Genomic DNA, 72,089 nt, shown 5'->3' with positions numbered 1-72,089 from the left:
AGTGGAACGAGAAGTTATCATTTGCTTTATTGGGGTACCACACCACAGCCCACACATCAACTGGGGCAACTCCCTATATGCTGGTTTATGGTACAGAAGCAGTCATTCCCGTCGAGGTAGAAATTCCTTCCCTAAGGATCATACAGGAAGCTGAACTCGACAATGCATAGTGGGTGAAAAGTCGTTACGAACAGCTAGCTCTTATAGACGGAAAGAGAATGAATGTAGTTTGCCACGGTCAGCTTTATTAGAACAGAATGTCCAGAGCCTTCAACAAAAGAGTCAAGCCAAGACAATTCACACCGGGGCAGTTGGTGCTAAAGAAAATCTTTCCACATCAAGATGAAGCCAAAGGGAAATTCACTCCCAACTGGCAGGGTCCGTACATGGTTCATCAGGTTCTGACAGGAGGAGCCCTCATACTTGCAGAAATGGACAGAGAAGTCTGGCCAAAGCCAATTAATTCAGATGCAGTCAAGCGATACTATGTGTAACATCTGTGATTTCCTTATGTAACTTGAACTACGCCTGACCTGATTCCCGTTTAAGAGGGGATACGTAGGCAGCCCTATTAGTTCGGTCACAATTCAATAAAAAATTTATTTCCCCCCGCTATTGGAAACTGGGGCAGAATTTTGAGGAGGACCCTCAAAATTCCGAAGTTGATTTCAGCCATTTATCATCAACAGCCGTCAGAAGCAGCAGCCCAGTAAACTGGGGCAGAACTTTGAGGAGGACCCTCAAAATTCCGGAGCAAGAAAAGTTGCAATGTCTTGAACTACGTCGCAGTCGTTGGTTCATATAAAGAAAACTATTCTTAATTACGCATTTATATTATGCTTTTACTAAATCATGTATGTCTATTATAAAAATTCCTTTGTTTAGCAACGCTACCCCAACGATACAAACAGTATCACCATATCTAAAGCGAGCAGGTCAAGAAGAGCCAGCGGGGATACGAACTAACTTTCCCCCTTTACAAAACTCACGATTTTTCTTTGGACGCAGGTACCCAATCCGCAAAATCATCGAATATATTTATACACTCGTACTTTTCAGAAATACAACTCTCAAGACCGTCACACCTATTCACAGTTACCATCCGCACACAACATCCCTAGCTGCCACAATATCAACTAAGAAATCTTTATTACTATATGCCTTTATTTTCTGCATTGCATAAGGCTACCATTCTGCCTTCCGAGACTAGGCTCTGTCTCCATCTGCATTTTCTACATTGCATAAGGCTACCATTCTGCCTTCCGAGGTTAAGCTCTACCTCCATCTGCATTTCCTACATTGCATAAGGCTACCATTCTGCCTTCCGAGACTAAGCTCTATCTCCATTTGCATTTCCTGCACTGCATAAGGCTACCATTCTGCCTTCCGAGGTTAAACTCTACCTCCATTGCATAAGGCTACCATTCTGCCTTCCGAGGTTAAGCTCTACCTTCATTTACATTTCCTGCATTGTATAAGGCTACCATTCTGCCTTCCGAGACTAAGCTCTGTCTCCATCTGCATTTTCCGCATTACATAAGGCTACCATTCTGCCTTCCGAGGTTAAGCTCTACCTCCATTGCATAAGGCTACCATTCTTCCTTTCGAGACTAAGCTTTGTCTCCATCTGCATTTCCTGCATTGCATAAGGCTACCATTATGCCTTCCGAGACTAAGCTCTGTCTCCATCTGCATTTCCTGCATTGCATAAGGCTACCATTCTGCCTTCCGAGGTTAAACTCTACCTCCATCTACATTTCCTGCATTGCATAAGGCTACCATTCTGCCTTCGAGACTAAGCTCTGTCTCCATCTGTATTTTCTGCATTGCATAAGGCTACCATTCTGCCTTTCGGGGTTAAGCTCTACCTCCATCTGCATTTCCTATATTGCATAAGGCTACCATTCTGCCTTCCGAGGTTAAGCTCTACCTCCATCTGCATGGCTGAAATATCGCCGCTTTATTTACATCTGCATGGCTGAAATATCGCCATTTTATTTACGTCTTGCGTCGGCTGAAATATCACTACTTTTATTTTCACCTTACATCGGCTGAAATATCGCCACTTCATTTAGATCCTGCATCGGCTGAAAGATTGCCACCTTATTGCATTTCATGGGCTGAAAGACTACCACCTTCTGCATCTCATTGGCTGAAAGATCATCAAATTGTCCAAAGGCATCATTGTTCCGAGGCACCATTTTCATAGCCCGAGAACACCATGCCATGGCCTGAGGACCCCCTTTTCATTTTTTGCATATCATTATTCAAAGGCATCATGGTTCGGAGGCATCATTCTCAAAGCCCGAGAACATCCTTTCATAGCCTGTGAATCCCTTATTATACACTTCATGGCCCAGGACGTCATGGTCTGAGGACGTCATCCTAACCGTCCAAAGACAGCATTCATGGTCCGACGGGAAATTGCATCATGTTTAATTTTTCACACAATATACACTTGTATTGCTTATTTGCAAGTAAACCGGCTAGCAACGGCCGTCTCAGCAGGAGCGATCCCGCTCCAGTTCCTGCGGCCCTACTAGACTTTAACCATCCATCCCAACCCAAATATCTCGTCCGTTCTTGAAAAATCTCCATCGGCATATTCCCCTAGTCATCCTGAGTATGGATCTGTTGGTTGTTAGGTTCGAATCCGTTCGGAAATTCTCGAATCTTCTTTTGAAGATTCGGACCAAACAAAAATTTACCCAGATCTGTTTCAAACTCACACCAGTTACCCTCCTGGCCTCCCTCGTGCCTAGAATATCTTTGGTTCTTCTCGAATCTGACCAGAAATGGTTAAATCCCAAATCGAGTTTTTAAGAACCCTAAAAAATACCAAACTTCCGGATTCGGTTCCTATTAAATGAAGATTGAGGTTTAATCGACCTTATACTTCGACTAAGGTCTGTTTGATTTCAAACAAAAAGGTCCAAATCCAAGTTGAGTTCGAGTGAAGATTCAGAGGTATTTTTTCTATTTCTTTTGTGTATTCTACGTGTATTGTTGTCTGTTTTAATAGCTTTTTAATTTTTCATATTCATTTTTGATCAATTCTGTCCTTTCTGTCTCCTACCTATTTACTTGATCCGAATGTGAATAGTTTCTATTGTTTGTGATTGTTTGCAATGTGTGTAATCGACTCGATTAAGTTCGTCGATTAGTTATATTACGAATTTTTCATTTCTGAAAATGTTGACTGAAACAGTCTGATTCTATTGTTTGGACTAATTATTGACAAATGTTGTAAATAGTCAATTGATTAGTATTCGTCAATTAAATCATGTTTGTTTATGAATTAGTGAATTCAAATGTATGCTGTATTGTTGTTTTCTAAACGGGACATTGTCAGTATATTGACAATGCTCCTGTATTTGTTTGCTTTTAATTCAGTTTTGAATTCCAGTTGAAAGAATCCTGCATGTTCTGTATAATGTTAAGTTTGTTTTATTCAGTTGATAATTCCCTGTTTTAATTCAGTTTTTGTCAGTCAGCTATTAGAGATGTAATACTGTTTCAAAATCATAGGATTGGTTATAGCTGTAAATCAGGAGATAACTAAGTTTGTACAGATTTTAGAAACTGTTTTGCTATAGGTTCTGATTTTTCAGTAATAACATTAGGATTTCAGGGGCATTTCTGGGAATGAGCAGTAAAAAACAGGGTGTTAGTACTAGTATATTATAATGTAATGTTAGTTGCTATTAGTTAATAATACTAATGGGGAACAAGGGATAATGGGCTGCTGAAAATCAGGGAAAAGGTTTTACATAATGGGATTTTCTGTTTTTAAAAAGAAGAAGGGGGTCCAAGAAGCACTTAAATTGCCTAGGACCAGCCCTGTATAAATACAGGAGCTGGACAGACAGTTAAAGGACAGAATTTTTGAGCGAGAAACACAAAATTTAGGAGAGTCTTTGAGGAATTTTCAGAAAAACTGGGAGAAAGTTTAAGAGTTCCCTTTGAAGAAATTTTAGGAAAATTGAGAGGGAGTTTCAGACAGAAGGAGAGTTTTAATCATTTTTCAGAGGGAGGGAAATCAGTTTTCAGAAGAAGGTTAGTTTGAGAGAATTTAGGAGAGGAAGAAGAAACAGAAAAGGAACAAAAAGAACAGTCATACACACACACAGATATACAGCAGCAGAAAACAGAAAAATCAAAAAAAATGGAAATTTGAAACTGAAAAGATATTGAAATCTGAAATATTGTTTCTTTTGTTGAATCTGTTCAACCTTACTTGGTTCCACTGTTCAGTTAAAATCCGAAGTGTTTCTTAAAAGTACTTTACTGTGCATCTGGGCTCTTCGAATCCTATTCTTGTTCAGATTTTACTGTGTTATCAGTATATTCTACTGAATTTGTTACTGCTGCAACTGCTGAAACTTATTTCTTCTACCTCCATTTTCAGGTATATGTCTTTTAAATTTTAAGTTGGAAAGAGATTCAACATGACTTGTCGATAAAGCTTGAACTGAAAGTCTATTTTTATTTGTCCAAGTTCATCAAGTTAAATTTCATTTTTGTTTCCTGTTAGTTAATTAGTAGTAAATTCAATTTGATAGTTATGGGCTATTTGTCTTACTTTAAAAGTTTGTATAAAGGTTTGTAATAATATTAGTTCATTATCTCATTAGTTTAATAAATTGTCAAGACAGGGAGTAAGGCATAAAAATGGACCATTGATTGCATCCCTTAATACTATTAACTAAATGCAAAGATAAAGAAGTTACATTAGTAGAATATCTTGTAATGAGTATGATTTTGTTTAGATTGGTATAAGTTATTATATGGTATGATGACATGTATAATCATATGAGTAAAGTAAGTTGGTATAGCTCGTCATGATGACAGAACGTTATGAATGCTTACGCCAAATAATCGGGTTGCATATAATGTAACTTTGTTAAATTAACTTGCATAATAATTCCCTTTTTACAAATTCGATGCTTATCTACTTTCATAAAACAAAGTGACCAAGTAATTAGGTCTATTAGATTAAAAGCAAGTGTATGAGAATGAAAAGAGATGTACAAGCATAGATTGCCACATTTTACATCATTGATAATTAAAAATAGAATTTGCATTAAGTAAACAATGAAAATTCTCGGAAAATATTTCCTTCCCTTTATGAATCATTTATTTTCAGTTTCATATGCCATTTATTCTTTGGCATGTATATATATATATGTCATATATTTTTGAAGGATAGTATTAATCATATTTTTATTATGTCCTTTGAATTTGAACAGTTGGAATAAATTATTTATATTCGGAAAATATAATCAACGGTCAACATTTAATATTGTAAATTCTTTGAAACCTTAAATGGGAATTTATCATGAGTTTCATATAAAAATGTATGAATAATTTGTGGAAAAATCCTTAATATTTTTGCGCAATTAGGGATACGTTCGCGTACCTTGATTATATTTTAGAAGCAAAAATTCGGATTATGCGTACGCGCAATTTCGAACAAATATTTAGTAAAAGGATTTATCCAAAGACGTTAAATCAATTTCATAAAAAACCCGAGATGTACGGTTCACTATTCAAGAAAAATAAATATTCTTGATTCAAAACAATCTCGGAGAAATGATTGCTTAATATATTATAAAAAATTATTGTGTACACGTACGCGTGACACAATTCCGCATTTTTAATTTATAACACGAATATACGTACGCGTAATTCGATTCAAAGAAGGTTTCAATCGTAATAAGTATAAGCAGTAGTAAAATCAGAAAACATCAATATTTAATAAAATCAAGTTGATTAAGCCAATAATAAAAACAGTTAAGCGACCGTGCTAGAACCACGGAATTCGGAAATGCCTAACACCTTCTTCCGGATTAACAGAATTCCTTACTCAGGATTTCTGGTTCGCGGAAAAAATAAACAGAGTCATATTCTCCTCGATTCAGGGATTATAATTGGTGACTTGGGACGCCTCAAAATTCCCAGGTGGCGACTCTGAAACAAATAAACAAATCCCGTTTCGACTGTCCTTTAATTGGAGAAAACTCCCCACGCGCCCCGCGGGCGCGGGAAAAAGGAGGTGCGACAGCTCTGGCGACTCTGCTGGGGACAAAAGTGTTATCTTAACCCAGAACCATTGGTTCAGGGTTTAAAGAATTCGAGCTTAAAATATCTGTTTTATTGGCTTTACTTACTATATAATTTTCAACTGTTTATATGCTAATATGCTAAATGTTTTTTTTTACCGCTTTAATATTATTTGAATTGTGAATATATACAACTGCTACGAAACCCCCTTCTTTCTGAGTCTTCTGAATTTATGGTGTACACGTGCGCGTGACCCACCTTTCTGTTAAAGTCATACCAAATAAGACGGAGTTGGGACAAGTAACTAGGCCGGGCAGACTTTCGTGCTCCCTGTACGTTACCCCCACTTCGGCTCAAACTGTCCGTTTGGGTAAGCCAGGTTTAGAACAATCAACCTAAGGTTTTACACTTAGAATAACTCAGCCATGTACCGGATCCCTAGTAGGAACGAATATTTGCATCATATGCATTTGCCCTTGGAGACTCAACACAGGGGTTGGGTCTGTCTAGGACAGGTGAACCCAAAAATTAAAAGACCATCATGATGCATCCTACTTGCTACTTGTGCATTCATTTGCCTCGAACATGCTTGTTGACCAGCTTAAATAAAATCATGGTAAGAAGCAAGGAATAAAATGGGTTGCCTTAAAATTTTCGAAAAAATATAGTTTTAATTTTTTTAAAAAAAATAAAAGAAAAAATTTCGAAAATGATTTTAGTATAAATTTTGACTTTATTAAAATTAAATTTCAGATACAAAATGAGCACTACACAAAGCCCCTCATCCACAAGTACGGAGGAATTTTTATGTCAGCTTCAAATGTGGTGGTATGATTTAGGCGAAGACGGTCAAAAATGGGTCGTCAAGCATTTGGGAAATCTCACGGACATTATGAAAGTTAAGCCTCGGGATGATCTGATTACGGCATTAGTAACTTTCTGGGACCCGGTACACAATGTTTTTCGTTTCTCTAACTTTGAGCTTACTCCTACATTAGAGGAGGTAGCTGGCTATGTTGGTTTTGACGGAAGTTTAAGAAATCAAAGCTTGATATTCACAAAGGCTCCTTCAATACATCGATTCTTCGGTCTTCTGAACATCAGCAGTCAAATTAGGAAAAGCAATGTCATCAATGGATGTTGTTCCTTCAACTTTTTGTATTCCAGATTTGGAAAGTCAGATGGGTTCGAAATTCATGAGAAAGGCCTTACTAATAAGCAAAACAAAGACACTTGGCAGATACACCGACGATTTGCTTTCATGGTGGCTTTTCTAGGAGTCATGGTCTTCCCAAATAAAGAGCGAACAATTGATATTCGCACCGCAAAAATTGTGCAAATCCTCACCACTAAAGAAAATCACACCCTTGTCCCCATCATTCTGTCAGATATTTATCGGGCTTTGACTTTATGCAAATCAGGGGCGAAGGTTTTCGAAGGATGCAAAATTTTGTTGCAAATGTGGGTGATTGAACATCTCCAACAACAACCCAAGATCATACAGTATGGGTCGAACAGAGCTAATTGCATCGAGAGCTATGAGGAAAGAACAAAAAATTACCAAGCTCCAGAAGGGATAGAAGCATGGGTATCTCATCTAAAGGCTTTAACGGCAAATCAAATTGAATGGACTCTGGGATGGCTCCCGATGAGAGAAGTAATACATATGTCAACCTCAAATAGTTATCTACTACTATTGGGATTGAGAAGCATTCAGCCATATGCACCACTAAGAGTCCTAAGGCAACTAGGGAGATATCAAATAGTTCCTGATGAGGAAGATTTGAGTATGCAAGTAATCGAATTACACCCAGAAGCCACTATTCCCGAAGCTCTACTTCAGCAGATGTGGAATGGGTGCCGATACTTGAAAAGTGATACTCAAGTCCTAGACGCTACCAAGGGTGAGATAAATCCTGGATATGCAAGGTGGTTCGAAAAGCGGTCCCGCGTGGATGATGCACCGGAACCTGAGCTAAAAAGGCCAACAAAAAGACCCCATGTTCAAAATTTCAATGATAAAATCCAAGAGCGGTTAATCTGGGGAGAAAAAGAAAAAGGGTACAAAGCCACTATCCATGCCCTAAAAGAAAATCTAAGAAGCCTCAGTTTGGAGAAAGATTTGCAAGAACAAGAAGCCAAAGGCGAGAAAAAGAGTCTAGCTTGTGAGAATGAAAATCTTCATGCTAGATTCCAAAAAATGAAAAGAGTCTCTGAAACGCCAAAGAGAAGCTGGAAAGATCAAAAAACCATCGCCAATCTCTTCGAAAAAATGCAAGATTTTGACTCCATTCTTGCAGAAAACGAAAGGGCATTGAGCAAAGCAAAAGAAAGGATCCAACAATTAAATGAAGAAGCCAGATCTAACAAGGAACGCCAGGATAGGCAATCCGAAAAAGACAAGGCTCAATTCAAGAAGGAAAAAGACTATTGGATGCGATCAGAAGACCAGCTTCGTGCACAACTAGAAGAGGCAAGAAGATGCAACAGAGAATACCAACAAGCAGACCTCGACAGGGAAAGATCACAAGCAAGATTAGAGCAGGCCAGACTCCGAGCTCTATTAGAATCAGCTTTAGATCGTGAAAACCGTGTCAGAGACATAGCCACCACTCGTCAGCAGCAATTGCAAGACCAAGACCAACGTCTCCAAGGTTTCAGGGCACAAGTCCACGACTTGGCAGTCTTCACATCTCAAAGTTATGTAAACTGCCAAGGAATGGATTATGAAAGGTTTACAGAGCATGCGCCCACTTTTGCTCGTCATCTAGCAATAGAGTTGGAAAGGATGTATCGTACGCTGGGAGGCCATCCAGGTCAAGCCCCACATTGAGCAGATAATCCAATATTAGAGAACAAAAGTGGAAAGTGGGGCATTTTGTGAGATGTTATGAATTGTATCTTTTATTCTGATTTAAGTGTGTGTGTTTCAAGCTATTTTCTTAAAGTTTTCGAATGTAATTCCATCTTTGTGTAATAAATAAACATGATTGACTTTGGTCCGAACTACGCAAGGTCTGATTCATGTTTGACATAATACATAGGCAATCTCTAAGAGTCGACCACCACGATAAAGATATCTGTAATAAATAAAAGTGAATAACAATAAAAAATTTCAAAAGCTTGGGACGATACAAGCAACCGAGCGAATGCATAATAGAAAGGGATTATTTGTCTAGGAGCATTGCATCTCAACGTGTGATTATATATGTGTTAAACTCTCGAAACTAACAAGTTTGTCCATTTTCAGAATTCAACCAGTTAGTTTCTCTAAAGAGTATACTGGCATATTATCACTATCACACAAGATCAAAAGGACCAATACCCGAAAGTATGTCTATCCCAGATGTTGACACAAGTATGGAGATAGAAGAGATGGATGTCGGGAAAATGAAAGAAGAAATGCTTAAGCTCAAGCAGCAAATGGCAGAAATGTATCAAGCTTGGTCTACAGGACAGTTGCCCCCATCTTACCCAAATAACCCTGCTCCATCAATAATCCAAACTCAGGATAATATCACCACTGAATTATCCCCAAGTTTCCCCATTTATCAGCACTACCGAGGCACCACCTCTCAGACACCACAGTCTCCACCTCCAAAACCAGTTCCGTACCTTCCTCCACCTATGACTCCTGTTTTTGTAGCACCTCCCCCTGCTACATTTCACAAATCTCCTAGTGAGCCTACATTTCAGGCCCAAGACAACCAATATTACCCCCGGAGCCCACCTTCAAAGCCTCCGAAATCAATTCACCTGCTCCTCAGTTTGATCTCCCAACCGAAATTAACAAGCCAGCCAAAAATGCTGAACAAGAAGAGATGTTCAGGAAGGTCAAAAGTCTAGAACAGTCGTTCCGAGACATGCGAGGATTAGGTGGGCAAGTCAGTGTAGCCTACAAAGATTTATGCTTATTCCCTAATGTACAATTGCCATTTGGCTTCAAGATGCCCAAATTTGACCTATACAGCGGGCACGGCGACCCAGTAGCCCACCTAAGGGGTTTCTGTAGCAAGATGCGAGGAGCTGGGGGAAAGGATGAATTATTGATGGCTTACTTCAGTCAAAGTCTAAGCGGATCAGCTTTGGAGTGGTATACACGCCAAGACCATGGAAGATGGTACACCTGGGATGACCTGGCACAGGCATTCGCATACCATTTCCAATACAATCTGGAAATCATCCCAGATCGATTATCTTTGACCAAATTTGAGAAGAAACACAATGAAAGTTTCAGAGAGTATGGTTTTCGGTGGAGAGAACAGGCGGCAAGAGTGGATCCTCCTATGAAGGAGAGCGAAATGGTAGACTACTTCCTCCAAGCCTTGGAACCAACTTACTACGCCCACTTGGTTTCAGCGGTTGGAAAATCATTCAACGAGGTAGTGAAGATGGGAGGTATGGTAGAAGAAGGCCTCAAGACAAACAAAATCATGAGCTATTCAGCAATTAAAGCAACTACTCAAGCTATTCAAGGCGGGGTAGGAGGAATCGGAAGAAAGAAGAGGGAGGAAGCAACCGTAGTTGATTCAGGAATTTGGCCAGGACCCAGGGGTTCACCGCTTTACTATAATCAGCAACGACCTCGCCAATCAGCTTACCACCATGATTCATCCCAACATTACTATCACCCTTCAGAGCCTCATTTCGCCATTAACCACGCTCAAGCATACAATCAGCCACCTGTTCACACCAATTGGCGTGCTCCTGTCACACCAAATACCTACCCCCGAGCTTATCCCGGACCAGGTTTCAGGCCTAGACCAGCATTCAGGGGAGAAAGGGAACAGAAAAAGAAAACTTACACTCCATTGGGAGAGTCTTACACTAGTCTGTTCCACAGGCTGAGACAGTTAGACATGTTGAGACCAATACAATCCAAGCTACCCAATCCTCCACCAAAGAATCTGGATTACACCATTAGCTGTGAATATTGCTCCGGTACACCAGGCCATGATACAGAGAAATGTTGGCATTTGAAAAATGCAATACAAGAGCTGATTGATACTAATAAAATCGAGGTTCAAACCCCCGAAGCTCCAAATATCAATAGAAATCCAATGCCAGCCCATCAAGAGGCTAATATGATAGAAATCATACAAGCTGATGGGGAGACAAAGAAGCCGTCACAAACTGTCATGATGATCAAGTCTCATGAAACCAAGCCAGATAAGCAGTTAATGGAGGAGAAGCCGGTGTCTAAGCATAACAAGAATGGTGGTGAACCGTCTATGATAGTCGATGAGGGATCATCGAACAAAGTTGCCGCAAAACAAGAGAGGACAAAGGTGATAGTACCAGGGGTTGCTAACAAACCCGTCGTAATTGTGGAAGGAGCACGTACAGATCGAGGTTATTATTGCACCTGTAATTCAGCTGCCAATCATCAACAACAAAGCCATCCCATGGAATTATGAACGGGTGACCGTAATGTACAAAGGCAAAGAAATCAAGGAAGAAGTGTGTGAGGTACAAGGCTTGACTCGATCGGGAAGATGTTTTACTCCCGAAGAGTTGAGAAAAACTAAAAACAATCCAATGCCCACGAAGAAAGCTGTGACGGAAGAAGAGGCGGAGGAGTTTTTAAGAAAAATGAAGCTCCATGATTATTCTGTTGTGGATCAATTAAAGAAGACCCCCGCTCAAATTTCATTGTTATCATTACTGATCCATTCAGAGGAACACCGTCTGGCATTGATGAAAATCCTGAATGAAGCTCATGTTCCTGAAAAGATCTCTGTAAATTATTTGGGCAAAATAGCCAACAGAATCTTTGAGACGAACAGGATTACATTTGCTGATGATGAATTACCTGTGGAAGGTACCGAGCACAACAGAGCTCTTTACCTCACCGTGAAATGTGAAAACTCCGTAGTAACCCGAGTATTGGTCGACAATGGGTCCAGTGCAAACATATGCCCTCTCTCCACTTTAAACAAATTAAAAATTAAAGAGGAGAGGATTCAAAAGAACAGTATCTGCGTACGAGGATTTGACGGTGGAAGTAGAGATTCATTTGGCGACATAGTGTTGGAACTAACTATAGGGCCAGTTGAATTCACAATGGAATTCCAAGTTTTGGACATGACTGTTTCTTACAACTTGTTGTTGGGTCGACCATGGATCCATGCTGCTAAAGCAGTCCCGTCAACATTACATCAGGTTGTCAAGTTTGAATGGGACCATCAAGAAATAGTCGTGCATGGAGAAGAAAATTTAAATGCTCACAACAGCACCATTGTACCAGTCGAGGGAGCAGAAATTGACCAAGGACCATGGGTATACCAAGTGTCAGACACAGTGTCGGTAGAGAAAATTCCAGAAGGAAAATACCTTGCGAATCCAAAGGTATCCTCTACATCAGTCATGGTAGCTTATGAAATGCTGAAGAATGGCTTTATACCCGGCAAAGGTCTGGGCTTATCTTTGCAAGGAATTGTACAACCAGTATCTCTCCCCGAGAACTGGGGAACATTCGGTTTAGGATTCACACCAACCGCCAATGACGTGATGAGAGCCAGGAAGTTGAAACACCAAGCATGGGTTCTTCCAAAACCAGTACCACAGCTGTTGAAGTCTTTTGTCAAGACCGGTGCTAAAAATCGCCCGATAACAACAATTCCTAAATCCCAGGTCAATCCTGAGGAGGAATTAATTGAAAGGTTCGAGAAATTGTTTAGTGATGTAAATATGCTGGAAGACGGAGAAGGGTGTAGCAACGCAGAAGTTCAATTCGTTGGACCAAAAACAAAGCTCAATAATTGGAAAGCCACTCCTCTCCCAATTCGAAAGGAGTCTTGGTAGTTTATTTTGATTTTTTTTTCAGTTTGTTTGGGATATTTCAAGGTTGTAATCCCAAAATTTATCTTACAGTTGGTTTGAAGCGTGCAAAACCTTGTTATTTTTCATTATCCAATAAAAAGCAGTTTCCTTTTTATTATCATTCCTAATAGCTTTCTTTTCTTTTTCTTCTTTTTTGTACAGTTCTTTTTATGCTGGCTCTAGTGATATGGCATGCATGAGGAATCTTCAGCCCAGTCTTAAAAATCAATCTGATTCCGAAATATTAATTCAAGAAACATATTGTGATTATGAATCAGAATATGATGAAGATGAGGTTTTTGAAGAGATTAGTAAAGAGTTAATTCACTTTGAGGAAAAAATCAAACCTAACTTGAATGATACCGAGGATGTCAATATAGGGGACACGAGTAATGTCCGAGAAACTAAAATAAGTGTCCATCTCGAGCCAAAAATCCGAGAGGAGTTAATTAAAGCACTCATAGAATTCAAAGATATTTTTGCATGGTCGTATGACGACATGCCGGGCTTGAGCACTGATTTAGTGGTCCACAAATTACCCACCGATCCAACAGTGCCTCCTGTCAAGCAGAGGTTGAGAAAATTCAAGCCTGATATGAGTGTGAGAATTAAAGAAGAAATCACCAAACAATTGGAAGCAAAGGTCATTCGAGTCACTCGATATCCTGTTTGGTTAGCTAATATCGTTCCTGTGCCAAAGAAAGACGGCAAAATTAGAGTATGCGTCGACTATCGCAATCTCAACAAAGCAAGTCCAAAGGATAATTTCCCATTACCCAATATCCATATCTTGATCGACAATTGTGCCAAGCATGATATAGGATCTTTCGTGGACTGTTATGCCGGATATCATCAAATTCTAATGGATGAAGAAGATGCAGAAAAGACGGCATTCATCACACCATGGGGAACTTATTGCTACAGGGTAATGCCATTCGGTTTGAAGAACGCCGGAGCAACCTATATGAGAGCAATGACCACAGTGTTTCATGATATGATACACAAGGAAATTGAGGTATACGTGGATGATGTAATCATAAAATCAAAGCATCAGACCAACCACGTTGGGGATTTGAGGAAGTTCTTCTTAAGACTTCGCAGGTACAACCTCAAGCTTAACCCTGCCAAGTGCGCATTCGGAGTTCCATCTGGAAAATTGCTGGGATTCATAGTCAGTCGACGAGGCATCGAGCTAGACCCATCAAAGATCAAAGCCATCCAAGAACTGCCACCCCCAAGAAACAAAACTGAAGTAATGAGTTTGTTGGGAAGGTTAAATTATATCAGTAGGTTTATTGCTCAGCTCACAACAACCTGCGAGCCAATTTTCAAATTGTTAAAAAAGGATGCTGCAATCAAATGGACCGATGAGTGTCAGGAAGCGTTCGATAAAATAAAAGGGTACTTATCAAACCCACCCGTGTTGGTCCCGCCAGAGCCAGGAAGACCTTTGATTCTTTACTTGACGGTTTTGGAAAATTCATTTGGTTGTGTATTGGGGCAGCATGACCTCACTGGCAGAAAAGAACAGGCCATCTACTACCTTAGCAAGAAGTTCACAGCTTATGAGGTTAAGTATACTCATCTGGAAAAGACATGTTGCGCCCTAACATGGGTAGCTCAAAAATTGAAACACTATTTGTCATCCTACACTACTTACCTCATTTCTCGTTTGGATCCCTTGAAATACATTTTTCAAAAGCCTATGCCAACGGGAAGACTTGCAAAGTGGCAGATATTGCTCACGGAATTCGACATCGTCTATGTGACTCGGACTGCAATGAAGGCTCAAGCACTGGCCGATCATTTAGCCGAAAACCCGGTCGATGAGGAATATGAGCCGTTGAAGACTTATTTTCCTGATGAAGAAACAATGCATATCGACGAGGTGGAACAAATCGAAAAACCTGGCTGGAAACTTTTCTTTGATGGAGCCGCCAACATGAAAGGAGTAGGAATAGGAGCTGTAATCATTTCTGAAACAGGGCATCACTATCCTGTTACGGCTCAATTGCGATTTTATTGCACCAATAATATGGCTGAATATGAAGCTTGCATTTTGGGGTTAAGGCTAGCTGCAGACATGGGTATCCGAGAAATCTTAGTCATGGGAGATTCGGATCTTTTGATACATCAAATTCAAGGAGAATGGGAAACCCGAGATTTGAAGCTCATACCATACCGACAATGTCTACATGATCTTTGTCAGCGGTTTCAATCAGTGGAATTCCAACATATTCCAAGAATCCATAATGAAGTTGCTGATGCATTGGCTACTCTAGCATCAATGTTGCACCATCCAGACAAAGTTTATGTGGATCCAATACATATTCAAATCCACAATCAGCACGCTTATTGCAATATGGTTGAAGAAGAATTTGATGGAGAACCATGGTTCCACGACATCAAGGAATATATCAGGATGAGCATATATCCCGCACAAGCCACAGGAGATCAAAAGAGGACCATCAGGCGATTAGCAAATGGATTCTTCTTAAGCGGAGGAGTTTTGTATAAAAGAACACCAGATCTTGGATTATTAAGATGCATAGATGCCAGACAAGCTACAACTGTCATGGCTGAAATACATTCAGGAGTTTGCGGACCCCACATGAGTGGATATGTGTTGGCAAAGAAGATCCTACGGGCTGGTTACTATTGGCTTACCATGGAGAGAGATTGTATCAGTTTTGTACGCAAATGTCATCAATGCCAAATACACGGAGATTTGATTCATTCTCCACCATCCGAGTTGCACACAATGTCGGCACCATGGCCTTTCGTTGCTTGGGGCATGGATGTGATCGGACCAATTGAACCGGCAGCATCCAATGGACACAGATTCATTCTGGTAGCTATTGATTATTTTACCAAATGGGTTGAGGCCAAGACATTCAAATCAGTGACCAAGAAAGCTGTGGTCGATTTTGTCCACTCAAATATCATATGTCGATTCGGAATCCCGAAGGTGATCATCACGGATAACGGTGCTAATCTTAACAGCAACTTAATGAAAGAAGTATGTCAACAGTTTAAGATTACACATCGTAACTCTACCCCATATCGGCCCAAGGCGAATGGAGCAGTAGAAGCAGCCAACAAAAACATAAAGAAGATACTGCGGAAAATGGTAGAAGGTTCAAAACAATGGCATGAAAAATTACCCTTTGCATTATTGGGATACCGCACTACTGTTCGCACTTCAGTAGGAGCAACTCCTTATTTGTTGGTATACGGCACCGAAGCAGTAATTCCTGCAGAAATTGAGATTCCTTCCCTTCGGATCATTGCCGAAGCAAAGATTGATGATGATGAATGGGTCAAAACCCGTCTAGAACAGTTAAATTTGATTGATGAAAAACGATTGACCGCAGTATGCCATGGTCAATTATATCAAAGAAGAATAGAAAGAGCATACAACAAAAAGGTGCGTCCCCGGAAGTTCGAAGTAGGTCAGCATGTGCTGAAACGCATTCTTCCACATCAGGTTGAAGCAAAAGGCAAATTTGCTCCGAATTGGCAAGGACCATTCATTGTGACCAGAGTATTATCGAATGGTGCACTATGTTTAACAGATATTGAAGGCAAATGCATAGATATGGCGATCAATTCTGACGCGGTAAAGAGATATTATGCATAACTTTTGAATGTTTGTATTTAGCACTATTTCAAAGATTGAAATGACAAAGGCAATTTATTCTGCTGTCCAAACACTATACCATTTGCTTCCCCTTTGAGCCATACTTGTTTCTTTCCTAACCTCTCTTGGAATCAATAAAATAAAAAAAAAAAAAAATCTTCACTATTATGTAGTGAACTACGTTTGACCTAATTCCTCAAAGAAGGATACGTAGGCGCCTCACGGCTCGGTCATAGGGTGCACAACATGCACAATGTGCACGGAAAAGAAATATCAAGAGACCCCAATCAAGAGACTGGGGCAGGAATTGTATTGGAAATAAGAAAAGATTCCAAGAGTTGTAATTTTAAACCCATACCACAGCTATTTAGCTTTTAATACCTTTTCCATTCCTAACCTTATACCAAAAAGACCTTTCGATCAATCTTAGAAAAATGCTGATGCAAGCAAATGAAGTGGTACAAACAAGGAAAGAAAGTAAAAATGAGAGAGTCTTATAGGTGAAAACCCACACGGGCACCATAAGGCAACGGAAGTTGAGAGAAAAGTAAAATGAGAGAGTCTTATTGGTGAAAACCTTCGCAGGCACCATAAGGCGAAAGGGAAGTGGAGAAGTGAAAAATGAGGAAAATTGATCAATGAAAACTCCTTGAGACAATTGAAAGGAGATTGATTAAAAGACTGGGTTGATTAATCCGAAATGCATACCCTGATCATTGGTGCCAGTAATTCCAATCAGATAAGTCTTTTATTCCTTTTCCAACAGTCATCCAAAAATTGGATTTTTCTTTTCATTCTATAATTGTCGAAATCAGCGTATTTCGCTACTAATAATCTTACTTTCTCCAAGCTTTGAGATAAATTTTATTCTAAACAAATAAGAAAGAATGTCAAGGTATACTACCAAGATTCAAGGTTACAAAATACAGCCACGAAAGGTGGGAGATAAAAGTACGGGTGTAAGAAAGATGAAATCAAAAGAGGATCAGCAAAGTCAAAAGAAGCACATGATTACAGTTGAAAGATTTTGAAGGAAAACACACAGAGGGAAATCCTATAGTCAAGGATCAATTACAAAGACAAAACAGTCTTTTCAATCATTCCAAGGCAATAAAGAAAGACGAAGAGAAACATCACCATCGGCAAGAATACCACAACCAGCCACCCTGCTTTAAACTAACGAAGTTTTCTTTGATTTAAAACAGGGGCAAATACAATATTTGTGTCTGGAAATACCTGGTAAAGAATGAAGAAGTCAGGCGTCCACCTGGAGAATGAGGATGAGAATTGAAGAAATCAGGCGTCCACCTGGAGAATGAGGATGAGAATTAAAGAAATCAGGCGTCCACCTGGAGAATGAGGATGAAAATTAAAAGAAGTCAGGCGTCCACCTGGAGAATGAGGATGAGAAAAGAAGAAGTCAGGCGTCCACCTGGAGAATAAGGACAAAGGATTGAAGAAATCAGGCGTCCACCTGGAGAATGAGGATAAAGAAAAAGAAGAAATCAGGCGTCCACCTGGAGAATGAGGATAAAGAAAAAGAAGAAATCAGGCGTCCACCTGGAGAATGAGGATGAAAATTAAAAGAAGTCAGGCGTCCACCTGGAGAATGAGGATGAGAAAAGAAGAAGTCAGGCGTCCACCTGGAGAATAAGGACAAAGGATTGAAGAAATCAGGCGTCCACCTGGAGAATGAGGATAAAGAAAAAGAAGAAGTCAGGCGTCCACCTGGAGAATAAGGACAAAGGATTGAAGAAATCAGGCGTCCACCTGGAGAATGAGGATAAAGAAAAAGAAGAAGTCAGGCATCCACCTGGAGAATGAGGACAAAGAATTGAAGAAGTCAGGCGTCCACCTGGAGAATGAGGATGAGAATTAAAGAAGTCAGGCGTCCACCTGGAGAATGAGGGCAAAGAATTAAAGCAGTCAAGACACCCACCTGAAGAACGAGGGAATACAATTGAAGTGTTGAAATCAAAAGCCCGCTCATATGATAAAGGAGCACACCTAGAATCAATAAAGCAGAGAAGTCCAACAGAATCCCCAACAAGAAACAACAAGAGTTCCAAAAGGAATACGGAATAAGCCAAATGCCCAAGAGTCACCAAGATATCAAGACAACAAGAAACGCAAGGGCATGATCTAGATAAGATTTTTATAATTCATGTACCATAGTCTAATTTAGCTTTTTGTATTTCCTTTAAAGTAAGGTGTAATAAGGAGGTCAGCAAGCAGTAAAAACAGCACAAAGCAGCAGTAACATCACAGTCCCATGGTAGTCCCAGCTACCAAAAATTCCCGAACTACATTGACCTGATTCCTTTATAGCCAAGGATATGTAGGAAACCTTTGAAGCAGAGGTTCGGTCAAATCTTTCTAAAAATGCTTCCCACGGAGTATTCGAACGGGCAAAAATCGCTCGTGTCCGCTCACTTTATCTTTGTACGAAAACTCTTCAAGTTTCCGCACAAAGAGGGGCAGCTGTGAGCACGTAATTTTTGCCTTACGAAAAACTACTCCAAAATAAATCAAAAAATAAAATAAATTTCTTTTACTGTGTAATTTTTGAATTTGGCGTGGTGTTAAATGTTTGTGTTATGTCCGTAAATGTTTATTTTTGTCAAAATAAATCAAAAAATAAAGTAAAATGCATATTGCATGCATATAGGATTTAATTGTGCATTTAAGAGATAATTTAAATAAAATCGCAAAAAAAATACGCATTGGTTCTATTTTAAATGTTTTACTGTGTGATTGATGTTTTTGTCTATGTGTTAAATAATGGTTATAGAGTAATTAATATATTTTTGTGAAGTTAAAATTGTTTTATAATTTTTTTTTTAATTAGAAAATGAATTAATTGAAAAAAAAACAAAAAAAAACATACTAGTAAAAGATTGGACCTGGATTAAAATCCAGGACCAAATCAATTAATTCCCTTCACAAGCCTAATCCCAACAGCCCCTGTCCGGTCCAATTCAAAGCCAGAACCAAACGACGTCGTTTGGTCATCTCTCATCAAGGGCCGTTGGATTAAATCCAACCAACGGCCAAGATCTCATCACCCGAACCCAAGACCCTTACCCGATCCATTGACCCGGTTCAACCCGTCCCCCAACTTAAACCAAACGACATCGTTTGGTTAAGTGAATAGATCCTAGCCCTCCATTCTAATTGATCCAACGGACGATACTAATCCACCCTACCCCTATATAAATCCCAAACCTTACCCAGCCCCTAACTGAACACCCCCCCCCTCTCCACTCTTGTTCATCATCGTTCCAAACAGACCCCTAACCCTAGCCGCCCCTATTCCCCTTCGCCTGAAACCCGGCGGCATCAACGTCGCCGGTCACCAAATTAACACCCTAGGACCTCCTGAACCTCCCTTACACAAATCCAACCTTAGTTTCCTTCGAATCAGGCCACAACTCTTCGAATCTTAAATCGAAGGTTGGCCTGAAAACTTGATCTAAACCAATCAGCCCCAAATTAACACCATGGCTTCCCCTAGTCATCCTGAGTATGGATCTGTTGGTTGTTAGGTTCGAATCCGTTCGGAACTTCTCGAATCTTCTTTTGAAGATTCGGACCAAACAAAAATTTACCCAGATCTGTTTCAAACTCACACCAGTTACCCTCCTGGCCTCCCTCGTGCCTAGAATATCTTTGGTTCTTCTCGAATCTGACCAGAAATGGTTAAATCCCAAATCGAGTTTTTAAGAACCCTAAAAAATACCAAACTTCCGGTTTAATCGACCTTAGTCGAAGTATTTTCAGTGGAAAATACTTCGACTAAGGTCAGTTTGATTTCAAACAAAAAGGTCCAAATCCAAGTTGAGTTCGAGTGAAGATTCAGAGGTATTTTTTCTATTTCTTTTGTGTATTCTACGTGTATTGTTGTCTGTTTTAATAGCTTTTTAATTTTTCATATTCATTTTTGATCAATTCTGTCCTTTCTGTCTCCTACCTATTTACTTGATCCGAATGTGAATAGTTTCTATTGTTTGTGATTGTTTGCAATGTGTGTAATCGACTCGATTAAGTTCGTCGATTAGTTATATTACGAATTTTTCATTTCTGAAAATGTTGACTGAAACAGTCTGATTCTATTGTTTGGACTAATTATTGACAAATGTTGTAAATAGTCAATTGATTAGTATTCGTCAATTAAATCATGTTTGTTTATGAATTAGTGAATTCAAATGTATGCTGTATTGTTGTTTTCTAAACGGGACATTGTCAGTATATTGACAATGCTCCTGTATTTGTTTGCTTTTAATTCAGTTTTGAATTCCAGTTGAAAGAATCCTGCATGTTCTGTATAATGTTAAGTTTGTTTTATTCAGTTGATAATTCCCTGTTTTAATTCAGTTTTTGTCAGTCAGCTATTAGAGATGTAATACTGTTTCAAAATCATAGGATTGGTTATAGCTGTAAATCAGGAGATAACTAAGTTTGTACAGATTTTAGAAACTGTTTTGCTATAGGTTCTGATTTTTCAGTAATAACATTAGGATTTCAGGGGCATTTCTGGGAATGAGCAGTAAAAAACAGGGTGTTAGTACTAGTATATTATAATGTAATGTTAGTTGCTATTAGTTAATAATACTAATGGGGAACAAGGGATAATGGGCTGCTGAAAATCAGGGAAAAGGTTTTACATAATGGGATTTTCTGTTTTTAAAAAGAAGAAGGGGGTCCAAGAAGCACTTAAATTGCCTAGGACCAGCCCTGTATAAATACAGGAGCTGGACAGACAGTTAAAGGACAGAATTTTTGAGTGAGAAACACAGAATTTAGGAGAGTCTTTGAGGAATTTTCAGAAAAACTGGGAGAAAGTTTAAGAGTTCCCTTTGAAGAAATTTTAGGAAAATTGAGAGGGAGTTTCAGACAGAAGGAGAGTTTTAATCATTTTTCAGAGGGAGGGAAATCAGTTTTCAGAAGAAGGTTAGTTTGAGAGAATTTAGGAGAGGAAGAAGAAACAGAAAAGGAACAAAAAGAACAGTCATACACACACACAGATATACAGCAGCAGAAAACACAAAAAAAAAATGGAAATTTGAAACTGAAAAGATATTGAAATCTGAAATATTGTTTCTTTTGTTGAATCTGTTCAACCTTACTTGGTTCCACTGTTCAGTTAAAATCCGAAGTGTTTCTTAAAAGTACTTTACTGTGCATCTGGGCTCTTCGAATCCTATTCTTGTTCAGATTTTACTGTGTTATCAGTATATTCTACTGAATTTGTTACTGCTGCAACTGCTGAAACTTATTTCTTCTACCTCCATTTTCAGGTATATGTCTTTTAAATTTTAAGTTGGAAAGAGATTCAACATGACTTGTCGATAAAGCTTGAACTGAAAGTCTATTTTTATTTGTCCAAGTTCATCAAGTTAAATTTCATTTTTGTTTCCTGTTAGTTAATTAGTAGTAAATTCAATTTGATAGTTATGGGCTATTTGTCTTACTTTAAAAGTTTGTATAAAGGTTTGTAATAATATTAGTTCATTATCTCATTAGTTTAATAAATTGTCAAGACAGGGAGTAAGGCATAAAAATGGACCATTGATTGCATCCCTTAATACTATTAACTAAATGCAAAGATAAAGAAGTTACATTAGTAGAATATCTTGTAATGAGTATGATTTTGTTTAGATTGGTATAAGTTATTATATGGTATGATGACATGTATAATCATATGAGTAAAGTAAGTTGGTATAGCTCGTCATGATGACAGAACGTTATGAATGCTTACGCCAAATAATCGGGTTGCATATAATGTAACTTTGTTAAATTAACTTGCATAATAATTCCCTTTTTACAAATTCGATGCTTATCTACTTTCATAAAACAAAGTGACCAAGTAATTAGGTCTATTAGATTAAAAGCAAGTGTATGAGAATGAAAAGAGATGTACAAGCATAGATTGCCACATTTTACATCATTGATAATTAAAAATAGAATTTGCATTAAGTAAACAATGAAAATTCTCGGAAAATATTTCCTTCCCTTTATGAATCATTTATTTTCAGTTTCATATGCCATTTATTCTTTGGCATGTATATATATATATGTCATATATTTTTGAAGGATAGTATTAATCATATTTTTATTATGTCCTTTGAATTTGAACAGTTGGAATAAATTATTTATATTCGGAAAATATAATCAACGGTCAACATTTAATATTGTAAATTCTTTGAAACCTTAAATGGGAATTTATCATGAGTTTCATATAAAAATGTATGAATAATTTGTGGAAAAATCCTTAATATTTTTGCGCAATTAGGGATACGTTCGCGTACCTTGATTATATTTTAGAAGCAAAAATTCGGATTATGCGTACGCGCAATTTCGAACAAATATTTAGTAAAAGGATTTATCCAAAGACGTTAAATCAATTTCATAAAAAACCCGAGATGTACGGTTCACTATTCAAGAAAAATAAATATTCTTGATTCAAAACAATCTCGGAGAAATGATTGCTTAATATATTATAAAAAATTATTGTGTACACGTACGCGTGACACAATTCCGCATTTTTAATTTATAACACGAATATACGTACGCGTAATTCGATTCAAAGAAGGTTTCAATCGTAATAAGTATAAGCAGTAGTAAAATCAGAAAACATCAATATTTAATAAAATCAAGTTGATTAAGCCAATAATAAAAACAGTTAAGCGACCGTGCTAGAACCACGGAATTCGGAAATGCCTAACACCTTCTTCCGGATTAACAGAATTCCTTACTCAGGATTTCTGGTTCGCGGAAAAAATAAACAGAGTCATATTCTCCTCGATTCAGGGATTATAATTGGTGACTTGGGACGCCTCAAAATTCCCAGGTGGCGACTCTGAAACAAATAAACAAATCCCGTTTCGACTGTCCTTTAATTGGAGAAAACTCCCCACGCTCCCCGCGGGCGCGGGAAAAAAAGGAGGTGCGACAATATGCATACATAAGTATGCCCAAGTGTTTTAGTATTTTTCCTAATTTTTAAAGATTTTTAAATCAATTTATTGCCCTATTTTAATAGTACAAAAACCAATAATTATTCCTCAAATTATCATTTTGGTGATTAATGTATTTTATTCTTATATTTATACCAAAATATAGCTAAGGTAATTTTTGCACATTTTTACAAATTTATTTAGTATTTTTAAGGCTAAATTGCATATAATTGCAATTTTAGCCTATTTTAAGATTTAATTGCATTTTATACTTATGAAATTGGTTCCAGTATTTTTAATTTAATTTTTATTTTTTATTAATTATGTTAGTACCTTTAATTTATTTTCAGAAATTATTTTACTATTTTTTATAAAATAAAAGGGAGAAAGTGGTTATTTAAATGCTAGCCCTATTTCATTTCAATTATAGCCTGAATCAACCCCCCAATTAACCCAATTTCAAATCCCAAATTGATCGGCCCAATTTCAATTCAACCCGCCCCTGACCCAACTAATGTAACCCGCCTAGCCTCCCCTTTTGATCCAGGCAGTTGATTATTTTGATCAACGGCCACAATCATTACTTTCCTTTTTTAATTCACAAACACCCAACCCTAAAATCATTTTCCCTTAACCCGCCGCCTTTGAAATCCTCTCCTCTCTCAGACTCTCTCGAACATTCCCTAACCCTAGCCCCTCTCCCCGTCTTCAAACCTTGAAACCACTGGAATCCATGGCCTCTCAGGGCATGGGAGTCTTAAACTCACTTCCCTTTGCTCTTATACACTTGATACTTGAAGATTCGAGGTCTGACCTCGAAGGTTTTCGCTTATATCTCCGCCGATTCAAGGTTCTACGGCCATCTCCAGCCTTGCTCCGGCGTACAATGGTGTTTCGAGCCTGGTTCTGACTTCTCCGACTCAGATCAGACCTTTTCCCAAACCTTTCTCATTTCTAGGGCTCTTCTGAAACCCTAACTCTTCGAGGTTTTCTCTGATCTTTTTAGATCTGTTATGTATCTATGCTCTACTTGAGTTTTCAAACGATTTCCCCAACTTTTCTTTCAAAAATTACTTTCAAAATCACTTCTTTCCGATTTAGGGTTTTCTGAAAATGCTTAAAGTGTTTCTCTGATTTTTCTTTTTCTTTTCCTTTGTGTATGTTTGTCTCTACTGTGTTCTTATGTTCTTCTTTTACCAAGCATGTTCTTCTACTGTATTTCTACACTATGTGCATGTATGTTTTTTACTATGCTTTGCTATTTTCTTCCACTACGACCTGATATGCTTCGCCTATTTCTTCCTTCTACCATGTTCTTAAGTGTTCTTACTATTTTACCTTATTTAAGTTTTTCTAAAAAGCCTGCTTAAGCATGTTTTGCTTCTACTATCAATTGTTCTTTCATTATGCCTCAAATTAGTCTATTCACTCTGTTTGCTTGGACCTTTTTACTTGTTTGCATGTTTTCTCATGAGTTTTGAAAGAAACCTCTGAGTATGCTTCGACTACTTACCTCCTCATCTCTATATCTGATTCAAGGTGGAAACCTAGAATTTGGGGATTCCGCCGAGGTTTGATTATGTGAACTAGGGTTTTATTTTTTAGAATCCTTAACTCTTTCAAACTGATTTTTGAATCTCTGAACTGAGTTTGGACGCCTTTGTTTTCATACAATGTTGAACATTTTTACTAAACTCTTCTACACTGGATTCTTTCTACTTATTTTGCAAGGGCATGACAAATTTCTTTCATGTTTAAACGTGTCTGTATGCTTTTTATATATGTTGATTCTTTCTTCAAAGAGGTTTTCAAACTAGTGATTGATTCAGAATTCCTTTTTAATAGGTCTAATTGATTGTTACTGATTTTCCTTAAGTTAAAACCTTTTCCACCTTTCTGACTTGGTTCATTCATACCAAATCTGTGATCTCTGATTTCCTGACTGTTAATTGATTCCCTTGCCTTATTTGCACAAACTGTGTACTGTCAAGACCCTGTCCTTAAATAATCTTTATGTATTTGCCTCTAATTTACTACTTTGCACAAAGTTTTTGATTAATTTCTTTCCTTAATTAGTTTTACCCGTTTGAAATCTGAATCCCTTAATTAAAGGAAACCTTGTGTAATTGATTGACAATCAATTTTCAAACTATTCTCTTACCTTATTTCTGCTTGCTTTCTACACTATAAAAGGCATGACTCCTTTTCACAAAGAACATACTACACAATTTCACAATTTTCTTCTAAACTCATACTTATAGTATTCTGACTTCCTGTTTGCACTTTGGCTTTTACAAGACTACTGCTTTCTTCTTACTCGTTTCTTTGAAACTGGTATGTCCATAATTTAAGCGTCAGCATCTTCACAATATGTTTACTTATAGCTTTCTGTATCCATGTCTACTTTCTACTGCTACAGAATTAAATATTTAACTAGAATGTTAATTTCTTTTGCTTGTTTCTGCTGTGAATCCCTGCCCATGTTTCCCTTTATGTGCTTTGAGTTGTAGTTTAAATCATGGAAATATGCAAGTTATTGTTCATGGTTTGAACTTGATACCTTAGGGGATCCTAACCTCTAAAACAATGTGTTCTAACAGGCTTGTGGGGTGTGCCAGCATTTCCCATTGCTGGGTATGCCCACTAGCCTGTACTTGCCTCTTTGCCACTTCCCCTTTCCCCCTCTCAGAACTCTGCACTTGCACTTACTCTTAGCTTCTAAGTTCTGCCCCCCTCCTGTGAGCCTTGCCTTGGGACCTTGAGTTCCCTCTGAACTTGGACACTTGAGGGCTGGCCCTTCCACACTACACTATGACTTAATCCTACAATGAATTTGGATGTGAGCACTGCCCGGAGTCCATATGAGGCTCTTAGGAAACTTTGACACATCCAAATGAGAGAAAGGCTTTGGATCTTGATCTTGGGAGTTAGTTTACTTCATACTTCAGACAAGAAGTCTGAATCAGGCTCTCCTTGGTTGTAATTTTCAATTTTCTGATGCATTTTCTCTATTTTATTTTTGGATTGTAATAACTTTGTAATAAACTTTTGGAGTGATTAGTGAAAAGGGAGGGGTAACCATGCATGCAAGGGGTAGATGTCCCGCTCATAGGGTTTTTTGCATTTATATAGATACCCTGCCTTTAGTTTCTGCACTTCTGCATTCTTGTAGATATCCTACTCATAGAAATTTCTGATTTCTACATTCACATAGATAACTTGCCTACAGGCTTATTAATTTCTGCATTCACATAGATAACTTGTCTATAGGAATTTCTGCATTTCTGCATTCATGAAGATAACCTGTCTTTATGAATTTCTGCATTCATGTAGATAACTTGACTATAAGAACTTCTGCATTCCTATTTAGATACCATGACTATAAGAATCTCTGCATTCGTATATAGATACCATGTCTATAGGATGCACATGCATGTAGATAATATGCCTATAAGTCCTTTCTGATTCTTGCATACTCGCCTCTCATTAAGCAAACATGTTATATGTTTTAACAACCAGTGAAATCAGATATCGCCTTCGTAATAAAATGCAACACCTAGATAACATGTTTTAAGTTAACAAACACATAGAAAGCATGCATATAGGGGTTCTAATCAAATCTGAATCGCTTCACTTGCTTGTAAGTTTAAATTATCAGTAGTAATGCATTATCGATTGCAGAACTTGTATTATTCTGTTAAAACTGGTAACCTATCTGTAATCTATTTACCTCTTCATTTATGAAATTAGTAGATAGTGTGCCTATAGGTCTTTGTCTAACACTTAGGCAAGCCATAAGGTAAACTTGTCAGATTCTTATTAACTACAACCAGCAGACAGGCCTGATTCGGATTTCTTATCTGAAATATGTAATAAATCAGTTTGCCTCAACCTTTTAAGTTTAATTAGACCCTAACTAGTATGTGAAAGACATGCTAAAATATTTTTCTTTAGTTGAGGAGGCCTGTTTGAGCCTTTTAGTTGTTTATGTGCTTTCCCCAGATTTGTTATATGTGTTTTTGATTGTCGCCTTAGAATTTTATACTTTTTAAACCATAAAAACCCAACATCCCTTATCTTTAGGATTAGTAGTCCTAAATGCCTCCGGGACTGATAGGATTGGGGCGGGTAATAGCATGCAATAAGTAAACGATACCATTCCGCGCTTTAATACCTTAACGGGGTGGGAAAGGGTAGATATGGATATGATGACTGGTGCGCTAATGCCACGTGTAACCCCTCTTTTGAGGAGTGATTACCAGGTATTGCATTGATGTGATCCATATTATTAATAAACCTAGGATCCCCCCTCCCCCTTTCTCTTCCTTTGCTTTCTTTCTTTTAATTTTTTCAAAACTGTTTCTTTAAAGGAAAGTTGACTTTTCTTTTACTTTGCTTATTTGTAATCCTTTGTGTAAAAATCCCCTCTTATTTGAAAGTCTTACTTGCCTACATGTTGCTTGTACTTAAAGTCATAATTATAGTATGGCCGGGAACCACACTAGTGGATCCTGAGGGTGTCTAACATCTTCCCTTCAGGATAATTTCAAGCCCTTACCCTATCTCTGATTTTCTAAACCAAACTCTTCTTAGTGTCATAATGCACTTTAATCATTAGGTGGTGACTCTTCTCTTTTAATATTTGTTAAAAGAGTTGTCAATGTCATAAACCCGATTTCGCGAGAAAAAGGGAGCGCGACAGATGACATTGGATTAGGTGTTGGAAGCGTTAATTTCTTCATCGTTCGCCATTCCCTTAGTTGCAACCCATCCATGAAGTATAAGAAAGAATCTTCCTCAGACAATGACGAGATTTGCAGCATTAAGGTAGTGAACTCGCGCACATACTCCTGAATTGTTGCCGTCTGTCGGAGGTCCCTTAGCTTTCCACTAGACTCTTACACCACATTTATTGAGTATAATTGCTCTTTAACTCTTTCTTGAACTTATTTCATGTCTCAATCTTGCATAACCCCTTTTTCCATGTTAGCACACTTCCGACGCTTCCCTAGTGCGGCAACCTTGGTCAAGTACATTGAGGCATTGCGTATCTTAATAATTTTGTCATCCTCCTTGTATATCTCGGCTATATATTTCCTTTTGTCCTTGTCATGATCTCCCCCACCCATCTCAGCGTTGCCTTATTTGGAATTGATAGGCTTCATCTTGAAGTCAATGAACGATTCGGCTATCGCTATGGCCTCGTCCACGTTGGATACTTGATGTCTTCTTAACTCCTTTCCGTTTACGGACCATGGTGCCGAGGCTCTTTAGATCGGGACAATTCTTGAAGCAGTGTGGCCCTCCACATATGTAGCATCCCTTCTTCTTGGCTCGTGCCTTCTTCTCGGTTTAGCCCTGACGGCCACTTGACTTTTTGGAATCTTGAGTCTTGGAGTATTTTTGTTGTATCTCCTTGCCTTTGCCACGGTCTCCCCCACCTTTGACATTGTGAACCTTTGATCCTTGACTTTTGCCTTTGTCGTATTTGTCATGCATGAAATCCATCAATATTTCGGCCTCCACTATGGCTTGGTCTATATATGCAACTTTCCGGCGTTGAACCTCCTGCTTAGCCCAATTTTGAAACCTATCCATGAACTGGAACATCAAGTCATCATTGGTCAGGTTGGGGATTTGAAACATAAGGGTATCAAACTCTTTGACATAGTCACGTATTCTCCCTATTTGCTTCAACTCCCTAAGCTTGCGCCTTGAATCATACAATACGTTTGGAAAGAACTGTCACTTGAACTCATCTTTGAACTAATCCAACATGATAATAGTACATAGACCTTTATCCACTTCGGCCATCTTCTTTCTCCATCATAGCATGGCAGTCTATGAGAGGTACAACACGATAGTGTTGATCTTGGCCTCGTCGTCCCTCATTTTTCTATGTCTGAATTAGTTCTCCAAGTGCCAAAGGAAGTTTTTCACTCCTTGTACATCACGAACACCTTTGAATACCGGGGGTTTGGGAGCCTTGATCTTGGCCTCCCTTATCACCACAATATTGATGGCTGCCTCGGTCACGCCAGCATCAACATGCTCCTCGAGTGACTCTATCTTTGCCTTCATAACATCGATAGTACTCAAATCCTCCATGAGTCTGCACTTTAAGGCAATGATGGTTTGCCTTAGTTCCATCTCGGATTGTGTACGTCCCTCTAAGTTATTTTGGATACTCTCAATCTCTTCAAGAGTGTGTCCATTAAAAATGCTAAGGGTGACTTCCACCTTCACCAAACGTTGACCAAAGACCTCCACGACGTCCATCCCCATGTTCATCTTCATCACCCACTCTTTATCGAGTGAGACGTCCTCGGGCAGGACTTCCACTTCATCCTCGCTCGTCTCAGTGGAAGATGGTTCTTAGGATGTAAGCCCTTCGTTTGACACAATTTCGTGTGGAACCTCCTTCTTTCGTTGGTGGCATTCCTCTTCTTGTTACGGTCCTTCTTACCATCAGTATCCTGGATGACATTGGATTGGGTGTTGGCAGCGTTAATTTCTCCGTTGTTCGCCATTCCCTTAGTTGCAACCCATCCATGAAGTAGAAGAAAGAATTTTCCTCGGACAATAACGAGATTTGCAGCATTAAGGTAGTGAACTCGCGCACATACTCCAGAATTGTGGCTGTCTTTCGGAGCTCCCTTAGCTTTCCCCTAGACTCGTAGACCATATTAATCGAGTAGAATTTCTCTTCAACTCTTTACAGAACTGCTCTCACGTCTCAATCTTGCATAACCCTTTTTTCCATGTTGGCACACTTCTGACGCTACCCCAGCACGACAACCTTGGTCAAGTACATTGAGGCATTGCGTACCTTAACAACTTCGTCATCCTCCTTGACTACCTCAAAGCATTTATCCTTCCTCCAAAGTAAGTCATCCACCTAGCGTATGTCCCGTGCACCGCCATACTCCTTTTGTTTAGGGATGTTCATATTTGTCCCTTTTGCAAGTACCATGCCCTTGATAATTCTATCCATGGTTCCCTACAAAGCTTTCTTCTACCAATCTCTTGTATTCTTTCTAACATTTCTTTAGTCATAACCTTTTGCTTTGATACCACGTTGTCATGTCTTTTATTCCAATTTAAGATTTGCCTTAGAACGAATAGACTTTCTTTGCCAGGCAACAAACATACTCCTTTACTTGGCAAGTTGGCTGTGCGTTTCCCATCTCCAACTTCGGGGAGGGGGGGGGGTGTTGAGATTATTTAATAATTAGTCATATTGTACTTACCTTACATTCACATAGGCTATTTTTGTATAGGCCATTTCTGCAAACATTTAGGCTATTATTGTAATAAGGCAGTTAGATTAGTAGTTAGTGGATATTAGAGCTGGTGCTAGCTGTGCACATGTATAAATACATTGTACAAATATTTTGGAAAGCAAGCAAATTTCATTTATGCTTCAATCTGCTTCTCGAAGCTTCTCAGTGTGTATTTTTCCTTTTCCTCCATTGGAGCTCAATCTGAGCACGATCACATCGTTAATCCTCAATGTTTTGTCGATGTTCTTTGATTGATGAGTACGTACTTTGATCTCCAATGAAGAAAGATTACAATAAGTAAAGCTTTTAGAAGATTGACGGAAGTTGGTTAAATTTAGGTCGGCTTTAGATTTTTAGTCATTGACTACGTAGCTCATTCCTTCCTTCTGTTTAGCATTGACAACCTGCCCGTTGTAAATGCGCAGTAGCTAAAAGCTGAACTCTACATTTATGGTTAATTGGTATTTTGGTAACTGTAAAAGCGTAGGCACAACTTTCAAATATTTTTTTTTTTATCTCTTCGACCTTTAACATAAAAGGCGACTCAACAATTAAGTTCAAAACTCACCTTTATTATGGCTCCAAATTTTTTTTATATATATTCCAATGTCAGATTTGCCTTAGAACGAATGGACTCTCTTACTTTTTACTTACCTAATCGAATATTTTACCCTTTATTACTAGAGATAAGTAAGAAACAGATTGAACTTACTATTAAAGAAATGTATTGGAGGTTGAAATAAAAGGAATATAAATATCATACTATAATGACAACCACAAAAGTAATTCTATGTGAATTGATAAGTACAATGCTGGACCATATTTTAGTAGGTACTAGTATATATATATATATATATATATATATATCAATTCACATAAGTACAATGCTGGACCATATTTTAGTAGGTACTAGTATATATATATATTTTACCAAAGATGGAGTAATGATAGCTCAGTAAAGGAAACTTAAACATGTACGTGAAGAATATAAAGACTGAAAAGGCAGAGTTTTTACACCATACGTTTTACATTTACCACTTTTGAACACATTAACTAAATTTTAGAAAACGATCTGAATCGAGCACAAAGAGTGTTTATGCAAAAATTAAACTCTTTTTTCCTTAATGAAAGAGATCATAATCGCATATTGATGTAAACAAATTATACTCTATCACATTGATTGACGTTATAGTTTAACTAATGTTAAGAGAGATCAAGTTATATATGATGTAAAGATTCTTCACATTGATTGACGTTAGTTTAACTAATGTTAAGAGAGATCAAGTTATGATGTAAACAGATTATACTATATTGGATCGTGCAAAAGAAAAATACTACTACCTCCATATTATTACTTGAAGAGTTAGAAAATACTCTATATTACGTTTTGATTAATACTGTAGTTTTAAGTAATAACTACTAAAACTGTACATATAATTAAAAAAAAAAAGGTTAAAAGTCAAAGTTTGATTTTACACGGAAGAAGTTCTCCAACTCTGAACTCATAATGAGATGGTTGATAAAGTCGTATGATTTTAATTGTGATACAATTTTCGCCCAACCTACTCCTAGGGAGCTTATTTCACGTGATATATAGCAAGCAAAAGGCTATGATCAGTACGTAGTTAAAACCTCGAGCCTACTACTCGGTTACGTACTAACTCATAAGATTTCTTGATTGAAAATTTCAGAAAGGTTTCCTAGTTTATTTGTTGTTTCTACAAAGAGAAATATCAAATACATATGCAATTAATATGACACAATTTAGACACGAAAAAAGGAAGACTTCTCACACTTGTATTCCCTCTCTTCCCTCCCTTCCTTCACCTTTACTTGTCCACTATCTTAAAATTATATTTTCTCTTTTACTCGTCCATTTTAGCAAATCAAGATAAAGACAATTTTTTCCTATTTTTCAATATTTTTGGAAATGCTATCCTTATTATGGTAAAATTGAGAAGTACATATTTAATTTATTTTTTCTTAACATGAGTGCTAAGTTAAAAGTGGACAACTAAAAATGAATGGAAGGAATAGTATTTACTGAATTGTCAAAACATTTGTGTTGCAATTAGTGGTGGAGTCACTCAAAGGGTGGCAACCATCATCTCTTTGTTGGAAAATTACACTATATAGCTAGGTAAATATTTCTTTAAATATGTATATATGCTATATATTGACATTCCTTGGCTTGTTTGACGTGGGTTTATTTTTTTATAATTTAATCCCCCGCCCTTAATAAAAAATTTGGCTCAGCCACTGGTTGCAATAGAAATTTATTATTAAGAGTAAAATAATATGTTCAAATTAAATTGTTTAAAATTTAGAAATGTATTAATTTTTTTTTTTTGAAATGCATTAACAAGAAAATAATGTCATTCTTTTGTGGAAGGTACGGAGTATATATATACAAACAATATGGAGATGAGTGCGTGCTTCTTACAAAAACCATCATATCCGCACCGGCACATATTTGAGCTCTAATCCTTCAAATAATACTAATATTTCCATTCTATTGACGCTAAAGAATTATATTAATGCACTAATCAACTCAGGGCTAGAAGACCAATATTGCAAGTTTGCAGCTCTTCCGATATACTTCCAATGAGTCTCTCTTCCACCATCAACATGAGTCACTTTTTCAAGGACTCAAGATTGGGTGGATGGTTCTTTAATGGTTCTAATCAAGCTCACTTTTCATGCACTACGACCAGTGGCGTAGCCAAATTTTTTCCTAAGACATTGAAGATGTCTAAGAGGTTGTGCCAGCTTTCTGGGGATCATGATCGTCAAGTTTCTGAGCCATGGGCATCCGTGGAGGGTATGATCAAATGTGATGCAAATTATGTTCCATTGACACCCATTAGTTTCTTGGAGAGAGCAGCTAATGTTTTTAGTGATAGAACTTCAGTTATCTATGGTTCCTCTGTGACGTACACTTGGGAAGAGACCTATGCTAGGTGTATAAAGCTTGCTTCTGCTTTGGTTCAGTTGGGGATTTCTCGTGGTGATGTGGTAAGATTTTATGTCAACTTGTTCATGATATATCTGTTTACCTTGAAAATGGTATTAATAATAATATTTGATTTGTAGTTTTAAAAATACGTGATTTATCTTAACACTAGTTGTTATGTGAATAATACTAAGTATAAATGAAAAAGAAATGATAAGCAAACCAGTGTGGTTACAAGACTGAGGGCCTCGAGCTCAGCAATATGGGACCTCGAGGGCAGCCTTTAAAAGTTGATGATGAACAATAAATGAAGAACAATGAATGAACACAATAAATGAAGAACAATGCAATAAATGCATAGAGTAATTGTTGAGTATGTTTAGGCAAGAAAAGCAGAGAATGTTCTATTGTATTCAATATTCTGTGTCGAGTGGAAAAAAGTTTTTTCACAAGAATGTTTGGGTCCCCTTTATATAGGAGGGACGAATCCCAACATAGTACATGTCTAATAATAACAAGGAAATGCTATTGGTACAGCTGTATAATGGCTTAGTAAGGATTTGTACTATTCTCATGGTCAACTCTAACCACGTATATTTGGGAGTTTTTCCGCCTTTCCATGACGATCGTCGATTGTACTGCTCTGAGATCGATTATAGTGAGCCTTCGATGTGCTCCCTCGAGGGACACACCTCGGGGTCGTACCTCACGCTCTGCTTCGGGCTTCTCGAGGTTGGGCGTGGAGCGGCATAGTAGCCCCAAAGTCGAACTTCTCGATTTTGACCGTATACAATATCCCATTAAGAAATGATTTTAATTCTTTGTCATTTGAGATGTTAACAATGTTACATGGCTAGAAATTATGCATTAATTTGCTATTTAACAAAAAAATTGGGAAGAAACTCACCGGCAAAAACTTATCTCAAATTGGATTTTAAGTTATATATACTTACAGTGTAAAACAACTTAATCAATTATACCAAGTTATTTACTATGTTTTGTAGGTTACTAATGCATATACTTACCTGTAATTACTTTTAAGTAACCTAATTGTGTAAATATTTCTTAAACAGTCAGTGCATAAAATTTAAACTCTCTTGATATTTACTCTTTTGGTTTTTAATCAATTTCTTTCTTGTTGCACCAATTTAATAATAATGACACAATAACTTACATGATTTAGTTCCTCAATTTTATGTATTTGAAATTCTTCCTGTAGGTTGCAACACTAGCCCCTAATGTTCCAGCAATGCAAGAGCTGCATTTTGCAGTACCAATGGCTGGAGCAATTCTTTGTACATTAAACACACGACTTGATTCAGCTATGATATCAACACTGCTAATTCATTCAGAAGCAAAAGTCATATTTGTGGATCAACAGTTGCTCCAACTTGCTCAAGGAGCAATATCTCTTCTTGCTATCAAGAAAACACAACCACCTCTTCTTGTTGTAATCTCTGAAAAATCTAAGAATATTGACAACTCTAACACTTATGAATATGAAAGTCTCCTCAAAAGTGGCCATAGTGATTTTTCTATAAGGTGGCCAATAAGTGAATTTGACCCTATTAGCATTAACTATACTTCTGGAACAACATCAGGTCCTAAAGGAGTTGTTTACAGTCATAGAGGTGCATATCTCAATTCTATTGCCACATTTTTGCTTCATGAGATGAGTTCATTACCTATTTATCTTTGGACTGTTCCAACATTTCACTGCAACGGATGGTGCCTCATTTGGGGTCTAGCAGCATTTGGTGGCACTAATGTTTGTCTAAGACATGTATCTGCAAAAGAAATATTTGAAAGTATTTCATTGTACAAGGTGACATATATGGGAGGGGCACCTACTGTCTTGAACATGATAGTGAATTCGTCGCCGCGTGACCGGAAGCCACTTCCACACAAGGTTAAGATTATGACAGGGGGTTCACCACCACCTCCACAAATCCTTTCCAGAATGGAGGAGTTGGGATTTGGAGTAAATCACTTATATGGACTAACAGAGACATATGGTCCAGGTACAAGATTAATTTCACGTATGATCACTGAACTTAACCTACTATAAAAGTTAAGTCATGAAAACAGTTCTATGACTTTATTGTTGTCATTGGTAAAGTTCAGTTACATTATCGTGACAAAAACAAATTTGTGCTTTTACTGTGTAGTTGATAAAATTCGGTGATACTACGTGAAATTAACCTTTCAGGTATATATTGCTTGTGGAAGCCTGAGTGGGATTCTTTGCCTCCAGATGAAAGATTTACGCTGAAAGCAAGACAAGGAGTGCAACATCTTTGTTTAGAGGAAGTTGATGTAAGAGATTCTGCCACCATGGAGAAGGTGCCCGCGGATGGTGTAACAATGGGAGAAGTTATGTTTAGAGCAAATACAGTAATGAGTGGTTATTGGAAAGATGTCAAAGCAACAGAAGAAGCTTTTAGAGGTGGACGGTTTCATAGTGGTGATCTTGCTGTTAAACATCCTGATGGTTATATAGACATTAAGGATCGGTTAAAAGACATCATAATCTCTGGTGGAGAAAATATAAGCACAGTTGAGGTGGAAAGAGCTCTGTATAGACATCCAGCAGTGTTTGAAGCAGCAGTAGTCGCACGACCAGATAACCACTGGGGACAGACACCTTGTGCATTTGTGAAGTTGAAGGAGGGATTTGATGTTAGTGATAAAGAAATTATCAACTTCTGCAGGGATAATTTGCCTCATTACATGGCACCCCGGACAGTAATATTTCAAGATCTCCCCAAAACAACAACTGGAAAGATACAGAAATTTATCCTAAAGGAGAAAGCAAAAGCCTTGGGCAGTCTTTTCTGAACGAAATGAAGTGGCAGGACAGGATTGACTTTATGAAGTCATCTGTGTGGATCATTCTTTCATGCCAATCAGTTCAATATTGGACATTGCTGGTAATAACACACATTTGCACTTTAAGTTATGTTCCATCAAGAGAAATGATCTGTACCGTAAATTGGGATACACTGTAATAAGACAGGTTAACTATACTAATAGTGAAAACGTAATTAGACTATCATGTCATTAAAAAAGTAATTACGGGTAATCAACCATAATGGAAGTAGTAACTTGAATAATAAATTTGATTACACTGTCAATGAATATAAATAAAATCCAGAAAAAAAAAAAACTTTCTAGCTATGCAGATTGAACATGAGATTATCCACTCGTGAAGTTTGTTTTATTTTATTTTTCAGTTCTACATTTTCTCGCTAAACTTCAAGTCTTCTGTTCAATTTGATCTACACATACTAGAAACAGACCAAGATTTTTCTTCCATTTATTTATCAAATGAAATTTACATCTGTGGCTTCAAAAGATACAAACTTTGTAAGAAAAATAAGAGGCTATGAAGTCCTAAGGTTTGAGTAGAACAGTACCGGATGATTCTACTCCAGGTAGCTAAAGTTGCAAAATTTTACACCACAGCTGATCTATCTTGGGTATGTTGTTCAATAGTAGCTCCATTGCCTTAAGCTTTAACTTCATTTGAAAATCATGCAGCCTTTAATCTCAACGCGTTCCTATGATATTGCAACCTAGAAATGAAAGAACATAAGAAAGTGGAACTCATGAGAAAAGATGCACATGAAAAGACGGCATAAATTTGGCGTTAATGGAAGGCGAAAGTACAAATAATTCCAATGTTGCGTAAGAAGGTAAGGGCAATGCAGTAAGGGGTCGTTTGGTTTGTGGGATAAGTTATAACAATTTTGGGATAAACGCAGGATTATTTTATCCCGCATTTGGTTGAATTTTCCATTTCGTGATTAGCAATTCTAGGATTATTTATACCACAATTATGGTATTATTTTTATACCAACATCATAACCAACCTTGGATAAAACACTAAAATGAAAGATTCCCTTCTCCAAAGCTCTTCTACCAAAGTCCTTTAAAAATCCAAGATTAAAATAGGAAATAAAAGTTTCTCCCAACTTATCTAGTTTGAAACAAAACACATATTTATATTATATCCCGTATCTCCCATTTTCAGTCCAATGAAACAAACATCTATCAATAAAAGTACTACAACAACAACAACCTAGTATAATCCCACTTAGTAGGGTCTGGGGAGGGTAGTGTGTACGCAGACCTTACCCCTACCCTAGGGTAGGGAGACTGTTTCGAAATAGACCCTCGGCATCCTTCCCTCCAAGAATTTCCCACCTTGCTCTTGGGGAGACTCGAACTCACAACCTCTTGGTTGGAAGTGGAGGTTGCTTACCATCAGAACAATAAAAGTATATTCACTAAATAGTCCTGTTATTACCTGATCTCCATAATATAATCCCATCACCATAATCCTGCATAACTTCTTCACCAACCAAACGACCCTAATAGGTATGCTTGCAAGCAGTAGGATTTTTCTTCTTATTGCTGCATAGAGGGGCAAGCCAGTAATGGAGCCACATTGGCCTAAAGGTGATCAATTGATCCCCTTTGTCAGAAAATTAAACTGTGTATAGGTGAAAATTTCTTTTATGTATATATATTGATTGTTGAATTCCATTAACACAATAATGAAGGCTACCAGAGTGTGACAAAGGGCGTTCAAATACTGCTTTAGGTCATGGTTCGACTCCTATAATTAAACCCCCTTTCTTCTCCCTCGACCACCAATGCAGCAATACAAGTATTAAAGCGGTTCATATTTTTGCCAAGTATCCGAGATCCTTCTTCAATTGCCAGAATCTAGTTGCAATTTCAATTTCATTTTTTTTGGGCTGGGGTGGTAGGTAGGGGTGGAAAGAGGTGGATGTGGGTTACATGTGTTATACAGATTCCAGAATTCATGCCATTCTATCTAGAAGTTAAAATTTTAAAGAGAAGCCAATACATCAACATTAGTGCATGTTGTGACCTGACTAGTGAACCATATTGAAAGTTAAAGTCAACTGACCTCATTTTCTTGTGAGTCCTGTAAGAACCACCATGGACCATTCTTCGCTGATAATCTAAAATAGAAACATGAATTAAGAATTATGCAAACAGAGTGAAGCAATGGTCCTGGATGGAAGGTACTTCAGAATGTAGAATCTAACAACATATTCAATTTCCACAGAACATATTGTTAAACCAAAAGGCCCTTGACTATGGCTCTTATTTATATTTTAGAAAAAATGATGCTCTTGTCAACGTGTTGTAGATTCAACAAGTCAACCCTCCCCCTCGCCCCCACCCTAAAACACCCAAAGAAAATTGCAGATTTGAAAAGTAACTAAAAAGAAAACGTTGGCCTTCATTTCTTTTGTAAAAGAGATGCATATAAATGTGGGAATAGAGATCCGAAAAGATGCTGGGGGACGAGTTCACTAGATTTACGGGGAATTTGACATTTTAGAAGGCTTCTAAATGCCAAGAAGTCAAGAATAATCAAACAGGTCTAGGTTCGAGATTGTAAGTTCCTAATCTACATATAGTAGTTTATTTGGTAGTTAAATTACCTCATGAAACCAGCCACAGAGCGCAATCCCATGAAAATAGTCAAACCCGACCAAACTCCTGGAAGACCAATTATAGGAGTAGCATAAAGCAGAAACACTGAAGAGAGTGCACCCACGATCATCTACAAATTGTGAGGAAACGTCAGTACAAAGTTCGTATTTTCTTTTAATTATTGCACCATTTTTATAGAGGTTGCTTACCATGGAGATAGCTGCAAATGGGAAATCTGAAACACCATAGTGGAGCCCATCAAAGATATAGGCTAGAGCATTAAGGGGTTGACTGGCACTGACAAACTGTAAGAAATTGGACACAAAATGCTGAGGAAGATGCAATGAAAGGAACACATAAACTAAGTGCAGAATAGATAAAGCATACCAGTAAACCAGATCTAACGATATCTAGAACTTGAGAGTCGTTTGTGAAGCACTTCGCAAAAGAAGGAAAGGACAGACCCAAAATAATGGCTAACAAAACCCCAGTAGCTAATCCAGTCTGAAAATGCCAAGTGCACTTTGTTAAAAACTTAAAAGAGATTAAAGAAAAAGAAGATAATAAGGAGAGAGAGAGAGAGAGAGAGAGAGAGAGAGAAGAAAACAGGAAACAGCTAAGGATGTCTCGACTTTTTTCCATCTAGGAGAGCTATAAGATGCAAAAAAAGTCTATCTAACCTTTAAAGCTACATGTGTGATCAATTTAACTCGGCTGTAGTCCTGTCTTGCAAAAGAACTTGCAATGAGAGCCTGCAAAATGAAAAACGAAAATCTATGTTTGTCATACAGTAAAAGTCAAACAGATTTCTTCAATGAGGACATATACTTGTCATGCTTTGATGTTTTGCAGAAGATCTCGTACAGGATTAGAACCACAGTGAACAAAGCAAAATGTTAAATAGAAATACAAGATTGGACTTCGCAGTGTAAACAGATTTAGGTGTGATTTCAACAAAATGAAATTAAACAAAATGGTTTACTTGTCGAAATAAAAAGCAGGTTTATTAGCTCATAAATTCAACTGAAGTCTGTTGAGAACTACTGACTTGTCCAGTGTCTTTGTAGTTATGACGAAGACCTAAAATGTTCCAAAGAAAACTTTAGCATCTAAATTGAAATTACTGAAAATGTTCCATGCAGGTTTATTAGCTCATAAATTCAGTTATCATTGTTTCCATCATCAGCATGCAAATTTAATTGCAAACTCATTCATAATGGAAACAAATGAATAAATAGAGGGTAAAAAATGCTAACCTGACCAGATGCAGCTTGGGCATCTGCCAATAGCGAGGCAGACAACCATACTTGCAGGCATATCTGATGGGCCGCCATGGGTATTGCTCCTAATCGAGCCGCATTTGATGTGCTCAAAGTTACTGTAAGAACAGCAGCTAGAGTTCTCCCAAGAAGAAAACCACCTAATGCCACATGAAAGTTCGAAACTTACTCCCCACAGATACTAACACGAGAGATTCAGACTCTCCAATAATAAACGGACTAGCTTACTTACAGGAACATCATTTTTGATGAATTAATCATCAGAACAGCTAATACTAGAAATTCAACTTCAAAGTAGAAAGAATTAGATCATGTTATGAAGCTTTTTGATTAATTTTTGTTTCTTCCTAGAATTTCCAGAAGTTTCAACTACAGTGAAACATACATGAAAGCATCACTGCTAGTATATTGGAACATCTTTTCCTCTTTATGACTAAGCTTCTAGCTCAAGTAGTTGTTTTATAACTCTTACAGCAAGGACTGTAACTATAATCTGAAGTCGGAAATTTTCTGAGAACAGGCCTGTTTAAGCTAAACTAATGTACTGGGAGCACCGGTTGAATGAATGTCTTGTTTTTTCTTGATTATCATGCAACAACATAGTAAGTCATATACAACAGCTTGGACAATTTGATAAAAAAATTCGTACAAATTAATTAGCTCAACATAAATCACTTACCAGATTTTAAATAGCCACCAAGTTGCAAGTTCTTAATGCTTGGCAGCAGCAATACAGTCTTTTTATTAAGATGCCATAACATCAAAATGGCCACAATGTATCTGCAATTTAAAGTCATTAATTTATTTGCCAGATGTTGTAATGGAAAAACAAAGTAGAACTTTCCAGGAACATACTGAGATAATACGGTAGAAATGGCTGCACCAGTGATGCCCAGTTGAAAAATATACATGAAGATGGGAAAGAAAAATACAGCTGACAGATTCCCTAACCCTGCAATATCCACACATTTTCTACCAGTTAAAGTTAGAGAAAAAAACTAAAGGATATTGATAGAATGCCTAGTTATTCATATCTTCAATAAAATAAAATAAAATGCATGCTCAACCAACAGAGCAAGAGTCAGCTTAGCTTCTTTCAGGTGGAGAAATATTCTGAGGAAGTTTCTTCGTCTAATATATTTAGTGACACTACAAACCAAAAAGGTAAATACTACTTTGCCAAGAGCTATTTCTTTTCAGATATAGCTCAATATAAATTATCTGTTACAATGTTTTTCTATGATTGATTAGTACATGACTTGACGCTCAACATGTCATTACATAGAATAAAAGCAAAGTAGGTGCTCTACTTAGATGTGGAGATATATTGTACACTAACATATCTACAATCCCGAAAATTTAGTACACACATTCATCTACTGATTGCAAACTGCTATTTGAAGGCATGCAATGAAGCAGACAGCAACTTCCTCAAGATGAATGTCAGCAGAAATGCAACGTACACAAAGGCATTAACTGAAAAAGAAAAGGTTGGTTGAGTTGGGCCAGGGAGTTGTATTTTGTATAAACCAAAGAGGTTAACACCTAAATTGTAAAACTCTTCTCTTGAATATTCTACCAATAGTTTAGAAGACTTGCCTAAACATATTACAGGGGTCCTTGTGTCCTTAAAACCACGAAAGATGCCTTGCACAGCCAGATAAAGCACTACAGCTGGAGCACCAAGCGCTCTAAGTTTAAGAAAATGCTCTGCTGGAATACGCATGGTTGAATCCTGTTGAAAAAGGTTCAAAATAATCTCGTTATCATAATCAAATTTCAATCGGCAAGCATATATGCCGGTCTGTGATGGGAAAGTACACAAGCTTAAAATATAATAGCATTTAAACAACACATCGAGCTATTCAAATGCATAAGGATTATTTACCGTTGATAAACCCATGATGCTGAGAAAGGTTCCAGTACCAAGATACATTGCTGCGGCTTCAATCAGACCAATTCCAGCAGATAAAACTAAGGCAGTGGAGACAGATGGAAGTGCCTTTCTTTCAGCTGTTTCAGGAAACACTTTGCTGTTTCAGAGGCAGTGCTAATTAAATAATCTTAATCTATTACTCCCTCCATTCCAGTTTATATGAACCTTTTCGCTTTTCGAGATTCAAACTATGTAAACTTTGACCAACATTTTGAAATGCATTTTTACATCGTATTGACGTGAAAAGAATTGCAACTTATAGTATTTTTTCGTATAGTTTTTAAATGTCCAAATTTTAACTTTAAAATATTGAGTTAATTTAATCCAATTTAGCTTCAAAGATTAGTCAAATTGACTCTCGAAAAGCGAAAAAGGGTAACATAAGTTTGGAACGGAGGGAGTAATTATTTACCATCTGTATAGATATATAGATAAATGTGTGACTGTGTGAATATGTGTAATCTAAGAAGTGACATGCTTATAAGGAGATCCCCCTTTAGCACCTATGCAAATTTACCAGCAGCTGAGTCCTCATCAGCATACTTGGAGATGTCTTCTGCCACGAATGATGTTGCCACACTCAGGAGAGGGATGTTAAACACCTTCGATATTATGTTAAAGATTGATACAGAAATGCCAGCTGATGCCAACTCCAATGCACCTTTAATCAAAGCAAAGAGCTTGTCAGGTATGAAGTGGAGTCCACTATCTCCAATAAACATTTATCTATAGAAATACTGCAACAATGAAAAAAATAATACAAAGATTAAGTTAGGAAAATGATGCATGCGCTAACCAAAAAAGTAATTGGCAAAAAGTTTGAAGGACCATTCAATAAAATCCTCAAAATCCAAGCGAGAACCTTGTGGAACTCTCGTTTCTCTGTAAAGAATTCAACAAAGCAATTGCTTGAAAGAATGCACTAAATTTCGAAGTTCACAGAATAAAATCAACAGGAAGACTGAAGTTTTACTGTCTTACATTTATTTCTCAGAATAAGTTAGGAAGCTCAACCAAAGAAGTAACCAGCATTGCGTGACATATAATGTCAAGTAAGATCAATTAATGGGTGCATTTAGCAACAAACAAAGAAACAATTCTCAAAGGAGAGAAATACATCAAGAAATAACAGGATAATACTAGCAATATAATGCAGTAAATGGGGGCAGAAGCATAAACAAAATGGAAGATTGGACAATAACTAACCCATTCGTCCAATATAAGCTGTCTCCATAAGCTGTGCCAACGGTTCAATTGCTTGACCAGCAATAGCAGGCAAAGAAAGCATTATAAGCTCGGTTTGTACATCCTGAGTTGGGAATTGTTCAGTAGAAGTTCCTGGCAATGCACTGAGGCATAGCACTTAGAAATTTCCCATCACATTCTCACACAAACATATCTTTTTGTGCTGGTAACCAATGCATAAATTATACAGTCAAACAAAGATATAGCAAAAGATGAACACTATTTGATTCCCCTATGTAAGTGTAACATCTCCAATCACACAAAAGAGTTTTCCACACAGAAGTTTGTAAAAACAGATTAGCATGGAGGCTTTTCAATCTTTACATCCTAGCCTTTGTTAATAGTACAGCCACAAAATTATCTTTTCTCACAAAATTAAACTAACTGAATTTTACCTATGTCAGAAAATCATTTTTTGTCACATTAAAATAACTGAAATTAAAAAAATAGTGACAAAAGCTAGTGTTATAACTTTAATGCTAAGATGGAAATCTTACATTGCTCCTTCAGTTAAGAGTTGGTCTCTAGTTGAGCCAAATTTTTCTTCAAGATTAGAAGAATCTACAGAATGTTCATCACTCACTAACCCACAATTCTTAACAACATTGTCTAATCTCGACCTCTTCACAAATCTTGATCCAACATAATTATTCCTTGTTGAAGTCTTGACTAGAAAAACTTTCTTTAAGGTTCTTCTTGCACATTCACTACTACTAGTTCCAATCCTTACTGCACCTGAGAGCTTAAGAGCTGCCATTTTAGCTCAGCAACAACAAATTCTGCAAAATTCAAACACCCAGTTAATCTTTTACTCCAAAATCCAGCTTCATTATCACTTCTTCTGTAACTTCATATGTGAAAGTTTAAGATTTCAATAAAAGCAAAACCAAGAATGAAGAGGGAAAAATACAAAGAAACCCTGATAAAATTTGATACTGTAAAAGGGAAAATATCCAAAAGGAAAAGTACCTGAAAGGTCAATCTGAAAACAGCATCAGCAGAATCTAATAAGGTGAACACATTCTTGGATTGATGGATTCTTGAAGAGCGGGGAGTATCGTTGCTGTTAATGAGCTAATAATTGTATAGGTAAACGTGCTTATATAGCAGCAATAGTAATGTTATACTGATTGCATATCATGGGTTGGTGAAGTTGTGGAGGAAATGTAAAGAAAAGAGGTAGGTGGAGTCTCTTCAATTCACTCGCGCCCAAATGTGTTAAAAGAGGCTTCTGTCAGCTTTTTAATAATTTTTTGTTCTTAAATCAATTAAAACTTTACTCTTTAACTCTGTGCCATATTTTATCTTTTGTGCGTGGTTGGGTGGGTGGGGGTGGAGGAGGAATGAATAGTGTTCTTATTAGTATCATGAGATTATAAATATGGTGATACTTAACTTTAGCTACATATTGACAATTTAAAACTTTAATCCGAACTCTATACCATGTTTTATTTTGTGTGTACGTGTGTGTTGTGAATATTACCTCAGGCATTTTCGTACATCGTAAGTCAATTGACATAAGCTCGAAAATGAAATCATTTTTGAGATTATACAAAATTAATCATGTTACCTTTGAAGTTACAAAGGTTTAAGATCATGATCAGCAAGTACTAAGAGGGTTAGAAGTTGGATGAGTTGAAAAAAAGCCGGCAAATTGGAAATGTTATAACCGGTATCTTTGGGGTATGACTAGGAGTTCTTAACAAACCAAGAAGATCATATTATGAGGTATTTGAATCGTATAATAGTCGTATATTAAGTTTTAAAGTCAAGCGAGTTGTAAAATAAAAGACGGCAAAAGTTGTCACAAGTTAGGTTCATAATATTGAAAATTTGGGTTTAATGTTACTGAACTTTTCTCTCAATGTACCTAGCATTACAGGGTGATCTATCCACCAAATTGAAGATCTACGAGTTTAGTTTTCAATTCGTTAAATCGTTAGTCGATACGATGTCGGAGTAGAGAGACGTTTGTGTTTTTGTGAGACTGCACAAGCAGCTCCCATTGAGACCCACAAAGTCAGTAGACGCTTATCATGTTATATAAAATGGTGGCCTTCGTCTCCAAGTCTCATTTTTTACCAAAACCAGACCTCCAAGCACCTCAAAACTCTCTTTAAGCACATCGTAAAGGTTCATACACAAATTCAAGGCCAAAGCACCTAAGTTTTTCACTAAAAGTGTTGTAGAAGTGGTGGAGATCACTTATATGGTGTTGTTGATGAGTTGTGAGTTCTTTCAATTTTAAGGAGAGTTGTTCTTGGAGTTTTTCTTGTTGTTTAAAGGTAAGCTCCTCTTCTTCTATATGAGTTTGATCATATCTAAGCCTTCGCTAGGTTGTTTGGTTGAGATCTTGCAAGATAGCACTCGAAAGTTGTTTGTGATGTTCTTGAGATGTGTTGGGTTGTCTAATGTTATTTTTATGATGGATATAAGGCTGGAAACTATATAAAGTAGTTGTTTGTGTGCTGGACATTTTGGATGATTTAATTATGTTAGTTGTTAATAAGTTGTTAGTTGAAGAGCAGATGATGAAAGCAATTAGTTGAGTATATTGTATGGCATGTTGACATTGTTTTTGGTATGTATAGTTGTTGAAAGTGGTGCTGAGTTATAGTTATGAATATATGAAGGTATTATAAGGTAAAACCTCTCTTTCTCTCTATGTTAGTATACATGTTGATGTTGTAGTTACACTTAGTCATTTTACGATGGAAGTAATAGACGAATGGTGTATTTGAGTCGTTTGCCATACTATGTGGATTTGTTTAGCTGGTTTAGTTGTTTAAAGTGGCTGAAAATTGTTGGAGTAACTTGAGTATATTATTGTTATTGTCATTGATATGTGTTTTAAAGGAAAGAAAATATTGGAGAAGTATGTTTGATAATTGTAGTCGAGCTTGCCGCTTGTTGTATTGCTGTTTGAGTTGTAAAACTTGTTATAGGAGTTGTTGGTTATGTTGTTGTATTACCTTTTCTATTGGTAGGCTTGAGTAAGGCTGTATTGTGGTCCGGGCCTAGGCCCGGGAGCCCACATGGGCTTTGGGCTAAACAGGCTGGCCCGTATGGTCCGGGCTCAAGCGGTCCTAGGAGCCCACTGTAGGCCAGTCCAGCATGGAAGGACCGCGAGCCCGGGACCGGTTGGCGGGCCTGGGCCGGTTCAATCGGGCCTAACAGGCCCAACGACTATTTTTTAAATTGGCCAACTGTTGGAAATTTAAAAACTAGCCGTTGGCCTGCCAATTTAGCCGTTTGGCTTTTTAAAAAATAGCCATTTGCCCCCCAAACTTTGTTTTAACACCAAACTTCTTATAATTACACTTTTTTCCTATTCTCAACTATAAATACCCCCTCATTCTTTCATTTTTACTCACAAAGTCATCAATCTCTCTCTAATTTTCTTCTATAATTGCTTACTTTATTATTGCAATTTGTGAAAAATTATAAAGTTGGTGAATTGAAGTATTCAAGTCTTCAACGATATACAATTTTTAAGAAGTTGTTCGTCAATTCAGTAAACTCGTTCCAACTCTTAAATTTTAATATCATAGTTTTGTTTGGAATGGTGGAAGGTCAAAGAAAACACTATCTGGTTCTTTCAAAGATGACTCGAGATATTTTAAATATTCAAGCTTCAACAGTGGCATCGGAGAGCGCTTTCAGTCAAGCGAGACTTCAAATCGGTGATCATAGAGCGTCTATGAGGGAGAGCTTGGAAAAATTAGTACTCTTCATATATTGGATCAGTTCGGAAAGAAGAAATTTTGGACTTGTTGAATCACAATCGAAGATAGACGAAGCTTATGAAGAAATGCTAGCGAAACTTGCGGAGGATGCTGTTTCGCCCGGAAGCGGTGATGAATAAGCTTCTTTTTCCGCCACCACCAACGGAAATTCCTCCGAACCTTGAAGGATTTATGAAATTTGTTAGAGATAATATGTAGACTAATATATAACTTGTATTTTGGCACATCTTCATTACTTTCTTTTCCTTTTAATGGTGGTATTAGCACCTTGTTGTGCTCATTCCATTGGGGGGAGGAAGACTAAGAGAGATATTGCCATTTTTTGCTAATGTCGTAATAATAAAAATTATAAAGCATTTCCTTGAATATTTCTTTACAATTTTTTTGTGTTTAAATTTGAATTAGAAGATTTAAGTCACAATTATATAATATAATTTACAAGAAATTGTCTTAGATAAAAAAAATTCAAAAACAAATAGCCCGGAACACTTAGGCCCGTGGACACCGCCCACTTAGCCCCTCCAGGACCGTTAACCTAGGGATGGTTTGGCCCGGGATCGCCCGTTTAGCCCATTTAGACCCGGGCCCGGACTACATAACAGCCTTAGGCTTGAGGGAGTGATAAGATTAGGGAAAATGCTATCCATTTCGTTTTCGGATAGGTTACCTTTCGTCATGCGATTAAGAGAATTGTTCGTATGGTTGACGATAGTATCATTATTGTTATCATATAGGTCGTGAAGTAGATATGAGTTGAGCTCTTGAGCTAGTGAGTTGAGACCAGGTATTTTAAGGCTAATCGTTCCTTCTTTTGGCATGATCCAAGTAATGAAACGTAAATGTAATGTTATTCCTTTAATGGTTCTACTCTTAGTAGTTAAGGATATCTACGTTATTTATTCCTATAAAATGTACTCTCTCTGTTCCAATTTATGTGAACCTATTTTCTTTTTGGTCTGCTCTAAAAAGAATGACCACTTTCTAAATTTAGAAACAAGTTAGCTTAAACATCCAATTCTACTTTTAATGAGAAGTTTTCATAGCCACACAAATACTCTAAGCACTTTTTTGACTTGTTTCGGACCACAAATTCCAAAAGTCTTCATTTTTCTTAAACTCCGTGCTCAGTCAAATAGGTTCACATAAATTGGAACATTGGGAGTATTTCAAAGCATGTTTAAGTATGTTCCCAAGTGTAACGACCTGACCAGTCATTTTGAGAAGTTGCATTTCGTTTGGTGGTTTGAGGTCTTGAGTAACTTCATATGATGTATTATGACTTGCGTGTATGGTCAATTTTGGTTTTCGAGTGGTTCGAGATTGAATTGGAAGAATATTCTAAATTTGAAAGCTTTAAGTTGGAAGAGTTGACCAAGTTTGACTTTTGTGTATTTGATCTCAGATTGGAGTTTTGATGGTTCCAATAGGTTCGTTTGGTGAGACTTAGGCGTATGTCTAAAATTTATTTGGATGTTTTTATAATGTTTTAGCTCTATTTGGCGAACATCGGCAATTTGAAGGTTTGGAAAGATCAAGGATATGACCAGGAATTGACTTTGATGTTAAGGGGTTTAGATTGTTATTCTAGGAGTTGTAATAGGTTCATTATGTTGTTTCAAACTTCTATGTAAAATTTGAGGTAATTACGAGCTATTTAGATGTGTTTGGTGTAAGTTTTGAAATTGAGAATTTGAAATAGTTCGTTAAGATTGAATTGAGATGTGATTTGTGATTTTGATGTTATTTTATGGGATTTGAAGCCTTGAGTGGGTCCGTGTTAATTTTGGGACTTGTTGGTATATTCGGACAGGGTCCCGAAGGGCTTTGGTATGTTTCGAATTAATTTCAGATCATTTTGGAGTTTTCGTGGGTTGTTGTTTTTGGTATGTCGAATCTATGGAGGATTGGCCGCATATGCAAAATTTCACCTAAGGTTGGAGGTGCACACCTGCGAAACTTGTGCAGACTGAGGATTTGCACTTCTGCGCTTGAGGATCTCCACATGCAGAGTCGCAAATGCGGCTGGTTTGTCGTAGATGTGATGGGTAACCTGTTGAGGGATACTCGTAGATGCGAGGCTTGTGCCGTAGAAGCGGTGTCGCAGATACGACTGTTTGTCCGCAAATGCAGTTTCACTTGCACCTTGTTATATTTTGAGGGTTGGCTTATTTTATCATATTTTGAGATTGGGAGCTCGGATTTGAGCGACATTTGAAGGCATTTTTACAACCTGGATTGGGTTAAGTATTCTTGACTCGGATTTGATTATTATTCATGATTCTATCTTTGATTTTGGCATTCGATTGGCGAATCTAAAAGAGAAATTGGGGGGGGGGGTTTGGAAAAACTTTTCTAAAGTGAATAATTGGGTTTTGAACATCGATTTGGAGTCAGATTTAAATAAAACTTGCATGGTTGGATTCGTATTCGAATGGGTTTTCAGAATTTGTGAGTTTTGTCGGGTTCAGGGATACGAGCCCGGGTTGAATTTTTTAGTTGACTTTGAGCATTTGGTTAAAGATTCGACCTTTATTGTTTCAGTTTGATTCCTATAGCATTATTTGATATTTTTGAGTTGCTTTTGGCTAGATTCTAGTTGTTCGGAGGTTGATTCGCAAAGGGAGACATTTTAGAGTATTAATTGGTCTTGTTTGAGGTAAGTATCTCACCTAAACTTGGTGGAGACACTATTTGCGTGAGTTATAAGTGTTGGCTACGCGCTATGAGTGGCGCATATGTGAGGGGATTGAGTCTATGTGTGTGCACTGGGGTATTATCCATGCTCGGGGTAGTGATGAAGTGTGCAAAGCATAACACGAAATTGATACTAGCTAGCTAAAGATAGTATAATTTAATTATCATTTTTTGATGGATTGAATTAAAATAATGTTCAAGTAATTTCTGGCTTAAACGCTATTCAGGACGATTAACACTTTGGTTGGAATAATTATGAACTAAAACTAACTATTAAAACTGAAGAATTTAACAATTGATCATGAAAAGACAAGATATGAACAATACTGAGATAATCAATGGGAGAAAGAAGGGTCATGATAGGATAGGTGCAAGATAGCTATTTGAGATCTAACTCTAGTTCAATTTATTCTAATGTTCTAATGATTCTCACGAATCACTCGATGATTAGTTCAATCGTATAGCCAAGACTCCCCTCTCGATTAAATCGTAATCCTATGGGGTGAACCAATATAAAGCACTGTGAAATATGCAAGAACGTGTTAATGGACTAGTCTTTAGGAAAACTTCTCTTGAATATTCTCCTAACTTGATTAATCAATAATTCAACAAGCACTTTCAATTACCTTAAAGAATCACTGAATTAAATCAAACAAAATAGTGCAAAGATAATCACCCAAAATTTTCTTCTTTTGATTAAACCCTTCGGCGAACAAAATTGCAATCACGTTAAAGTTTCATAAACGAATTCATGAAAACTAACTAGAGTTAAAATCCACAAATATCTATCAGAACACCATATCCGTCAAACCCTAAAGGAAACTACTCCATAATCATAGAGAAAGTCATCACAAATAAATTTGGAGAATAAAAAATATGAATTCAACCCAAACTCGGGTGTTAAGTTGAGGAAAGAATGATGAATCCTTGTGCATTTGAGTCTTCAATGCTCTCGCAATCTTCCGTAGGTCAAAAGTCCCTTCAAAAATATATTTTTGGTGTATTTATACTATGTAGGAACGAGTCCAGACGAACTACCCTTTCCAAGCCGAAATAGGAAAACATTGATCAATTTGCACAGGCGTGATCGCCCCATGCAGCGTGGTTGTGGAGAGATTTAGAGGATCGCTTCTGATAGGCTAACTCCAATTGCATAGCTGCATCGCCCAAGCAGCGTGGTAGTGACTTTTTCTCAAAGTTAATTTTTTCTTTCTCATTTTGTTATTCACACTTGCTCCTCAAACCCCAAACACGATCCCGGTTTAATTTCTTGGGCTTTTACTCAGATTTCAAAGATCAAACTTGTTTGATTTAGCTCCAATTCATATTTTTAACTCGGAATCATTTTATGCAAGGCATAAAACACGTAATAAGTGCAAATCACCATTATTTAAGCTCAAACACAAGTAAAGTACAGTAATTAGAGTGAAACCTACGACTAAAACATGAGTTTCTAGCTTGACATCAACACCCTATACTTAAATCATTGCTCGTCCTCGAGCAATCAAACTACACTTCACATAAATATGGCCTCCTCATCAAATAACTTCCCTAACTCATCATGCCAAGAATATTTAATGCAGACTAAGCACCATACCGTAACATCCAAGCCTCAAGAATCAACTCACAAGCACCACACAGTTTTCAAAATCTATCCACTTACTCTAATACAGAGGCCAAAGACATTACCTTTCCTTCGTAAGTCATATGCCCTCATACAAATAATAGAGAGTAGTTTCACACACAATAAAGTTCAAAAACAAATAGGAACTCAAGATAGAAAGAATTCACTCACTCTCAGAATTAAGATTCATATGCCATAGAAGACGTACCATAGGCTTATCTATAATGTAATACTCTATTAATTTGAGTTCACTCAGTCAAAGATCAAGTCAGACTTTATTTGGTTTTAATGTAGGCTACGAGATGGGTATGGTACAATTGGTCATAGTGACTACACCTCCTTGAGCAATTTAATGCATACAATCCACAATCTAAACCCCAACCTTCACAACATAATAGCCTCAACCTCCCAACTTCTTTAAGCACAAACAAGATAAGAGCTACCACTAGCAAGGAATCCATTTTTTGTCTTTCTATTACATGAACAAACTCTTTTTTTTCTTTTCAAAGTTCGGAATTTTTTTTCCTTTTAAGCAAACTTTCTATGTTTTTTCAATTCCTTACACGTGACTTTCACAATTTTTCAGTCATTGCACCTTTCTCCATTTTTCTTAATTTCACTCAAAAGCCCAACCATAGTTCCACTTATCTCTAAACAAACTCATAACAGATTCAAGTACTAAAGAGAGATAACATGTTCAAACAGATAGTCAATTCCAACAAAAAAGGGTGATGTTTTTAGTGTGATTGCCAAAGAAATAGGATTAGAAGCTCAACGGGGCTAACTAGGATGCACATAATTTGGTGGGTAAAAGAATATATTTGGCTAAACAAAAAAATACCTATATCACTTCCTAAACTAAGCAAGACTGCTATTTCGCTTTGCAAACACACCTGGAAAGTTCTAAACATCAACAATAACCTCACATACATATTGGCACATAACTCATTCAAGATCAGATATATCCCGACTCTCTAGTCAAAGAAGTTAAACAAAATTAAGACCAAACAATACGGTACTTATACATGATTCAAGAATTGAGCATAGGCATCACAACTAAAGCACTCACCGCTCTCAAGGCACAACAACGTTAAAAAAAATTGTCTTGAATTTGCACAATGACACAAGATTCTGTATTCCTGAGAGAATAAAAAAACTAACTACAACCGATTTAAGTAAAAACTCTTGGGAAAGAACCGCGACACAAAACAAATCAAGGGGAATTGTTATACTACCTAAGAAAACAAAACAAATATAAATGGCTAAAATTTATTCTTCGACTTTAATCCTTTAAGAAGACAGTCGATGAAATACATCACTGGGAAAAGTCAAATTCTTTTCCAAATAATACTAACGAGAACAAACACACATATACATGTATACATCCCCCACCTACACTTTAAATTATGACATGTCCCCATGATACACAAATAAAAAGTAAGAGGTAAAGGAAACTTTCCTAAATCCTCTAGTCTGGGTCTGAATCAATGTCGAGGTCCACTTTGCCTGCCCGACCCAATGCACACATCCATGCTTAAATTTTCTTTTTTGCCCTCTTCGGTACACCCACACTTTTCATGCTTACCCTCTCTCGATCTATATTTTAGGGACTTTGTGTTGAACTCAGAATGTGCAGTCGACTCATCTCTAGGTGCCCATATTGCTTCCTTCATCTTGAACACCACATGTCTCCCTAAAATCATAGCAATCTCCTTATTCTCTTTCATGTTTGTCACAATGAAGTCCAAAAAAAATAAAAATTTATCCCCCCAAACTAGCACATCTTCCACTATTCCTTCAGATATTATTGTGGTCTAATCCACCAGCTACAAAAACACAAGGTACATATCTGATTGCTCCAATTTCTTTCTCAAGTATCCTGAAAATAGACAAGGGAATAAGAAGCACCTGAATCACACAAATATTTCTCAAAATTAGTACTTCCTGAAGATCAAGGTATAATGAAACTCAGTGGATCTCTAAACTTTTGAGGGAGCTTATTTTGCAGAATAGCAACTACAATACTCTGTGAGCTTGACTACCGATGTCTCTTCCACTTTCTTCTTGTTGGACAATATCTCATTCAAGAACTTGGCATATGCTGTCATCTGTGAGATCACCATTATGAAAGGTAGATTAATATTCACGTTCTTGAGCACTTATAGAAAATGCCCAAATTATTTGCTCAACTTCTCTCTTATTTTCTTTTAGGGGAAAGGTAGAGCAAGTATATATTTTCTCTCCCTAGTCTCCTCATTCATTGAATTCTCATCTTTTTTTTCCAGAGCTCTAGTATTACCCTTCTTCTTCAGACCATCATTTTGATCTACCCTCACTTCACCTTCTTGATCGTCATTTTTTTATCTACTCATCCATAATCTCCACTCATCTTCCAATCAACTCACCCTTTTGTTTTGGAATGGGTCCTTCAATACGTTCCCACTTCTCAAAGACACTACATTTATTGTTTCTTTTGAATTCCTTTCGATATCAGCTGAGAGAGTTCCTGGAACCCTCTCAAACAATAGATTAGCCAGATGTACCACCTATCTTTCCAATTTTTAGATGACTGTGCCCTGTTCCCAGATAGTCGTGCCTTGAGTTTCAAGTCTCTCATCTATCTTAATAATAAAGTCCTTCATTAGATCTTCTATGCTAGATTGATTGGACTATTAAGGCTGGTATTGTTACCTATGATGATTTAGAAAATCTGGAGCTCCTTGTCCATATGGTATGGAGTTATTCTGTTGCCATACATTCACACTACCACCAGGGTGAACTCCACAAAAATTTGGGGTGCCTCTGGCCCATGGAATTGAAATTGTTTTCTTCTTGATAGTTTCCTCTATCAAAACTTCCCACAATATTCACCACCTTATCTGCAATTGAGGCCTGACACTCATGTGTTGGGTGTCCCATCCCAAAGAAATCACAAAATTTTGGTGGCTGACTCTGGACTTTAGCTAAAGTCAACTTTCTGATCTCCTTTGCCATTGAATCAAGATGATCCTTCATTGAGATGTTGGATTCCACATGATGTATCCCAACTACTTTTCTTCTTTTGTTTCCTTCAGCAAGTCATTGGTTTGCATCATGTGGTTTTCATCAAGAATCGTAACAATCTCCTAAGGGGTTTTCTTTATTAAAAGACCTCTAACTGCATTGCTTAGAGTTCTTCGTGAAGAAGGTGTCAGTTTTTAAGATCCAAAATCCCACTAGGTTGTGATTTCACCTAACGTTAATACTATGTAAGCCAAACATAGAACAAGATAAACTAAATGATAGATTATTCTAGGTAAGCCAAGTATAGAACAAGATAAGCTAGATGATAGATTATTCATAACAAAAAATAAAATGACTGAATTCTATACAACCTCCCAAGGACTTGTAGTAAAAGTCATGGGCGACAACGAATAAGATTACAAATTCAGTTTCAAAAAAGATACATCATGTAACGACACAAATGATCGTTTTGTTTATTGTGTCCATGTTCCCCCATTTATCGCTTCTTCTATACTCATTTGTAATTATGTTACTTGACGAGGTGGTTGGTGTGGTTTCGGGAATGTTTCAGAGTGAATTGGGACACTTAGTCCCAAGATTGAATGCTTAAGTGGGAAGAGGTGATCGGAATTTGACTTTTGTGTAGACGAACCTGGAATAGAGTTTTGATGGTTCCAATATCTTCATATGGTGATTTTGGACTTAGGCGTATGTACGGATATTGATTTGAAGGTCTGTAGGTTGGTTTGAGGCATTCTTGGCAAAAGTTAGAAAGTTGAAGGTTTGGAAGGTCGGGAAGTTTAATCGAGAGTTGACTTCATTCATATCGGGTTTGAACTTTATTTCTGGAAGTTGAAATAGGTCCGTGGTGTCATTTATGACCTTTGTGCAAAATTTGAGGTCAATCGGAGTTAGTTTGATATGATTTGGCACTAGTTTTAGAAGTTGAAAATTCATTAGTTTCATTATGCTTGAATTGGGGTGTGATTCGTGATTTTGATGTTGTTTGATGTGATTTGAGGCTTTGACCTAGTTCGTATCATGTTATGGGACGTGTTGGTATATTTGGATGGAGCCCCAAGGGCCTCGGGTGTGATTCAGATTGAAATCTGAATTATATTTGGACTTAAGAAATTGTTGAAGCTTAAGGCTTCGAGTGTGATCGCACCTGCGAGGTCTTAACTGCAGGTGCAAAGTCACAAAAGTGACATGCGTTTTGCAAGTGCGGAGGTTGGCTAGGCTTGGAAGAGGCCGCAGGTATGAGGCATTTTCCATATCTGCGAGCCTGCAGGTGCGAAGAAGTTGCCAAAGAAGTGTTAGGCAAGAAAGGTTGGAGTCTCCGCTGGTGCGGATGGGCATGAGCGAAGGATGGATCGCAGAAGCGTTCCCATAGGTGCACATCTCGAGCTATAGGTGCGCTTGGTCAGGAGTCTAAGTGACTTTCGCAGATGTGGAAATTCGACTGCAGAAGCGAAGATTTGAATCGCAGATGCGCTTTTACTGGCAGAAACAATAAACAAAGGGTTTCGAGGTTTTCTCTCATTTTGGACTTGTGGAGCTCGGCCAGGGGAGAGTTTTGAGAGGGTTGTTGATACAACTAAAGAGTTAAGTTAAGATCCATCACTTTTATTGTAATTATTGTTTACCCATTGATTTTTAAACCTATATTATATGTGTTTTAGGTAAAATTTGGGGATTTTAGACTATGTTGTTGGAGAATGAAAATTGAGGATTTGGAGGTCGATTTATGGATGGAGTTGGATGAATTTAGTATAGTTGGAATCGTAACTAAATAGGTGTTTGGATCTTGTGAATTTTTTCGGGTTCCGAGGTGCGGGCCCAGGGTTGACATTTTGGGTTGACTTTTTGATTTTGGTTAAAGACTTTAGCTTTATCTTTTGGAATTGTTTCCTATAGCTATTATTGATGGGATTAAACTGCTTTGACTAGATTCGAGTCATTTGAAGGCCGATCCTTGTGGCAAAGGTCTGTTGGAGCATTGAGTTGTGCATTTTAAGGTAAGCAACACATTTAAACTTAGATTTGAGGGTATTTAACCCTAAGAACTACGTTATATGAAAGATATTGGGGGTGACATATGCACTATGTGGTGGTTATTGCCGGGCTTGTTTTTCTATCATATCATGTTATCCCCGCGTTCCGTCTACTTGTTTTGTTATTTGAGTTGTGAATCATATTTGACATCATGTCTAGGCTATGTGCTAACTTTTTGAGACTTAATTGGGCTATTCTTGTTGTTTCTGAGTTATATACCTTATTTTCACATATGTTTTCACTCATGATAAAGAGCAAGACAAGACGTTTGGGAACGGTCCCTTCTCTCTCTACCCCCCGCCCCTTCTCTCTCTTCTGTCTCTAACGACCACTGTACCAGGCCGGCGACCACTCCAGCAGGTAAGACTCCTCCCCCCTCCCTCCTCCTCTCTCACGCCTCTCACCCCCCTCTCTACCCCCTCTCCTCTCCTCCCCACCCCAACCCTAATTGTAGCGTACATCTCCGGCGACTGCTTCCATCGTCGTCCCTAGTTCTGACGACCCCCCATTCTTGTCCACCTTTCGGCCCCTCTTTTTTTTCTTCTTTACCTTTCTTCTTTCCCTTTTCCTTTTCCCTTTGTTTCCATTGATTTAGTTAACAGATTAGTTATATTAGTTCACCATTATTTTAGTTAAAAATTTTGTAAGAATTATTGCAATATTGTAGGTCACCATTATTTAGTTAACAAATTAGTGAGTCTCACACAGAATTCTCATTCGAGTAACATCTAGTTTTATAAGTTCATCATTATTATAGGTGTTCCCTTCTTCCTTTTTTTTTTGCCACAGCTCGGCTTCACCAGTGGTTGCGGTGACAGCCGCTCCCCCCTCCCCTCCTCCCCCCCTTTATTTTTGTTCCCCGATGTTTTATGTGTCTTACAAGTAAATTTGGTGGTATTGGAGACGAGCGGAAAGCGCACGCACAAGCATAGGAGAGCAGCTAGGGCAAGCGTTAGCAAGGGACAATAGGAAGTTGGACGTGAACGTGCCAGGTGCCACAACATCGTTAAGTATACCATGACAATTTCAGGTTCTATTCTCGGGAGTTGGTACCTCCCGCTCTTCTACCCTCCTCTTTGGATGACCTAAACTGTAGGCATTTTTAGTTTGCATTAGTTTAATCATACTACTAGCGTGCTTGTAGTTTCTACTTGTTTGTTTCTAGTTTGGTTCGTCGCATTGTGTGTGCTAGTGATTCTTCCTTAGCCTATTGTAGGTATAATGGCTGCAGTTTGGGATAATAGAGTAAGGTCATGTCCTCGGGAGGGGCGAGGGGTGAGGTGGGGGATAGGGGTGCGACAGGAGGCAAGAAAGGTAAGGGGAACAAGAGAGCATATAGTTTGAGAATTGGGTCAGGGAACATAGGCACATTGACGGGTAAGTCTATAGAGTTGGCTACGATCCTCCAAAAGAGGAAGGTTAATATAGCGTGTGTCTAGGAGACTAGGTGGGTAGGATCGAGGGCGAGGGATATGGATGGGTATAAGATGTGGTACTCTGGAGTCCTGAGGGGTAAGAATGGAGTGGGTATTTTGGTAGATAGGGATCTAAGAGAGTCTGTGGTAGAGGTTAGGTGGGTGAATAATAGACTATGACTATTAAGCTGGTAGTTGGTGAGTGTACCCTAAATGTCATCAGTGCTTACGCGCCGCAAGCAGGCTTGGATGAGGAGGTTAAAAGGCGCTTCTGGGAGGGGTTGGATGAGATTGTGCATAATATTCTGCCTGCCGAGAGGTTATTTATAGGAAGGGATTTCAATGGGCATATTGGGTCATCTGTAGGTGGCTATAGTGAGGTGCATGGCAGTTTTGGCTTTGGGGATTGGAATGGAGGAGGTACCTCACTCCTGGATTTGAGCTTGTGATTGCTATCTCGAGTTTTCCGAAGAGGGAGGAGCATTTGGTTACTTTCCAAAGTATGGTGGCAAAGATGCAAATTGACTATCTCCTCCTCAGGAGATATGACAGAGGGTTGTGCAAGGATTGCAAGGTTATCCCGGGTGAGACCCTCGCGACACAGCATAGGCTCTTGGTAATGGACATCGGTATTATGATAAGAAGGAAGAAAAGGTCTGTACGAGGACGCCCGAGGATCAGGTGGGGTGCCTTGACTAAGGATAAGGCTCAAGAGTTGGACGAGAGGTTAGCGACTATAGGAGCCTGGAGGAGTAGTGGAGACACGAGCATTATGTGGTAGACGACGACATATTATATAAGGAAGGAGGCGAGAGAGGTGTTAGGGGTCTCGTCGGGCTACTCTGGTGATCACAAAGGCAACTGGTGGTGGAATGAACTAGTTCAAGGTAAAGTGGAAGCGAAGAAGGCGGCGTACCTAAAGCTAGTAGGAAGCACTAGCAAGGAGGAAAGGAGAGCGAACAATGAGAGGTATAAGGTAGCTAGGAAGGAGGCGAAGCTGGCGGTTTCGGAGGCTAAGGATGTGGCTTTTGCTCGCTTGTACGAGGACCTGGGGACCAAAGGCGGGGAGAAGAAGTTATTCAGGCTGGCCAAGGCGAGAGAGAGGAAGGCTCGGGATCTGGATCAAGTGAGGTGCATTAAAGACGTGGACGGTAGGGTGTTGATGGGGGATGATTAAATTAAGCGGAGGTGGCAGGCCTACTTTCATAAACTTCTAAATGAAGAAGCGGACCATGATATTATGCTAGGTGAATTAGGGCATGCCGAGAGCTACTGTGACTTTAGGTATTATAGGCACATCAAGGTTGGGGAGCTCGTGGAGGCTATGCGTAAGATGAGCAGGGGCAGAGCTATCAGACCAGACGAAATCCCGATAGAATTTTGGAGGTCTATGGGTAGAACTGGCTTGGAGTGGCTGACTGAGTTATTTAATGTTATTTTTAGAATAGAGAGGATGCTAGATGAGTGGAGGTGGAGTACGGTGGTGTCATTGTACAAGAACAAAGGTGATATCCAAAGTTGTAACAACTATAGGGGTATCAAATTATTGAGTCATACCATGAATGTTTGGGAGAGGGTGGTAGAAGTGAGGGTGATGATGGCAGTATCTATTTCAGACAAGCAGTTTGGGTTCATGATGGGGCGTTCTACCACGGAAGCTATCCACCTTATTCGGAGGTTAGTGGAACAATATAGGGAAAGGAAGAAGGATTTGCACATGCTGTTTATTGAACTGGAGAAAGCATATGACAAGGTTCCTAGAGAGATTCTATGGAAGTGCCTAGAGGCAAAAGGTGTGCCAGTTGCTTACATTAGGGTGATTAAGGACATGTATGATGGAGCTAAGACTCGGGTCAGGACAGTGGGAGGCGACTCAGAGCATTTTCCGGTTGTTATGGGGTTACACCAAGGGTCTGCGCTCAGCCCATTTCTTTTTGCCCTGGTAATGGAGGCACTGACACACCATATTCAAGGGGAGGTGCCATGGTGTATGTTATTTGCTGATGACATAGTGATGATTGATGGGATGCAAGGCAGCGTCAACGAGAGGCTAGAGGTTTGGAGACAGACCCTCGAGTCTAAGGGTTTCAAGTTGAGCAGGACTAAGATGGAGTACTTAGAGTGCAAGTTCAGCGCTGAGTCGACGGAAGTGGGATTAGACGTGAGGCTTGATTCATAAGTCATTCCCAAGAAGGTTAGTTTCAAGTACCTTGGGTCAGTTATTTAGGAGGATGGGGAGATCAACGAGGATGTCACACATCGTATAGGAGTTGGGTGGATGAAGTGGAGGTTAGCGTCTGGAGTCCTGTGTGACAAGAAAGTGCCTCAGATTCTCAAAGGTAAATTTTATAGAGCGGTGGTTAGACCGGCCATGTTGTATGGGGCTAAGTGCTGGCCAGTTAAGAACTCACATATGCAAAAGATGAAAGTTGCTGAAATGAGGATGTTGAGGTGAATGTGCGGGCACACCAAGATGAATAAGATTAGGAATGAAGTTATTCGGGAGAAGGTGGATGTCGCCCCCATGGATGACAAGTTGAGAGAAGCAAGTCTTAGATGGTTTGGGCACATCTATAGGAGAAGCCCATATATGCCGGTGAGAAGGTGTGAGCGACTGGCTTTGGTGGGCATGAGGAGAGGTAGAGGGCGGCCTAAGAAGTATTGGAGAGAGGTGATCAGATAGGACATGGTGAGGCTTCAGATTACCGAGGACATGACCCTAGACAGGAAGTTGTAGAGATCGAGCATTAAGGTTGTAGGTTAGGAGGTAGTTGAGAATATCTCTATGGTGCCGCAGAGTGAGGCTAGTCTGTTAGGACTTGATCTTTGACTTTTAGTGTTTTAGGTTGAGTTCACACTACTTTTTCGTTCCTCTTTGATATGCTTTATCCACTGGTTATTGTTTTGCTTTTCACTTATTTTCTGGTTCTGGTGATGCTGTTCTTTATTCTATGGTTTCTATTGAAGGTACTGATAGATTGCCTCTTTTTGTCTTCTTTTGTCTTCTTGAGCTGAAGGTATTTCGGAAACAGCCTCTCTACCCCCGCGGGGTAGGGGTAAGGTTTGGGTACACACTACCCTCCGCAGACCCCACTAGTGGGATTTCACTAGGTCGTTGTTGTTGTTGTTTTCACTCATGATACTATATCCGTGAATAATATCTTTGTCTAAGTACTTCTTATTTGATTCTTCACATATTGTTGATACCGCTTAAGGGCAATTCTTTTAAACTAAGTATTTGAGATATTTTTATCTGAGACTTAATGACAAATGACCGAGTTTGTGACTTAGAGCCGGTTTTGTACTGTTTTGAGGTGATGCGTACGCCAGGCCCATTTTGGTTTGAGTGTTATTGTTTTGAGGCGATTCGTGCTCTAGGACTTATTATTAGGCTAAGTGATTATAATTAGCGCTTGGGCAAGATCCGCCTTTTCGAAGTCTGACATGCTAGCAGTGGGCGCAGGCACAATGTTTCATATATGTGCTTGATGATGGGTAGTTATGCCAGGCACCTGTATAGTGCTAAGTGTAAATACTATGGATGGATCTACTGTGATACTGCTGATTTATGTATATACATGACATGTAGGCATAAGGATGTACTTTCCTTATGCTAACTGGTAATTGACCTGCTTTATCCGTGTTGGGTTTTAAACTGTTATACTTGAAAGCTTGCCTAAATTCCTGAAATAAGAACGAGAGGTACTTGATATCATTGATTTACTATTTTTATGGTTTATCTTGTATTTTTTGCTCTGTTATCAGTTATTGGTACTGGCATTTGACTGTTGTTCTAAGCTCGTCACTGCTTTCAACCCAAGGTTAGTGTTGTTACTTATTGAGTATATTGGGTTGGTGTATTCATACTATACTCTGCACTTCATGTACAGATCTAGGTGCATCCGACTGAGGTGACTTTCAGGCTTGATTTGTGCCAACTATTTAGGAGACTACGAGGTAGCTGACATACCATCCGCGGTCCTTGAAGTTCTCTTCCTGTTATCTTCATCTTTCCTGTTTCTCATGTTTAGACAATTGTATTAGAGGATTTATTTTGTACCTTGTTATTAAGTAATGCTCGTGTACTTGTTGACACCAGATTTTGGGGTTGGTTATAGTAGTATTTTGACTTTATTCTCAGATATTTTATGGTATTCTTCCATTGTTGAGTTATTAGACTATGTTATTTCATTTTTATTATTAATCGTGTACATGTTGGCTTGCCTAGCGTGTTGGGTTATGTGTTATCATGACTTGTGGATTTTGGGTCGTGACAGTCCTGATACATACATAGAATATATGCATGCTCAAATGCTAAAGAAGTTTGTGATGCTTTTCAAATAGCTCATAAATGGACAACTCATGTGAAGAAGTTATGAATTGAAATACTAATGAGAAGCTATGAGCTATTCTTAATAAAAGACTTTGAGGCTATTCATGAAATGGTTACAAGTTTCACCTCAAACAAACAGAAGTCACTTGGGAAGATGTTCAATTATGACGAACTTGTTAATATAATATTAAAGATGCTTCTTGCCTCATGGGATTCGAAAGTCATTACCATTTAGGAAGCTAAGGAGTTGGATAAAATCTTACTGGATGAATTGATTGAAGATTTGAAACTCATGAAATGTGAAATCTATGATTACACAAGGATGAGCCAGAAAGAGATAACACCCTGGTCCGTAAGTTTATGGATGAAAGTGAATCAGATGATGATTAATTCAATATGGCTATTTTTGCTAAGAAGTCCAAAAACTTCATGAAGAATCCAAAAATAATTTGTGGAGAAAAATCACTAGTAAAACTAAGGCAATTGACAAGGCATCATATGATGGTTGTTATAAGTGTAAGAAGTTGGACTACATATTGCCTGAGAGGCAGAGATGGGGACTTCATACTTCCAGGTTGAGGAGATTTCCCGAAGGATCAAATGCATCCGTAACAAGAGAAGAGAGTTCATGCCGAGGGATAAGTGATAACTAGGGATTTTGATACATTTTATACTCCTTCTTGCTTAAGTTTTGATTAGAAATGTGTACAAAATAGTCCCAAAGGCTCACAAGTTGTGCTTGATTGCAGGTTTGATCAACAAGGTGACAAGATGTCAAAGATCAGCTCAAAAGGAGTGAAACTTGCACAAGTACCAAGACAAGACAAAGCTCAGGCAAAATAGAGTCAGTGCGGCCGCACACCATTCTGTGCGATCCGCACAAGTGAGGTTCAGAGAGTATGCAACTCAGGCAAAAAGGGCAATGCGACCACACTAGATTTTTTGCAGTCCGCATTGGAGTCACTGCGGCCGCATTTGATTTAGTGAGGTCCGCAGAGGCTAGATTACAGAGAGTTGCCAGTTGAGGATTTAAGTCCAATGCGGTCCGTGCTCCATTTCATGCAGACCGCACTAGAAGCCACCGTGGCCGCACTCGATTCTGTGCGGTCCGCATTGTCCAAGTTCAGAGAGCCTTTTATTCATGTTCAGAGCCCTAGTGCGGCCGCGCGTGATTTTTGTGCAGTCCGCACTAACCCTGCAGGGGTATTTTTGTCCAGATTTTTTAGCTTAGTATAAATAGCTTCTTTTCCCATTTTTAGGTCATCAGATAGTTTTGCACACTGGCTGCGCTCGTGACTTCGATATTTTTAGATGTTTTAAGTAATTTTAGCTTCATTTCAACATTGAATCTTCTAGTTTGATTGAGTAATTAATTAATATAAGCTATTCTTCATCTATTTCTTTGTTTTCATCTTCAATTATGAGTAGCTAGATCCATAAGCTAGGGTTGTGGCTCAACCCTAGTGTGGGTAATTGATGGGTCTTGTGTTTGAGGGCTTGATTGACTATGAGTGTTTGATATTTGGACTAATTTTATGTTTAATTGCTGAATTAGTGGTTGCAAATAGGGGTGGACATTCGGTATTTCGGTTCGGTGTTTAAGAATTTCGGTTCGGTATTTCGGTATTCGGTTTATTAATTGTATATACCAAATACCATACCAAAATATTTCGGTACGGTTCTGTATTTCTTAATTTGGTTCAGTATGGTTTCGGTACGGTTTCGGTTTAATAATCGCTGAATAATCAATGCTAATAGTGCACATGCATAACTGAAACTTTCACAGTGATTTGTGAAAGAATCTGCTCCGATCTATAAAGAATAGAGAATTGAGTTATTAATCAAAGTATAGGCTAAAACACCAAATAACTCCAGTGCACTGCAAAGTGCAAACTGAAAATTTCTGGGCGTTGGGGCTGGGAATTAGAATTATAGGCCAAAGGGTCGATGGGCTGGGGCTGGGTTATTAAGAAATTAGAAATTAGAGTGGGATGGGTAGATGGGCTGGGGTTGGGAATTAAATAAAGAAAGGTTTGGGCTTGGGCGTTGGGGCTAGGGCGATGGGCAGTGGGCTGGGTTATTAAGAAAATGTCTTTTAAAAATCGATATTTCGGTACACCGAAATACCGAAATTTCCGAATTTTAATACCGAGGACCGTACCGAAATATCGAAATACCGAAATTGCAATACCGAATTAGACCGAAATACCTAAAAAACCCGAAACCGAAATACTGAATTATTTCGGTTCGGTTCGGAATTTGGTTTTTCGGATTTTATGCCCACCCCTAGTTGCAAACACTAGTTTGTGTTTAGTTGACTTTGGATCTTCTTGAGAAAGAGGGCCTAAGTCTCTTAAATTGGTCCAACAAGGAATTGGGGCGTACTCAAGAAATTGTAGCCCCAATTAAAGGGTTAAACCTAGAGATAGTAATACCCGACTTGAACCTTGATTGCTTGTGCAAATTTGCATACCCAATTGGTCTTGAGAAAGTTAATTTGGGCAAAATCACTCGAACTACCGAGAGGTGTAGAGTGAACAGAATCGTGCAATGTTTATATCATACTCCCCAAATATGACAATCATACTTTAGACTCAAGTATCCGTCAATTGACCACCTAGGCAAAAGTCACTACCCTAGTTCCCTTTAACCATTTGAACAACTCGCAATAGTTTAACCTTAGCTTATTTTAACTTAATTGAGCATTGTAGATTTATAAAATTAGAAGTAAATCAAAACCAAAATTGTGTAGAAGTGCAATTTGGAGCAAATACGCATCTCCACTTTAGATAGACACCCGACTCCAACTTCTAGCTCCCTGTGGAAATCGATCCCGACCTTAATCGGGTAAAAGCTGCTTCGGCCTCTCGCTACTCAATAGTAGTGCAAGGTTGGCTTCGATCACTTTTTGGCACCGTTGCCGGGGAGCTAAAGGTTTTGGCTATCTATCTAAATAGTTTTGTGTATTGGTCTTCTTTCCTTCTTTGTTACTAATTCGTGTGTGTCACAACTTCAGGTACCAAATGGAAGCAAACAACGCCAATGACCCTCTTGGAAATGTGATTATGGGGGAGGAGGTAGATGGTGTCGGAGATGACGAGGTGCCTCTCGTGCCTCAAGGACAACGTAGAGGCCGCCAGGCCAATGCTAATGTTAATGACAATATTCCAGACCCTCCTCCGCCACCTCCAAGAGTGGCTCCTAGAGTGCTTCGGAACCAAGACTATGCAAGTGCTATTGTCCCACCCCGAATCCAGGCGGGAAATTTTCAAATAATCAATGTGATGTTGACTTGAGTAGCGTAGGTATTTCACGGGTGCTGTAAATCAAAATGCTTACAAACATCTCAAGGGGTTCATGGATACATGTTGGGGGAGCAAGCAAACTAATGTATCCTAGGATGCTCTTTAGTTGAGACTCTTCCCATTTTCACTTAGAGGGAAGGCATTGGATTGGCTCGAGCGACTTCCCAACCATTCCATCACTACTTGGGATGAGTTGGCAGACAAGTTCATTGAAATTTTTTTCTCACCGGGGCATATGGCTGCATTGAGAGATGAGATATTGGCCTTCAAGCAAGAGCCCACGGAACCTTTGCATGAGATTTGGGAGCGTTATAGAACAATGGTGAAGGAATGCCCCAACAATGATATGACCAAGTCGATTATCCAACAAACCTTCTACTGGGGCATTAATACAGCAAATCAGTGCATAGTGAACCAACTTGCTGGGGTTAACTTTATGAAGCTGTCATATGATGATGCATGTGACATTCTTGACAAGATGGCTAACACTTCTTCTGCTTGGCAAAGTAGAGCCAATGTACCCCAGGGTGACCCTACGGTTAATCATTCACACAAGGAATTACATGATCATGGGCAGGCTATAGCTGAGTTGGCAACTATGATGAATCAACTGGCAAAGGCACAGTTGCAACAAGTTCAAAATCCTCGCCAAGTGAATGCCATGGAGGGTGTTAACATGCTTGTCAACAAATGAAGACAAAAAGGTCAACAGAATCAAGGGAATTCGGAGCAATTTGACAATAATTGTGGTGGATTTCAAAATGATGGTTATGATGAACAATATGAAGAGGTATAATACGTGAATAATTATCAAGGCCAAAGGGGAAATTCTTGCAGCCAACAACAATGGAGACCCCAAGTCAATTGGGGAAATCAACAACACGACAGTGGTAATTAGGGGAACAATAATCAAAACAACAACTGAGGCAATCTGAACAACAATCAAAACAACCAAGGAAATTGGAATGGTAATAACAACAATTGGGGTGGTAACAACAATTAAGGTGGATGGAACAATGGAAACCAAGGAAACCGGGGGCAAGGCTTTCAAAGGCCCCCAATGTACCAACAACCGAATAATACACCCCCATTTCCATCTCAAGGTCCTAGTTCTTCTAGCAATGATATGGGTAGAATTGAAATGATCTTCGAACAAATGATGAAGAAGAATGCGGATTCGGATGCTCAGTTGTCTTCTCACAATACTTCCATTAGAAATTTGGAGGTGCAGCTAGGCCAAATTTCTCAGTCCTTAAATACACGCCCTAAGGGTGCTCTACCAAGTGATATGGTAGTGAACCCGAATGGTGGGAACAATCATATTATGGTGGTAACTACAAGAAGTGGACGATGCGGTGATGTGAATCCAAACAAAAGCAAATTTTGAGTGATAATGTTGAGTTGCAAGAAGATGAAGTTACTTTGGTGGTTGAAAATGTGATTGATGAGAACATGAATGAAGAAGTGAGGATTGATATTCAAGATGCCGAGGTGGAAACTCAAAATGATGTGAACCCGTCTAGGGAATACATAATAGACATGCCGGAGCCGGTTGTTCCTAAAGCCAAGGCTATTTTGCCAAGGCCACCTCCACCTTATCCTCAAAGGCTTGCAAAGCAGAAAAATGAGAATCAATTTAAAAAGTTCATTGACATGATGAAGAGCATGTGCCTTTGGTGGAGGCTCTTGAACAAATGCCGGGCTATGCTAAATTCATGAAGGACTTGGTAACAAAAAAGCGGTATATGGATTGTGAAACTATAAAAATGACTCACCAAGTTAGTGCAATAGTGCATTCAATGGCCCCGAAGCTTGAAGATCTCGATGCTTTCACCATCCTTGCACTATTGGGAGTGCGGATTTTGCTAAGGCTCTATGTGATTTGGGGGCTAGTATCAATTTGATACCCTACTCGATTTTCAAAACTTTGGGTATTGGTCAACCTAGGCCGACTTCCATGAGATTACAAATGGCGGATAGATCGATGAAGAGACCATTGAGTATTATTGATGATGTGCTTATCCGGGTGGAAAAATTTATCTTGCTAGCTGATTTTGTGATCTTGGACTGTGAGGAGGACTATGAAGTCCCAATCATATTGGGGAGACCTTTCCTTGCAACGGGGAAGGCCTTAGTTGATGTGGAAGCAGGGAAAATCACCTTTCGGTTGGGTGACGAAAAAATGGTCTTTCAGATGTGCAAATCAATGAAGCAGCCCAACAGTACCGAGGTGTGCTCTTTTGTGGACCTCGTCACAGCAGTGATAGTTGATGACACCAGTATAATGATCAATGTGGAGGACCCATTGGAGGCCGTATTGTTGAATCTTGATGTCAATGATGATGAGGGCCGAGTGGAGTGCGTGAATGCTTTACATGGAATGGGATCTTACTCTTATGAGCCTAGAAAATTATCTTTGGATCTCAAGAATAGGAAGACCCCACCAACTAAACCTTCAATGGAGGAGCCTCCGGTGTTGGAGTTGAAACCACTGCCTCCACATCTCAGGTATGAGTTCTTAGGCTCAAATACTACTTTGCTTGTTATTCTTTCTTTTTGCCTTACTAACATGCGGGTTGATGCCACATTGGCGGTGCTTCAAAAGCGAAAAAAGGCAATTGGATGGACTTTAGCTGATATTCGGGGAATAATCCCCGCATTCTGTATGCACAAGATTATTATGGAAGATGATGCAAAGCACTCCTTGGAGCATCAATGGAGGTTGAACGAGGCAATGCAAGAAGTTGTGAAAATGAAGGTAATCAAGTGGTTGGATGTCGGGGTTGTGTACCCCATCTCTGATAGCTCTTGGACTTCACCGGTACAATATGTACCGAAAAAGGGTGGCATGACCATGGTTACAAATTCACAAAATGAGTTGATTCCTGCCAAAACCGTCACCGGTTGGAGGGTATGCATGGACTACCGAAGTTGAATAAAGTGCCCCGCAAGGATCACTTTCCTTTGCCTTTTCTTGATCAGATGTTAGACCGACTTGCTGGGCGTGCCTTCTACTGTTTCTTGGATGGGTATTCTGGGTACAACCAAATCTTGATTGCTCTGGAAGACCAGGAGAAGACCATATTCACTTGTCCCTATAACACTTTTGCCTTCTCTAGGATGCTTTTTGGGTTGTATAATGCACCAACTACATTTCAGCGGTGTATGATGGCCATTTTCACCGATATGGTGGAAGACATTTTGGAGGTGTTCATGGACGACTTTAGTGTTGTGGGAGACTCATTTGATGAATGCTTGAAGAATCTTGATAGAGTTTTGGCCTGTTGTGAAGAAACCAATCTTGTTCTCAATTGGGAGAAATGCCACTTTATGTGGAAGAGGGCATAGTTCTTGGGCATAAAATTTCAAAGCATGGTATTGAGGTAGACAAAGCAAAATTGATGTGATTTCAAGGCTTCCCCCTACATCTGTCAAGGGAGTTTGAATTTTTCTTGGGAATGCGGGGTTCTACCGGAGATTTATCAAAGACTTTTCGAAGGTAGTAAATCCCTTGTGCAAGTTGTTGGAAAAAGATGCCAAGTTCGTGTTTGATGAAAAATGTATGCAGGCCTTTGAACTTCTCAAGCATAAATTGACCACCACTCCTATTATTACCGCACCTAATTGGAGCTTGCCCTTTGAGATCATGTGCGATGCGACCGATGTTGCGGTTGTTGTAGTTTTGGGTCAACGAGTGAACAAAATATTTCATCCGGTGTACTATGCGAGCAAGACAATGAATGATGCTCAAGTGAACTACACGGTGACCGAGAAAGAGCTTTTGTCTATTGTGTTTGCAATGGAAAAAATTCGACCGTATCTCATGGGTGCTAAGGTTATTATTCATACCGACCATGCCGTACTCTGGTACTTGATGACGAAGAAGGATTCCAAAGCTAGACTGATCCGATGGGTCTTGTTACTTCGAGAGTTTGATTTGGAGATTATGGACCGGAAGGGTAGTGAGAACCAAGTGGCAGACCACTTGTCCCGCTTGGAGGAGGAGGGGAGGCCTTGTGATGGCCTAGAGATCAATGATTCATTTTCCGACGAACAACTCCTTTTGGTGTCGATGAATGGTATGCCATGGTTTGCCGATGTTGCTAATTTCCTTGTGACTGGTATAATCCTGTGTGAGCTCTCTTCTAACCAAAGGAAGAAGCTCAAGCGGGATAGTTTGGATTTCTATTGGGATGAGTCGTACTTGTTCAAGATTTGCACGGATGGTGTGATCCGAAGGTGCGTCTCGGAGGAAGAGCAATTGAGTATCTTGGAGGCTTGTCATTCCTCTCCCTATGGCCATCATGGCAGGGCGAGGATGGCTTCCAAAGTTCTTAGTTGTGTGTTTTATTGGCCAACTTTGTACAAAGATGCAAGTGAACTAGTGAAGAGGTGTGATGAATGTCAAAGAGCGGGTAGAATTTCGAAGAAAGATGAGATGCCTCTCAATACCATCCTCGAGGTTGATATTTTTGATGTATGGGGCATTGATTTTATGGGCCCGTATGTTAGTTCGTATGGGAACACATACATTCTTGTGGTGGTTGACTATGTTTCAAAGTGGGTTGAAGCCGTGGCTTTGCCCAACAATGAGGCCTAGAGTGTTGTTGCATTTCTCAAGAAGAGCATTTTTACAAGGTTTGTAACTCCTCGTGCAATCATAAGTGACGGGGGGTCTCATTTTTGCAATAGAGCTTTTGACACTTTGCTTGCAAAGTATGGTGTCAATCACAAAGTTTCTACTCCCTATCATCCTCAAGCAAGTGGTCAAGTTGAAGTCTCCAACAGGGAAATCAAAAGCATATTGTCAAAGACAGTCAATGCTAATAGGACCGATTGGTCAAACAAGTTGGATGGCGCTCTATAGGCTTATAGGACTGCTTACAAGACTCCGATTGGTATGTCTCCATATCGGTTGGTGTTTGGAAAAGCTTTCCATCTACCGGTTGAGTTAGAGCACAAGGCCATGTGGGCTTTGAGGAAGCTAAATCTTGAATGGGATGTTGTAGCAAATCTTTGTGTGGAGCAGCTTAATGAACTTGATGAATTCCGACTCTATGCCTACTCCAGTTCTTCCTTGTACAAGGACAAGATGAAGTACCTTCATGATAAATATGCTCGTAGCAAGGAATTCAAAGTGGGTGATTTGGTTCTCTTGTTCAACTCTCGGTTACGTCTGTTTCTGGGAAAGCTTAAGTCAAAATGGAGTGGACCTTTTGAAGTGGTGTGTGTGACCCCGTTTGGTGCACTTGATTTAAAGAACAATAATGGGGAAGTTTTCAGAGTTAATGGGCATAGGGTCAAGCACTACTTTGGGAAAAATTAATGACAGCCACATAGTGGCACTTCTTCATCTCAAATGATTTGATGGTAACCTGCATCGTGCCGCGACGTTAAATCAGTCACTTCTTGGGAGGCAACCCATGTGTTTTTCTTCTTGTTTTTCTTTGATTTTCATTGTAGGATAGGATTTCTTTTTGGACTGACTGGTTGTGTGATGTTACAGGTTTGCGTTGATGCAGTGCAGGATATGGTGGAAAAATTGTTCAAGTCTCTAAAGTTTTCAATACGGACTGCACAACATTGTGTGTGGCCGCAAAGAACTCAGTAAGGGGAGCATGTCAGTGCGGACCACACTGATGATGGATGAAAATACCAAGTCTCTAAAGTTTGCCACCGCGGCCGCATTACATTTTGTGCGGTCCGCAGTGGAGCACTACGGCCACAAAGCATTTTGTGCGGACCACAGTAGGTTGCCTTCTCAAACTTTATCTAAGTCTGTGTGGTGCGGACCGCACTGCATTTTGTGCGGTCCGCATTGGGTTGGTAAGCTGGGCTCCAGGACCTTTTCTATAAATAGGGCCTGCGGCTCTCCTTTTACACTTTTCAAATTTCTCACTCTCAGAACCCTAAAATATCACTGTTCATACTAATCTTGCACAAATTCATCTGCATATCCTTGTTTAATCATCAATACTTCTCACATCTGGTAACTTTTACTTCATTTTAATTGTTTAATTTTGTTATTGTCTTTTAATTTTTGCTTCCTTAGATTTTCTCTTGTTCTTCCCGTATTTCTTTCAATTTGGTAGGATTATTTTAGTTATTTTCTTATTTAATGTAGACTTAGGTAGTTAAAAATAATGGTCAAACACTTAGGGACCTTTCTTAGATGAAAATGGACTTAAAAGTGAACATTTCATAAACCCTAAGTTAGTGCTACAACTGAGCACTCAGTGCGGACCGCAGTGGATAGTGTAC

At 38.5% G+C, this 72,089-nt stretch overlaps 3 protein-coding genes across 3 annotated transcripts; 2 read left to right on the top strand and 1 right to left on the bottom strand.

The window, feature by feature from the left end:
• Positions 1-33,198: 33,198 nt before the first annotated feature.
• Positions 33,199-36,769, top strand: LOC104244318 (butanoate--CoA ligase AAE1-like). Its single transcript, XM_009799726.1, has 3 exons — positions 33,199-33,779; positions 34,937-35,738; positions 35,927-36,769. Exons 1-3 carry the CDS (start codon positions 33,369-33,371, stop codon positions 36,553-36,555), a joined length of 1,842 nt encoding a protein of 613 aa, XP_009798028.1. The 5' UTR covers positions 33,199-33,368; the 3' UTR covers positions 36,556-36,769.
• Positions 36,770-37,008: 239 nt separating this feature from the next.
• On the bottom strand, positions 37,009-44,748 carry LOC104244308 (protein DETOXIFICATION 45, chloroplastic-like). Its single transcript, XM_009799713.2, has 15 exons — positions 44,623-44,748; positions 44,151-44,432; positions 43,615-43,757; positions 42,926-43,069; positions 42,361-42,485; positions 42,072-42,207; positions 41,328-41,424; positions 41,152-41,252; positions 40,449-40,612; positions 39,873-39,944; positions 39,580-39,696; positions 39,402-39,497; positions 39,201-39,322; positions 38,657-38,711; positions 37,009-37,292 (listed from the first exon to the last, which is right to left on the bottom strand). Exons 2-15 carry the CDS (start codon positions 44,408-44,410, stop codon positions 37,278-37,280), a joined length of 1,647 nt encoding a protein of 548 aa, XP_009798015.1. The 5' UTR covers positions 44,411-44,432; positions 44,623-44,748; the 3' UTR covers positions 37,009-37,277.
• A 13,618-nt stretch (positions 44,749-58,366) lies between these two features.
• LOC104244328 (uncharacterized) lies at positions 58,367-59,367 on the top strand. The gene is made up of 2 exons (XM_070166833.1): positions 58,367-58,610; positions 59,072-59,367. The coding sequence occupies exons 1-2, from the start codon at positions 58,367-58,369 to the stop codon at positions 59,365-59,367; spliced, it is 540 nt and encodes a 179-aa protein (XP_070022934.1).
• The last annotated feature ends 12,722 nt before the right edge of the window (positions 59,368-72,089 follow it).

The sequence above is a fragment of the Nicotiana sylvestris genome, chromosome 2 (assembly GCF_000393655.2).
Source record: "Nicotiana sylvestris chromosome 2, ASM39365v2, whole genome shotgun sequence".
Classification (NCBI taxonomy): domain Eukaryota; kingdom Viridiplantae; phylum Streptophyta; class Magnoliopsida; order Solanales; family Solanaceae; genus Nicotiana; species Nicotiana sylvestris.
This window is presented reverse-complemented; position numbering and strand designations above follow the sequence as displayed.

What these genes read in the sequence shown, in the direction of transcription:
- LOC104244308 (XM_009799713.2), bottom strand. Translation starts at nt 44,410, where the DNA reads ATGGCAGCTCTTAAGCTCTCAGGTGCAGTAAGGATTGGAACTAGTAGT. An exon ending in GCATCATGGGTTTATCAACG is followed by an intron (nt 42,208 to 42,360) that starts GTAAATAATCCT and finishes CTTTTTCAACAG; the next exon opens with GATTCAACCATGCGTATTCC. An exon ending in TGGTGGCTATTTAAAATCTG is followed by an intron (nt 40,613 to 41,151) that starts GTAAGTGATTTA and finishes ATGTGGCATTAG; the next exon opens with GTGGTTTTCTTCTTGGGAGA.
- LOC104244318 (XM_009799726.1), top strand. Translation starts at nt 33,369, where the DNA reads ATGAGTCTCTCTTCCACCATCAACATGAGTCACTTTTTCAAGGACTCA. An exon ending in GGATTTCTCGTGGTGATGTG is followed by an intron (nt 33,780 to 34,936) that starts GTAAGATTTTAT and finishes TTCTTCCTGTAG; the next exon opens with GTTGCAACACTAGCCCCTAA. An exon ending in AACAGAGACATATGGTCCAG is followed by an intron (nt 35,739 to 35,926) that starts GTACAAGATTAA and finishes TTAACCTTTCAG; the next exon opens with GTATATATTGCTTGTGGAAG.
- LOC104244328 (XM_070166833.1), top strand. Translation starts at nt 58,367, where the DNA reads ATGACTATTAAGCTGGTAGTTGGTGAGTGTACCCTAAATGTCATCAGT. An exon ending in TGGGGATTGGAATGGAGGAG is followed by an intron (nt 58,611 to 59,071) that starts GTACCTCACTCC and finishes GGAATGAACTAG; the next exon opens with TTCAAGGTAAAGTGGAAGCG.